General features: G+C 38.8%; 1 long non-coding RNA gene and 1 pseudogene across 1 annotated transcript; one reads left to right on the plus strand and one right to left on the minus strand.

Moving 5' to 3' along the window:
- Nucleotides 1–28,022: 28,022 nt before the first annotated feature.
- LOC112181280 lies at nucleotides 28,023–43,250 on the minus strand (annotated as a pseudogene).
- A 926-nt stretch (nucleotides 43,251–44,176) lies between these two features.
- On the plus strand, nucleotides 44,177–46,222 carry LOC112181287. The gene is made up of 3 exons (XR_002928752.2): nucleotides 44,177–44,419; nucleotides 45,354–45,436; nucleotides 45,936–46,222. It is a non-coding gene; the product is annotated as an uncharacterized LOC112181287 (long non-coding RNA).
- Nucleotides 46,223–71,379: the final 25,157 nt, after the last annotated feature.

A 71,379-nucleotide genomic window follows, 5' to 3' on the forward strand; every position in this document is an offset into this window, starting at 1 on the left:
GAGCGAAATACAACGAAGCGGAGTCGATCTAAAGGCCAACGAGTGGGCAATGGACAATCTTCTGCCAACCGCAGTGGAAAACATCAAGGCAGAACCAAGCGGAAGACTTTCGACGCTAAAGAGAATTCAGAGAGAGTTTCCTCCGGCAGCAAGAAGAAGCAAAACTTGAAGTGCAGGAGACTCCATATCCAATCCAGAGTAATCTCCCACTGCTGCCGCGAAGAATTGAGTCGAATCCCGATGAGTAGTTGATTGTACTCTGTTTGCTGATAAATTAATCTCTTGTGGGTCATTCTGTTGAACTTTCATCGAAAATCTGCGAATCTGAAATATGCATATAAGGTGTTTGATGGGATGCCTGAGAGAAACCTTCTACGAAGATGACATATGCCGACTTGAGGGGCAGAACTATCAATCCTCAATGCCTCATGTTAGTGTCTCTCTGAGAGATTACAAGGGAATATCAATCCTACATGGTCAAGTTCAAAGAACAGAGGCTTATGAACATTTACCTAGCTCACACCGGATGGCACACTCATGTTTTGATGTCCTGCACTAGCATCTACACTTAACATGATTCATTTCAGACATCAAAACCGGGGGGCACCATATGGACAGGTATTTTCAAGTTTTCTTTTTGTGGCAGTATTCTCAACGCCAAAATGGATAAGATTAAGACTTTGGGGTCTTAATCTTACCTAGGGCCAATCCCTGTGGCCTTAAATAAATTTACCAAAAGTTTATGGAAGCCTACTTTGTGGTTCTAAGAAATACCAGAGCAGACCGTCATCTACTAAGCGAAGAGGGAGCCGATAAGAATTCTTGGCAGCAGTTGAATTATTTATTCAAAAAAGTCATGTGCAGTAAGCTTTGGAATAAGACCACATGATTTCCGGAACTTCAAGAAGAGTCTGCTGCGAGAATGAAGAGCTGGGACTAATTGAGCTTTTTGGAGTTGAAAAAGAATTCATTTTGTTGAACTAATTAAGATGGCAGTGGAGGAGTAAACAATTGGCTTGAGCAGAATGATTATGATCATCTCTTGAGATTCACATATGCAACAGTGAAGAGGTGGATTTTGGTCTCGTATATATATGATTAATATATGGCATACAAGATATTGCTTGTGTTATTCAGGAGTTGTTTTCATATGCCTACATGAAGAAAGTACCAGCACCATCTTCACTTGAGCCAAATTCTGTGGCTTTGCAAATATCAAGATTTCCTTTCCATGGTTTTGTTGTTTTGCTTTCAATACTACAGGCTTCAGAATCTTCATTTCATAAAGAGCTCTGAATACAGAGGTGAATGGCTAGCCCAGTGAGGGACTCATCTTCAGGGAAGCATGAAACTCTATTGTTATCAGAGGCAAAGAAAAGTATAATCCATGTATAGCAGCAGTTTCCTAGATTCTGGGACATGAAAGCTAAAGCTTGGAGAACTGTTCTCGATATGAGTTCACATGGAGGAAACAAGTTGCAGGGGAGGAAAGCATTATTGATTGATATTTCTTCTTTGTCAAAAGAAGGGTTAATTTCAGTTTACTCTCCTAAGGTTTGGGGGTGTCATCATTTCACCCCCTCTACTTTCAATTTTAAAGTTTTACCCCCTAAACTTTCCAATTTCAATCAGCCGTGTCCAATTTCTACTATTCCGTCCAAATTGGACGTTAAGTTTGACTCTTGAGGGCTGAAATGGTCATTTCAACATTAAAAAACAAAAAAAAATTCTTCTGTTTCTTTGTTTTTTTTTTTTTTCCTTCAACCTATACACCCAGTTATAATAGGTTTATAAAAACAAAAAAATACTGTAGGTGGTTGAAAACCACTCGCTAGTCTATGATATTTGTGGTATATCTCCGATAAAGTGAAGAATTTTAGGATATATCCCCAATAAATGAAGAAATATTTGTAAAAAATAATTTTACACTTTATCTGTAAATAAATATCTGTATATCCCTAATAAAGTGAAGAAATATCTGTGTAAAATCATTTTTGGTCTACGATATTTGTGATATATCTCCAATAAATTGAAGAATTTTAGGATATATCCCCAATAATATGAAGAAATATCTGTAAAAAATGATTTTACACTTTATCTGTAAATATCTATATATCTCCAATAAAGTGAAGAAATATCTGTGTAAAATCATTTTTACAGATATATTTACATATAAAGTGTAAAATTATTTTTTACAGATATTTCTTTACTTTATTGGGGATATAGCCTAAATTCTTCACTTTATCGGAGATATATCACAAATATCGTAGATCAGCGAGCGACTTTCAACTACCTAGAGTATTTTTTATTTTTATAAACCTATTAGAACTTGTAGTGTATAGGTTGAAGACAAATAAAAAAATAAAAAAATAAAATGAAGAAACAGAAAGAAAAAATAATAAATAAATAAATAAAACTTATTTTTTTATTTTTTTTATGTTGAAATGACCATTTTAGCCCTCAAGGGTCAAACATAACGTCCAATTTGGACAGAATAGGAGAAATTGGACACGATTGATTGAAATTGGAAAGTTTAGGGGTAAAAATTCAAAATTGAAAGTAGAGGGAGTGAAATGATGACACCCCAAACCTCAAGGGGGTAAACTGAAATTAATCCATAAATGTGCATATGAAGTGGTGAAGATGTGATTTTGGCCTTATGTGCTCAATATGTGGCACAACCTGTGTCGGCTAGCCAAGTTAGTGGCCATAAAGCATTTGGCTGCTTGCAGCATGCTTTCTACAATGATATTTAAATAACTGGTTGCAGCATGTTCTTACCCACTGGGGAACACAAAAGAGGCTTAAAACCAAATTTTTGGTTGGTTAGCCTGATGGTTATGCATGTAGAGAAGCATGATGGGCAGTGTTATGGTTCTAGTTACTGATCTCATCAGTTTAGTATTCTTCTTTTGGATATTAAAGTGTCTTAGTATTTCTAAGGCCAACACACGTGGCTTTTAATTTTTCAAGTTCTTACTTTGTCAAGTGGTGAATTTGCTTTGCCAATATTCTTGCTCAAGACTTATGTAGTGTCTTAGTACTTTTAAGGCCAATTCCAGTGGCCTACAAATGAACTACATCCAAGTTGATGATACTTTCTGGAGCAATTAATTTGATGTCCAACTAGAAGTTTAGAACCATCCAAACAATTAATTCTCTTAATTGTATTCCAAATCGGAGCAGTAATCATTGATTTTAATTGTCACTTTTTTTTCTTAAATGGGATTTTTATTATGTCTTTAATACATTAATTAACAAATTAATTTAAAGAAGAAGAAAAGAAAAGAAAAATAATAGATAATTATTAATTTTTTATGACTCATCTTAAGTCATTAAGGGGGGTGTATTCAATTCAGATTTTAAAAGATTTTGTTTGAGTTTTTATAATCCATGGATTTACTTAATCCACGGATTGTTTAAATTCTATATGGACTCTGATTAATTCTAATTAATTGATTTACTAGTATTTGTTGAGATTTTACAATTCCTTATGATGTTTTTGGTAGGGTTAATTTTTTTCTTTCTTCTTTAATATTTAGAAATGATCATTTACCCGATTTTAGGCTAAAAATTGCCCACTTGCTCCACCAACTGTTTTTAACCCCATTTACCCAAAACACTCTAAGGGATTATTTCCCCTTTACCCAATTAATTCTTTTTTTTTTTTTTAGACTTTTTGCCCTCTCCTTCTTTCTCACTTAGAGAGAGAAGTCACCTTCCACCTTGCTGTGCTCCGGTGACCAGTGGTCGGCGCGGTCTCCGGCGACCGGACTCCGGACTCTGGCGAACGGTGACCGGATTCCGGCGACCGGTGACAGGAATCCGGCTATTATTGCCCCCAGTAATCATATTACTGCCCCCCAGTAATTATATTATTGCCTCCCAAAAATCATATTATTGCCGTCCAGTGAATTGTATGAACTCCAAAAACCAAAATGAATACACTACAGGAACAATTGATCAATTTATAATCATATTACTGCCCTCCAGTAATCATATTATTGCCCCCAATACAAAGTCCAATGTTTCTACTGCCTCCCAATAGACCACCAAAAATGCACATTTTTGTAGGATTCACAGATAATTTGACTTTAATTCACAGAAAACAACAGGTAACTTATTAAAACACCACACTATAGTGATCCCTGTCCCTCATATAAAAGTCTACTGGGGGCCAATAATGTGTCTACTGCCCCAGTAAACCGTCAAACAAACCCCACAGTTACATTGCAATTCCTTCCTCATTCTCGCGGTTCACAGTGTACAAAAAAAATAAAAAGTGCTATGGGCACCCAAAAATTGCTCTGGGCACCCAAAAGTGTGAAGCCGGTCCCTCTTCCTCCTCCGCCGGACGACGACGACGAGCGCGCCAAGAAGAAGCACAAGCTCATCCTCGAAATCAAACACCAACAGCCAAATCGCAAACCTGGGATTGTTTGCAGCCATCCCTGCCACCGGCGTAAAATTCCTCCGTCGCCGCCTAGGAATACCTCCATTAAATTTCGCTCCAGCAGACCCTCCGCCATTGGCGACTCGACTTGATCTCCTCCACCGTCGTGGAACTGGAATGCGACTGCTTGATTTAGGATTTGAAGCCGTACTGAACCAGACCGAGCGAGAAAAGCAGCAAGCATAGGAAAAACCCTCGCCGCCGATCTGCTTGGCTCTCCCTCGATTTTGACAAACCGAACCCATTTTTCGATCTGCAGACATGGAGAGAGAGAGAGAGACTGAGACTGAGACTAAGACAAGTTAAGAGAGAGAGGCTGTGACTGAGACGAGTTGAGAGAGAGAGACTGAGACTGAAATCGGTGAAGGTGGAGGAAAGTGAAATAGATCGAAGACGGAGGGGGAGGAGAGAGAGTATGAAAGGAGAGAGTTGATTAATAGGGGCAAAACTGTAAGTAGATGTTAAATTGGGTAAATGGAGTTAAAAATCTCTTAGTGGAGTAAGTGGGCAATTTTTAGGCTAAAATTGGGTAAGTGGTCACGGCCCCTAATATTTAAGCAATGGATGTATAGATCCAACTATAATACTATATCAATGACAAAAAGTATGGCAATTTACCATTCTTTACGTTGTGTATAATGATATATGAACAGTAAGAGAAAACTAACCAGCCAAAATGTTAGACAAAAATAAAGTAGTAAACTAATGACATAATTTATTTCATATCTAATTTACAAAAGAAACATGTGTATATATATCATCTTAACAATACCATTTGAAGTGAGCTTAATTAGCTAGAAGGATTAAGGCTTCTAGAGCTATAGTGAGAAAAAAAAAATTATTAGATGAGAGCAGAGGCAGAGGATGATAGTGGGAAAATAGGTCTAATGCAAAATGGATGAGTGTCACCTATTGAGAGCTGCTTCTTCAAATTTTTTTTTTTTGGTGAAGAGCTTCTTCATTTTTTAAGTGAGATAGAATCCATCAAAATCTCTTGGCCAATGCAATATTTTGCGAGTCTTTGTTTATCAAGTTAGGCCAATGCAAGTGGCTTTAGAGCGACGTTATTACAAGACTAGTGCTGACTCAAGACCTCTTCAGTCAAGACGGGAACCTTTGACTTCGAGGTCTGGGGGCAATGTTTGAACCCAAAATGAATATTTTTCCTAACAAAGGGGACTCGAAGAAATCCGGGCCAATATTGGTGGCCCAAGTTATATATTTTCGATAAGCTCGAAATATATTGTGTAGAGGCTAAATAAAGCCTACTTGAAGATCAAGCAATCTCAGAGCATATCGTGATATTCTTTAATTTATTATCAAATATTGGATAATTGCTTAAAGATTGTGCAAGAGGGGAGACGTGCAAGCTGCACTCATGCGACAATTAATATGGTGGACATGGACCAATTCAGGAAGGATTCAATTGTCCTATATATGCAAGCAATGCACAAGATTCCCATGCAATGGACGTAAACAGTTGGGGAAGGAATCAACCACCTTAATTGCAATAATCAAGGAGTAATATAATTGCTTAGTGGTGGGCCAACTAAGGAAGATATACATACAAGTTAATTGCAAGCTGCATGCAATTAAAGATACGTGCATATGAGTCCCTGCGAAGAGTCCTCGCGAAGATATATATGAACATATATACGTGCATATCTTACTGTTCGCATCCGAGAAAATTACGTTCAGGACTCCAAAAGGTAATTAACCTTGCCTAGAAGATTGCTACGACAGAGTTAATCTCTTATTGCATACGATAGTTATCAAGACTATTAAGAGTTTTGATTCGATTCAAGGCCAATAACTGTGGCCTAAAATATAGTATTTCATTCCTATTAGGAAGGAGAATCTGCAGTGGCTATATATAGAGGCTAAAGACAACAGACAAAAACACACAACTCTTAAATCAACTAATCTCTACGATTATCCAAGTCTTCCCGGAGCAACCTTTCTTACCGGTGACCACACTCCAGTCCCAATCTCCTCAAGAGCCGACTGTCAGTGCCACCAAACCAACCCGGCGACCGTACTTCTAGTCCCAGTCTCCCCAGGAGCCAACTGCCAGTACCACTGCCACCGATACTATCTCGACCAGCGAAGCAAGGGTAACGCCCTCGCAACTATGCGAAGCTAAAGTCACGCTTTAGCAAACCCGTGCTTTCTCCAACTTCCCAGTGATTGCTCTGCTTAGTCTACAACACTAAGTATCGATTCGGTGAACGCAAAGAGATCACAACCAAAGCCCTTACCCGTAAGGCAAGAAGTCCTTTTTCGAAAGGCATGAAAATAACCTGGTGACGAGGTCGGTGCTCTCCTCGTCCACAGCTTTGGTAAGAAGTCAGGTCAAGAGACTCCCCCGACGACTGCACCCCACAATGTTGGCACACCCGCACAATCACAGCAGCAAAAGAGACTGTTTGCTACCCGAGCTGGTTTTGGAGCCAAACAGATCCCCTTCTAACATAGATCGAAGTTTGGGGAAAGTATAAATAATGACTATCAATAACGTTTCTCATATTCAGTCCTGGCCGGGAATTTTCAAATAATATTTCATTCTGTTAGAGTTTTATGAAAAAAAGAGAAGCAGAAAAAACAGAGAGAAAGCTGAAGAACAAGATGGATTTCAAGGCTACAATTGTATCAATATGTGTCAATTACAGGACTACAAGTATTTATACTATGCACTCTAACTGAGTTGGAAAACAATTTTACCCTTAACACCCCCCTCAAGCTGATGGGAGTGATACGAACATCAGATTGCAGCAGAAAAGAAAAAGCTAGAAGAGTGCAGCAACTTGTGTCAACCAGGAGGAATGAGGGAAGTAATCACCACATATTCGTAGACCCATAAGCTTGTCTACAATTCATTAGATTTCTGTCTGGAGTCGAAGGGCAGAGCCAAGTTCCTGGTGTTGGCAAAGCTTCGATTTTTATTGAGGAGAGCATGTTGCAAACTACCCTCAGCTTCCTTATTTGAATTAACATCAATATTCTCCACAGATGATCCAACTCCTTGGTATCTACTTTGTTCATAACCTACTGTACACATATTTTTTCCACTCTTATATCCTCCTCCTTGCTGTCATCCCCATCAACACCCTTAACAACTTCTTGACAACTCTTAGTGAGATTTTTAGTAACAGCCCCAACATCCATATCAGTTTGACAAGCAAAGTTACTTGAACTATCTTTGCGGTATCAGTTTTCTTCAAATTCTCATTTTCTTGAAGTTCAGTAGTGACATAAGAGTTATTGCCATTTGAGGGATTACTTTTTCACTGAAGGCACAAACTCTCTAAAGGTGGAAGCATTCTGAGTGCCACCTGGGCAGGTGTGGAACTTTTGTTTGCAGAAGAACACAGAGGCTGCAAAGGCTGCATTTTTGAGTACAGATGATGATGCAGAGCAAGCATGGCCTGTGAAGAAAATTTTCCCTTACTAGAAAAGCCATCATTTTGCTGTTGATTTTGCTGAGAACTATTGTTGAATGTACCAGGTTGCACATTTTGTTTAGAGAAGTTTCCATGTTGTTGAGCTCCATTGTGATTAAGATTGGACTGTTGAACATATAAGGTACGGTGCTAGAACCATGTTGAGGTGCATAACCATAAGAGGGAGCAGATGATGAAAAGTAATTTCCATTTCCAACACTATCATGCATCATATATCCACAATTAGGCACTGACTGCGGGACACCAATATTGGTAGTGAATGGGAGCAGGTCTTGACAATTTGGAGGAGCATTAGGCATACTAAGAGCTGAACTTGATATCATGCTATTATGTGGTATCCAAAATGTGTAGTAGAGCTAGGTGGTGGAGCATTATAATGATGAACATTGGAGGCACAAGATGACGTATTGTAATGGTTATAAGCAGGTATACCTGGAATCAGATTTGTATTGGTAACACTAGGCAAGAAACCAACATTTGATGCAGCAATGTGTAGAGCATATGTCATTGAAGAATATCTAGTATAATGGGATGGAAAGATTGCTTGAGATGATGGCCCTGTACTTGGTATCCGGCCCATATTGCATACTTTGAGATGAATTGGCAAGAATATTTTGTGCAATCATAGCTGTAAGAGAAGACAGTGGTAGTGCTTTGTGCTCAAGCACGGGAGCAGAAGCAAATGATCTTGATTCTTGAACAATTTCAAACTCAACATCCAATAACATTTGCGAAGCTCGCTTAGAGATATTGGCGTTATTCGAGCTCTGATGATAGTCTTAATGGCCGCAAAGTCAATAGGCAATTCATTCAGGATCAAAAACACTATATCTTCATCAGGAATGAAAAAATCCAGAAACAGAGAGTTGGTCCTGAACAGTTTTAAAACGTTCCATATACTTGTCTATACTATCTTTATCTTTTTGAATTTTCTGCATTAAGGTCTGGAGCTCGAAGCTTTGAACTTTGAAAGTTTAGCATACCTCTCATAAAGCGAAAACCAGACATCTTTTGAGGTTTTGCTCCCAACAATAAAAGAAAGAGCATTAAGGGACAAGGTACCAGCTAGTAATGTCATTAAAGCAGAGTCATTCTTCCTCCAGGCCTTATAATCTTGTGTAAGCTCTGAGGTAATACTACCCTCTTTTGTTGTTTTGTATTGTGGAGGCCACGGAATAGACCCATTAATGTATCCCATTAGATCACACCCTACCAACATTGACTTGAGCATAAATCTCCAAGTTATGTAATTAGTGTCATCCAAGCGAACTATGATCGCATTGTTGAAATTGGAGATTAGAGAGAGTTGTAGCTCATTGTTCTGATACATGATTCAAGATGGCAAAGGATGAAACTATGATTCCTTTAATGTAGAGAAGCAGAGAAAATAGGAATTACTATCTTGAATAAGCAGGAGGCAACCTACTCGAAAACCTGGAGTAACTATAATACAGAAGTTACTGAGATATTCATCACAAAACTCAACAACCTTCAATAATTAGTAGCAAACTTCGTAATATCTGAGTAGAGTTCTTCAATAGGAGTCCAAAATCAACATATACTCCTCTCATACAAAAATGCCCAAATGCATAATCAAAGAGAATTATCCTAAAAAAATTCAAGATAGTTCCAGTCTTCTTCAATCAAATTTCCACCATGATTCACTTAATATTTGAATTTTAACATCAAATTTCACTAATCTTGATTGGTGTCCTTGATTATAGTCTGAATGTCTAGAATTCTAGGTTTTTTTCACTTTTCCTCAATCTTTAACAAATCTCCATGAATAACTTGTTTCAATCAGTAATAGAGTACTCAAAACACAAATCCAAAGCTTCAATGTAGAAATTATCAACAAATATAAACAATCTTAACAAAATCCAAAACCAAAACCACGAAGATGAACTTATCTGAAAAAAGCTTGAATCACACTTCTCATATACTTGAATCATAAGCATAATAAGACTGAGAATATGAATTTCTTGAACAACTAGGTCGCTTGCGCCGATTTCCAATCCCAATCGAACCTGGCTCTTGATACCATGTTAGAGTTTTATGAAAAATAGGAAGCAGAAAAAAACAGAGAGAAAGCTGAAGAACAAGATGGATTTCAAGGCTGCAATTGTATCGATATGTGTCAATCATAGGACTACAGGTATTTATACTATGCACTCTAACTTGAGTTGGAAAATCACACTTTTACCCTTAACACATTCCACCATATCTTTGGAATGACAAATTTAATTTGTAGCTAATTTTCTGGCAAATTTGGGTCATTCTACTCGGTCTTCTTTAGTTTGACATTATGCTCTTCCTCTCTCCTCTAGTCTACCTTCCAACAATTTGGGATGGATGTTGTAGAGGATTTTGTTGGTAGTTATGTAGTTTTTGTTTGTTGTATCAGAAAAAAAAAAAATCTTTTGGAAATCGGAATGTAAGGTTTTACACATCAAAACTAATTGAAACACTAAATCCAATGTCAATGCTCACTGCATATGGCCTTCTATATAATTTATAATGTTTTTATCCAAATGCACGGACAGTGAGGGAGTGCAACAAGGTAAATTGTACTATTGCTCGCCTTGTTGTTCATGAACACGACTTTTTATTAGTTGAAGAATGAGTTCACTACACCAATAATATGATCAGACGACAGTTTTTCGCTATCGTCTGATGACCTTCTTTGCTGTTGACTAAGTGAGTGCTGTCTGATATAGGGTATCAGACAACAGCAAGATTATGTCGTTTGAAGAAAATTTGGACAAGAACAAGAGCTAACAAACTTGTTGTCTGAACACTAGAAAGAACAACAGTGTCTTATATGCTTACTGTTGTCTCTATCAAACTTCTACATCAAAGGATTAGGTTTACTCTGTTGACTGAATTTAAACAAGACAACAGGTTGCTAAAAGTGGCACTGGCTGTCCACTTTTGATACTATGGATTTATCTAAATAACTGTTGTCTGAGTTTTATTGGACAATGGTTTTTGATATAGTCTCTTTGTGCTAAAATGGCTCCAACAATAGTTTTTGTTATCTTTTTAGTTGTGTTTAACTCTCTCTGACAATTGTTTTTACTTAGTTAAGTGGTCTAAAAGTGACTCATGGCATAAATTTTTCTTGTATTGAAGAACACCAATCTTTATTAAATGAAACTAAAGGTACATGGGGCAATGCAATAGCATCAAAAGGAAGGGAAAAAAAAACAATAAAACTACTATGAACAACATTTGGACCTCCATGAATGTAACAATTGTTCCATATATGGGAAGCAGTCAGCTTGCAGGCTTGGGTGGTTCATCCTTGACGTAAAGCCTTCACTGCATAGAGTGCTCGCTTTCCGCTTGTAATATTCCATGACCATGGCAGAGAGCATATCAATGTAGAACTGGCACTTGCTAATATCACTTCCAAAGTTGTTGACACACTTCCAAAAACAAAAACAATTGTTGAGAAGAAATCAACTAGGGGATGAATTCAATCATAATTTGCAATTAGGTTGTAAATACAATCCCAACTGATTCAGACTAATAGCAATGGAGTTTTGACCATACCGGAGTTACTAACGTACCAACCAGAATGGGGTAGATAAGTGTAAGCAAGTGGCATCCAAGAAACCCAAAAAGGACCCAAATGGCAGCAGCCGGGGGGGGGGGGCAGATTTTTCTTGTTCCTCCACAAGAACACATCAGCAGCTGCAATATTCAATATAGAAAATTACATACAAGTGTTAACTTGAAACTTAAATTAGCCATAAGCCACCAATGTTTTCTTGTATACATAAGGCCACTTTGGCTTTAAATTATTTTCAACCTGACAATTTACCCTTCCACTAACTCCATAATCATCCGGCTAAAATGAATAGAAATTCATTCCCTCTCCTCTCTCTCTCTCTTTCCCACATCTCTCTTCTTCTCTTCCCTCTGCAATCATCGGAAAGAATCAATTCTGGCCATCATCTCTCATCACTGTCACCATCAATTGAACCACAACACAAACCCGACCAAAGCCCAGCCACCCCCCACCCCGATTCTGACGACCATTGCCTCTGATCTGGTGAGATTCCAAGCTTACAAAACCTCGAATCGTCGTCAAGATGCCTGAGATGACGACGTCAACGAAGAAGCTCTGATCGGAGCTACCTTACTGGAGTCCAACTCAGATCTCTCTGATTCTCTACTCATCTCCGATTCACTCAGATCTCCAATTTTGACTTGAGACAACTCACGAGCCTCGGCTCCGACAACTCCCTTCCTCACATCTAGCTCGGCTACGGCAACACCCTTCCTCCACCCCACCTTTGCCTCTTCCTCCACCTCACCTGCATCGGAAACCTAAATGAGCACTGATTCTCCGGCGACGACGACAAGGCCCGCGACCTCTTCATCTCCAACCGGAAAGTCGCTCCAGCTCTTCGACATGGCCTACAGGTCAGACAATGACTACCACTTCAAGGTCATCTTGATCGGCCATGCCGGTATCGGCAAATCCGATTTTTGTCCAGGTTCATGCGCAATGAGTTCAACCTCGAGTCTAAGTCCACCATTAGTGTCGAGTTTGCCACCCGGAGCATCCATGTCGATGATTAGATTGTCAAGGCCCAGATTTGGGACACGCCGCCAAGAAATGTGATAAGCTTTTCAATTCCATTCATTATTGTCATTGTATTTGGTTTACTTATTGAGGTTGAGACCAAATCCTTCTGGTATTTTTGTTGAAATTAATTAGACGGCATGATTAGAATTTGTTTAGTTTGGTTTGATTTGATGTGATTTATTGGAATAAATGGGCTTGGATTTGTTTGAATTCATCTGTTGTGGAATTTTGCAGGGGAGAGAAAGAGAGTTGTGCTCTTGTGTGATGGGGGATGGTTTTTGTGGTTGAATTCTGTTTTCTGATAGTGTTTGATGTATTTTGATTGATGAATAATGAACATTTCTTGTATGTTATTTGTTGCAGTTAGTAACTCTCTATAACTGTTATAGCGGCTTTTCAACATAGTGATAGTATCTTTCTATATCTATGTTAGTATTTTTTCAACATGATGTCAATAGCTTCTATTTTCATTTTCATTATTTCAAGTTAGCAGCTCCGTGTAATTGCTCTAGTAGCAATCAATATCGTGATAGTAGCTTTATGTGTCTATGTTAGTATATTTTCAAGCTAATGTCAATAGATTTTTTTTTTCAAATCAGTAGCTCTCTGTAACTATTTGAGTGGTTTTCCATCATATATCGTAGCTTTCTATACCTATGTAGTAGCTCTGTAATGTTAGTGAGAGTAGCTCGTTGGTGTTAGTGACAATAACTTTTGTTGTTGGTAAAAGTAGTTTTTGGTGTTGGTGAGAGTAATTTTCTGGTGTTGGTGAGAGTAGCATTTGTTGCTGATGAGAGTAGTTTTTGGTATTGGTGACAGTATCTTTTGTTTGTGGGATAGTAGCTTTCCGTTTTGGGGAGCAGAGGTTTTTTTGGTAAGGAGTAGCTTTTGTTGTTGGTGATAGTAGCTTTTGTTATTTCGCCGGAGGTTGCCGGAAATCTCACTAGAGTAGCTTTTGTTACTAGTGACAGTAGCTTTTGGTGACTAGAAATCTCATAAGAGTAGCTTTGTTGCTAGCCACAGTAGCTTTTGGTGTCAGTGACAGTAGCTTTTATGGTCACCGGAGATTCGTCGAAGGTCGGCCGAAGTTCCCGGAAGTCGCTGGAGACCCGCCAAGAGTTGGTCGACGACCTCGCCAGAGGGAGAGAGAGAATAATTGTTGATTTTGTACTCTAGTGGCAGTTTTATGTAAATATGTTGGTTTTTAATATCCAAAAATAACACCTTTTTTAGTCTAGTGCCTTATGAGGGAAAAAACTAGTTGGTGGCCTTATGGCTAAAAAACAATCAAAGATGCATTTATATGTAATTAACCCTATTCAATAAACCAAAGACAACTTATTATAAACAAAACAAATGAAATACACTAAAAGATAAACAAAAAAGATCGATCTTTTGGATTTATTGACATTAACAACAAGTGATTTTACAACTCAAAACAAGCAAGAAGTCAAAATGAAATTGATACTTGAACCAACCCAACTTACGTACAATTCAAGTATAGGTTAGATTAGTGAACAACTGAGGGAAGATAATTTAAAGTTTGATTAATTTGTGGAAAAGTATAATCATTCAAGTATAGGTTAGATTAGTGACCAACTGAGGGAAGATAATTTAAAGTTTGATTAATTTGTGGAAAAGTATAATCATTCTTAAAATTGTTGCTTGCATTACCTGTGATAAGGACAAGTTAGCACCTTCATACTCATAGTGACCTTTCAAAATGGAGAAAGAATATGCATTCTGGTGCTATAAACTTTCATAATTTGTGTCTTGACTAGTAGCAGGGTTTTGGTATTGGTTCACTACCAGATTTGTGTTCAAAGTCATGATTTTGTCTATCATAAATGTCAGGATGCAGAGCTATCCCCAATGTAGCAACTCAGTACCACCAAAATGAAGCGGCTGAAAAGGCACATGGAAGTATCAAAATCAAACTAAGCAATCCAAAATCCATCATGTTTCAATAGCATTCTAACTTCAGCACAATAAAACCTTTCCAGGCATACTCGATGCATTTTCATTTGGAGAAATTTCAATTTAATAGTGTTCTCCAATGTTTTCCAGATAGTCTTAATGTCATGATGTTTCTTTTTAGGTTTTTCAAAGTGACTGAAGCATAAAAGGCAGTAGTACAATTTGTACAGAATTAGATGCTCGCCTAGAGTAACGTAGAAGCATGAGATAACTACCTTTTGATGGCACAAAGGCAAGGCTGAGGGATTTATTTGATGACTGCAGTACTTCCTCAAAGACACTTGTTGTACCACCCCTGACGACACCAACCTTAACATTTGGAGTTCCAGTAACCCTAAGGACCAAAGAGAACCATGCTTGCTTATGAAAGGTTGGTTTACAATTTCAAGTTCTTAGAAATCACCCAATCACTGCAAACATGACATATTTAGTTTCTATAACTTGATAGCATATTTAAGCTGCCAGGCATCTACAATTACATTTATGAACCATAGAATAGATAATAAAATCAAGTGGCCATGCGTATGAATAATGAGAATGAAAGAAAGACGTACCAAGATGCGCTCATGCCAAGGAAATGAACTCTAAGCTAATGAAGGAGTTTGAAGAACATGAAGTTCTAATGGCTTTGAAACAAATGCATCCTATGAAAGTGTTTGAGCCCAAAAGTGATTTTGGCAAGATCCTTTAGTGGATTTAGCATAGCGGACCAATACCTACGGCCCAAAAATAAGTCTACTTGGGTTTGGGTTACAGCTTCATCCATTCCATGATCCATAAGGAAAACGAGCCCTTATTGGAGTCAAGTAGCGGAGATTGAATATGAAACTTCAATCAATAATCCTTCTATGGCAAGGAACAGTCGAAACCCTAGGTATAAATACCAAGTTTCAAGGACGAATCAAAGACAACTCTTCAATCAACTAATCTCTCAGATTATCAAGCCTCCCCGGAGCAAACCTTCAACCTAGTTGAAACCCAGCGACCGTACTTCTAGTTCTAGTCTCCCCAAGAGCCGACTATTAGTGCTACTGCCATCAATACTATCTGCGAAGCAAGGGTAACGCCCTCGCAACCCAGCGAAGCTAAAGTCATGCTTTAGCAAAACTCGTGCTTTCTCCAAACTTCCCAGTGATTGCTCCGCTCAACCTACAACGTTGAGTATCGATCCGGTGACGTGAAGAGATCACAACCAAAGCCCTTATCCGTAAGGCAAGAAGTCCTTTTCCGGAAGGCATAGAGAAGAACCTGGTGACGAGGTTGGTGCTCTCCTCGTCCACAGAGTTTGATCAAGAAGTCAGGTCAAGGGATTCTTCAACGACTGCACCCCACGGTGCTGGCACGTTTGCGCACACGCTCAAAAGAGACAGTTTGCACCCATACTGGTTTTGGAGCCAAACAAAAAGTGCCCGGACCCGATGGTTTCTCTCCCATTTTTCATCAACGCTACTGGTCGGTGGTTGGCAAAGATGTGACTGCCGCTATAAGGTACTTCATGTGTGAGCCCCGAAAAAGTTTATTGAGCTTAAATGAAATAGTTCGATAATTTACTTATCAATCTCGATAAACGTTAAAGTACTCGGGAATATTTTCAGAAATTTCCACAAAGTGAAATCCTCGATTTAAGGGTTGGATGATAAAGTACACATCACGACGAGTTCATGAAAATTTTCGGAGGATTTTTTGGATACCCAAGCTATTTATAACGATTTCCTGAAGTTTTGGGACTTTAGAGATTAAATAAAGAAATCGAAATTAGGCGGTGCGATCCTAGCCATCCATTTTCCCCACCGCTTGATCTAGACCATTGATCTTTCCTTAAAGGAAGGGAGACCCGGTCACCTCTCTCCAAAACATGTGTGCGCGCGCGCGAGAGAGAGAGAGAGAGAGAGAGAGAGAGAGAGAGAGAGAGAGAGAGAGAGAGAGAAGAGAGAGAGCTCGGTGCTCTCTGACCCAAGACGCCCTGCGACCCAACCCGGTCGGCGCGCCATCGTCTGACCACCGATAGATGACGGACGACCACCATCTTTTCATCTCCGCGTCGCCGACCTCCCTACATCCTCAGATCGTCCATGCACCGACAGTGAACTGAGCAGCAATGACGGGAAGCCTCGAGCTTTCTCCGGCCACCTTTGCAACTTTTGGAGGCCGATTGGACTGCATGTGGTATGGAACTCACTCCTTTCTTTGTGCTCTACACTCTAGCATAATTAAACTGTCGTTTTGATCAAGTTTTGATAATTTTGTTTCTGGGTTCAGCTCGGGTCCGGCGCTGTTCTTCGACGCCGGCGACTTCTCTGGCTTCTCTTGGTTCGCTCTCCACATCGTTTCCACCTGTTGATGCTTGTCGTTCTAGACTTGCTAGCTGGTGCGTCGAATCCTCAGTTCATCGTCAGTCGGGTTTCCGGTTTAGAGATTAAAACTAGGGCTGGGCACCTGAAACCGAAAACCCGAACCCGAACCGGTCCCGTACCGAAAACCGGCGGGACAAGACGGTTTGAAATCCTGAAAATAAACTATTTGGGCCAGTCTCGAACCGTCCTGTTTTAACAGGACGGGCTTCGGTTGGGAAAGTTTGAATCCCGCATAGGCCCGGCCCGTCCCGTTTTATTTTCATTTATTCTATTTTTTTACTTTTCTATTTATATGGAATTTGATTGGTTGATTTTCGAGTCTATAGTCTTAACATGAACTCGAGCACACTGGATAGGCCGATCCAAACGGTAAAATAATCCCCAATTCTAATCCCTTCATTCCTTCACGCGATTACAGACTCACAGTATCACTCACCGTTCCAAGCTTAGAACCCTAGATCCCCAATTCATAATTCATCAATTCGTTCTCTTGCTTTGTTGTTCCGATCGGATATGAAGCAAGACTGCTTTGCTCTCTGAACAGGTACCACTCTTTCAGCTTCTTTGATTATTATTCGTATGCTTTTTTGTGAAATCGAGCTGGGTTTCTGTAAAGAATAGAAATTGGAAACTGGGTTTTGGGCTGTGATAACTGATAAGTGAGGGTTTTGGGTTTTCTTGGGTCCCAAACGAAAGTTGAAAATGGCGGTTGTTTTGGGGAAATTGTTGCTTCTGGCCTTGGATTGTGAAAGATATGTTCTTTGAGTAATTGAATTCGATTCAGAAATTGGGTTTGATTTTGATTGTGAATTAAGGCTGTAGATATATTGGATTTTCATTTCTTGGATCAAGGCTGTGAATTTTTTTTTCCCCTGGATGTAATTATCTTTGTTTGTGCAGATGTTTTGTTCCGAGTCATCAACATCTTGATTCTTGCGGCCTGAGGAAGCTGATGGGTGGAGGGAAGAAAATAGCTCGACCTCGATCATATGCTTCTGGTCTTGAGGATTCTTCGACAGCCACATCACCGTCTTTTCCTGCACTGCTCGAAGCTGCAAGAGAACCTGAAGGTGCAGATCCAACTCTTGAACAAGCTGCAAGTCAACCTGCTGCAAGTCAACCTTCTGGAAGTGAAGCTGCTGCATCTGTAGGTGAGGCTCCCTCTGAAAAATCAGGTATAAAGCGTAGCTTTGTTTGGGAGCATTTTAAAGAGTATGATAAGATTGAACATGCTAAAGATGCTGATGGAAAAGACATTCAGATAGTTCATAAGAGAGCTCATTGCATCTACTGTCCTAGGGGAAAGGTTGGTGATTTTGCTGTTGAAAGTTCTAAGAATGGCACTTCTGGAATGATTAGGCACATTAACTTGACTTGTAGATATTATCCTCCTAATATGGAAAAGTCGCAGAAAAATCTTGTTGGTGATAAATTTAAGGGCAATAGACTGACCACAGTAACTTATAATCAAGATGATTATTTAGAAGCTTGTGTAGAGATGATTGTTATTGATGAGCTTCCTTTTAGTTTTGTGGAGAAGAAAGGCTTTAATAGATTTTGTGTTAAAGTGTGTCCTCTTTTGATGTTCCCTCTAGAAGGAAATTGTGTAGGACATTTCTACGTATGTATGATACTTCAAAGAAGGATTTGAAGAAGACTTTGAGGAAGTATAGGTTGAGTCTAACCACCGATACTTGGACTAGTGTTCAAAATGTCAATGACATGGAGCTTACTGCCCATTTCATTGACGTAGATTGGAAGATGCACAAGAGGGTTATTAATTTATGTGTGATTCACAATCATCAAGGATCAACAATAGGGAAACTTATTGAGTCATGTTTAGTGCAGTGGGGAATTGAGAAAGTCATGTGCATTACAGTTGATAATGCCTCTACAAACAAGTCTGCTTTAGAGTGGCTTGTGTCTAAAATGAACAAGTCTGCATCTTATCAACAGATTTTGAGTGGCAAATACATGCATGTGAGATGCACTGCTCACATCACTAACTTAATAGGGGCATGGCTTAAAAAGGTTGCAAAAGTCTGTGTTAGCAATTAGGAATGCAGTGAAGTTTGTGAGATCTTTTGCAAACAGATTGGATATTTTTAAGAAGACTGCGGAGAGAGAGAAGCTTCCCTGTAAGGGACTTGTGTGTTTGGATGTCCCAACTAGGTGGAACAGCGCCTATCTAATGTTGGAAGCAGCTTTGAAGTTTAAGAAAGCATTTACAGTGATGGTTGAAGATGAAGATAGCAATTTTGCAAACTACTTCAAGGAACCAGATGAAGAGTATGATGAAGATGGAAATCTTGTACCAAGCAGGAATAATAGAAATAGGGTTGGACCTCCAGAAGTGGGAGATTGGGAGAAGGCTGAGGTCTTTGTGGAGTTTCTAAGAGTGTTCTATGATGTCACATTAAGGGTTAGTGCATCATTGCACCCTACTATGCACACAACTTTCCATGATGTGATTACCATGGAAAAAAACATAGACAACATGTTTTTGGAACCTGAGATAGCTACTGGATCAGAAACTGAGAAAGTTTTGATGGATATGGCAGCCAACATGAGATCTAGATGGTTCAAGTACTATGGTTCATTTCATGAAATCAATCACATGATCATCATTGGCCTTGTGTTAGATGCAAGGTTCAAGTTGAAGAATGTGACTCACATCTTTCAAACTGAAGGTTTAAATGATGATGAGGTGCAGAGAAGAACCTTGGAAATTAAAACCCTTCTATTTGCTCTATATGATCAGGTATTACACTAGTTCCATTGTTTGAAGTTCAGTTTCTTAGTTGGTTTCAAATATATATTAATTCTGTCTTTTTGTCTTAGTATGTCCCGGTTATAGATGGAGGTAGACACCTGCAATGGCAGCCATCTCCCGGCTCTTCATCTAGCACACTTACAAGTAGAAGCAGCAGATGAGGAGTTAGAGGCTAGCTGCTCAATAATTGGAAGAAGGTTGTTGAAGAAAGCAGTGATGCAGTTGTCGCACATGAAGTGGATCAATACCTGGATTCTCCATTGGACCCAACTGATGATGAAGATTGCTTTGATATCTTGTGTTTGGTGGAAGATAAATGGCTGTAAGTTTCTAGTCTTGGCAGCAATAGCAAGGGATATTCTTGGGATTCAGACCTCCACAGTGGCCTCAGAGTCTTGTTTGTCAACAGGAGGCAGAGTGATTGACTGTTTTAGGAGCTCATTAACTCCTAAAACAGTGGAGGACTGATTTGCATGCAGAACTAGTTGCTAGGTGATGATATTGCAGAGGTTGTTGATGATTGCTCAATTGAAAACCTTGAGTTTATGAAGAAGTTGAGAAAGGTATCCACTTTTTAGTTTTTAGTTTTACATGTCTTTTGACTGTTTTCAGTATTTTCAGTGCAGAGGCATTTACATTTTACATCACTTTTTTTTTCTTTTTTTTTTTGCAGACCATGAAAGCACTGCATCTAGCAAAATCAATGTGTGTCCAGCTCCAATTCCAAGAGCAAAAGGCAAGGGAAAGCTTGGGGCAGCTGGTAATGTGATAGATGTTTGAACTTTGAAGTTTGAAGATTTCATTTGGTTGTGTGCACATTATCAGTAATGGCTTAAGTGTTTAAGAACTTAATTTTTTACAATTTGGAATTGAAGTGTTTAGTTGTGTGGATTGTAATGGATTATGCAGTTATGGCTTAAGTGTTTAAGAACTTAATTTTTTACAATTGGAATTGAAGTGTTTAGTTGTGTGGAGTTGTGGACTGTAATGGGATATTGGATTATGCAAATTTGGTCTTGTTTGAATGTTTGGTATGCACTTATGCAGGTTTGGTAATTTGCCCATTTAGTATGCAATATTGCAATATGCAGATTTAGACATTTGGTGATTTGGTCATTTTTTCTTCTTGTTTAGCACTTTAGCTTTTAGCTGCAGCCTCGCAGGTTTTGTACATTGGTCTTTTTTTCATCACTTTTAGAAAAGGCTTTCAGCTTTTATTGAATAAGTCAATAAGATGATTAAGATCAGCTTGTTGGATTATAGAATGATGAAGTGTTGTAGGGAATTGCAATGTTACTTGTTCTCTTTGAAATGATCATTTGAATGTAGTGTTGAAATAATGGAAAATAGAAATGCAAACTGGGAAATTTTACCAGATTGCAAACTCAGGTAACCTGTCTCTTTCTTTTTTTTTTTTTTTTTTTTTTTTTTTTTTTCCGGGCCTGTCCCGGATTGGGCCCGATCCCGGCCCGATACCGATCGGGTTCGGGCCTGTCGGGATTACTTCTCAAAATAGCCTTAACCGTCCCGGCCTGTCCCGACTAATAATTCCGGGATCGGGATTACCAAGATTTCGGCCTGTGCCCAGCCCTAATTAAAACAAGGTGAGTTGAATTGCTTTTGGCTTTGGTGAATTGTGATTGTTGTTACGCTGTTGATGGGTTGTTGTTTTGGTGGAGATGAAATTCCAAAAGCTGTGAATTGGTGGGCATCCATTTGACAGTGTGTTCATAGCCGGGTTCCGGGAAGGAGTTGGAGTAGAAGCTTGGGTTTTCCACCTGCAATTTGTGCTATCGAAGGTAAATCGAAGTTCTGCACTTTTGGTACGTTTGGCATATTGGATGAACTATTGTGTTTTGCCTAATTTAATCGAGCTGTGCAGTTTTGGTGGTTTGAAGTTATGTTTGAATTATGGGCTAAATTGGAGTGAACTGGTGGATCTGTTGGTGATATTGAAATGATTATGTAGATGAGAATTTAGATGTTTGTGAAAAGTTTGGAAAAGATCAAGTTTTAATTATGGGTGTCCAGAGTAAATTAGGTACACCCATATTGAGTCGAAATTATGTTAGAAAATATTGGGTGTCCTTAGTAATTCGATGGAATTACTATGCGACACAATCATTAAGTAAAGTGAACTTATTCGTTGGCAAAAATTGAGAATTTAACATAGCTTTCGTTGCTTGAGTACTACGTGAAGTGATGATAAGTAGAGAAAATAAATTTACAAATATGTTGGGTGGCCTTAGTGAATCAGGTGCGCTAAATATATGTTTGGTTGGTACTGTAATTTCAAGTGAATGTTTGATGATTTAAGTTAATTGTCAAACCTACTACGATTGGTCAAACAATGGTCAAAATGGTCAATCCTGGTCAAACCAGGAAAGGTTGGTCAAACCTTCGTCAACACATGGTCGAACCAGGAAGTTGGTTGGACGATTTATTAATCGTCGAGATTTCGTATAATTGTTCAATAGATTATTAACGATCGAAATGTCGGAATTTAGGACTTCAGTTATCCGAGGAACGGAAGGTTCGCGACTCTCGGAGTACGTGAGGAAAAGCATTGGAATCCAGGTAGGGATTCGGAACTCTTCTCGGTATGCGCTTTTACCATGTTAAGTTGTGCATGTTAAGTGGTATGGTTTGGTTATGTTAAAATGCAATGCATACTAACCTTATCGTGAGAAATGTGATGGCTTGAGAGCGAAAGGGGCACTGACTTCCTTGGGTTCGATTCCCTAAACCTCCGGAGGGTTAGCTATGCCGGTCGTCCGAGTATCCGTAATAATGGACTCGGTACGTGTGCATAGCTAGGTAGCGGACGCTCTCGCTACGCTTACCTAGTGATAAAGTAAATTGAGGTAAGGTCGTGTAGTGGGTCTATGGGACCGGCCATCGGGTAAGATTCAGTACACACGTCTACTTGAGTACCTTGCATCGATTTTCGAATCAAAAAGCATTTTTACAAAGTTTGTCGTTCCTTTCAATATTTGGTTACTAGAGCTCCAAAACTTTATTTATCGGTTTCAAACCTAGTCGATTTTGAGTTCCTGTTGAGCAGCGAGGACGAAAGCTCACCCCTACAACAGTATGGATGCAAGTATTGTGCACTGGTGACAGGACAGTAGTGGACGGAGCTGGGTGTGCAGAACAATTTCGGTAAATAATTGTTTGGATTTTATTCTAAATTCTATTTCTCGAACTTTGTGTTTCGGAACTTGTTGATATCTAGCCTCGTGTGAAATTTAGTTGAATTCTCTTTCATTGAAATTCATACCTCGTGTGAGCTTTATCCAAGTTCTGGATGAACGAAATAGACCTTAGCAACTCCAGTTTTCACCTCAAAAGTATTTCTAGCTTCCGCTGTGTTTTTCAAAAAGTTTTCAAGCAGAATGCCTAGCAGTTCTCTAGGATGTAAATTAAGCGTTCGGTTTATGTTTTAGAGACTCGCAGCACTGTAACGAGCTTAGGCTGTGAGGTGCATCTTGGGGAGTTACATCATGCGTTCCGAAGACTTGTTATGGGAAGTGAACGGTACAATTGTTACTCTAATCCCTAAAGTGAAAAAATTGGAACACATGAAGCAGCTTCGCCCTATAAGTCTCTGTAACGTGATCTACAAATTGGGGTCAAAGGTTCTGGCTAACAGATTAAAGGCTCTACTACATGATATGATCACTCCGAACCAAAGTGCGTTTGTGTCGGGAAGACAAATAAGAGATAACTCATTGTTGGCCTTTGAGATATCACATTTTCTGAAGCGTCATAATGGAGGTTCAATAGGCTTTGGTGCTTTGAAACTCGACATGAGTAAAGCATATGATAGGGTTGAGTGGGAGTTTATTGAAGCAGTTATGAGAAGCATGGGTTTCCACTCTACATGGCTCAGGTGGATAATGGGTTGTGTCAGAACGATGAGTTATTCTTTCTTGCTCAATGGGGAACCGAGAGGAAAACTGTTGCCATCTAGAGGCTTGGAAAAGGTGACTCGATCTCTCCATATTTGTTCTTGTGTGTGCGGAGGGCTTATCAAGAATGCTAAAGAAGGCAGAAGAGTAGCAAGCTTTACATGGGGTGTCTATCGTAAGTGATGCTCCTCCAATCAGTCATCTTTTCTTTGCTGATGATTCTTTTATCTTCATGAAAGCTGAGAGTGAGGAATGTATCAATTTGAAGAAGATCTTGCAATGTTATGAGGAAGCTTCGGGTCAACAGGTAAACTTCCAAAATGTCAATTTGAAGAAGATCTTGCATTTCCTTCTCTAAGAATGTCAATCTTGATTTCCAAGAAGAGGTAGCTGCGGTCCTTGGTGTGGAAAGGGTGGACAAGCATGATAAGTACCTTGGCCTTCCAATGGAAGTAAGTTATTCCAAGACGGAGGTTTTTCAATTTATTGCAGAGAAGACTAGAAACAAAATGAAAGATTGGAAAGATAAAATGCTAAGTACGGCAGGAAAGGAAGTGATGATCAAGTCGGTAGTTCAGTCAGTTCCTACCTATGTAATGAACTGTTTTGAATTACCCAAACATCTTTGTCAGGAAATGCATCGGTGATGGCGGAATTCTGGTGGGGTGATTATGAAAATGGTCGCAAGATTCATTAGCTAGCTTGGGATAAGTTATGTGTCCCAAAGGAGGAAGGTGGCGGTTTGGGATTTCGCAACATGGAGCTATTCAATCAAGCTCTACTAGCAAAACAAGGTTGGAGATTGCTAAGATATCCTGATTCATTGCTGGCCAAGACTTTGAAGGCAAAATATTTTCTGGATGGTGACTTTCTGAATGCTAGGGTTAGCCCGAGTGATTCATATACATGGAGAAGCCTGATAAAGGGTAAGGAGCTTTTGCAGAAGGGTGTTCGATTCCAAGTGGGGAATGGCTCCAATATTTTAGTATGGTATAATCCCTGGTTACCCAGGCCCTATACTTTCAAACCATACAACATGGTGATGGAAGGCTTAGAAGAGCTGAAAGTTTCTGATCTGATTGACCCTGATTCCAAAGAATGGGTGCTTGCATGGTTGTATGAGATTTTTACAGAGGAGGAAGTGGAGCTAATTCTTAAAATCCCGTTAAGCATGAGAAAACCGGAAGATCAGCTAATTTGGCACTATGATGAGCATGGCATGTATACGGTGAAGAGTGTACCATGTAGCTAGAAGATTTCTGGCCCCAGGCTCCATAGCTCAGTCCCATGATGAGATAAGGAAGTTATGGAGGGCGGTATGGCATGCAAGGGTCCAACCAAAAATTCGAGCTTTTGTGTGGCGCTTGTTGAAGAACATACTCCATACCAAAGCTGCTTTGAGTAGAAGAATTGGCATGAAGGAGCAAGTATGTGTTTTTTGTCGGTGTGATATTGAGAATGACCTACATGCATGTGTTTAAGGAGTGCAATGTTGTTGCATGCATGTGGCTTTACATCCCACTTGGGCTACGTCCTAGGAGCCATGCAGCAACGTCAATGAAGGATTGGATTATGGATGTAATTGGGACACTTAACAAGCAGCAGGTTGATATTTTTTTCATGCTATTGTGGACTATTTGGTCTGAGAGAAACAGATTGGTATGGAATGGTGGGACATTCAATCCCATGCATGCAGTCATGTGGTCCATGCACTTGTTGGAGAATTATCAATCTTTACACCCAGCCAAGACCTCAAGCAAGGTGAATAGAGGGGGTGTAGCAAAATGGCTATTCCCTTCTCGTGGATGACTTAAAATCAACATAGATGGAGCTTTCCATGCTGACAAAGGAAGTGGTGGATGGGAGTTATTATCCGTGATGAATATGTTTTTTGTACCTCTAAATAGGAGCATTCTTTCTTTCGTAGTCGGTAGGGTGAGCGAACTGCCTCCCGTCTCAGTTACTGCATCTGCTGTTATTGGTATTGATATAAGAGGTACAACTGGCCTTCTTCTGACAGGTTGAATCTTAAAAGACTACGGCATGACAAAGCAAACAAAAAGATAGAAAGGATCCACCAAAAATGATAGAGAAGGGCAGTTTCAAGGGTGCATGGTCGAGATTTATACCCCATATGGGGTCAGCGTTCCATGGTGCAGCGGAGGCCTGCAGAGCAGGATTGTTGCTAGCTATTCACCAAGGGTGGAAGCATGTTGAAATTAAGAGTGATTGTGCGGTCTTGGTTGCTGCCTTGAACCATAATGTGGAGGATAACTCAGAGGTAAGTTGAATTCTTGATGATTCTAAAGAATATTTGCAATTTTTTTTTTACTTTTTTAGAATTCGACATATATATCGTGAAGCAAATAGTGTAGCTCATAGGTTAGCTCACTTTACTAGTTTGGATCATATTGTGGATCTTTCTTTAGATGAGGCACCTGGATTTCTGCAGGATGTACTTTATGAGGATAATTGTAATGCAACTATACATGCTCGGGGTTCAGGTATTACGTCCCCCCCCCCCCCCCCCCGATGCGGCAAAATATAATTAATAATAATATGGGCGTGGGGATGAGCATCCCAGCTTGACTGGGTTTCGAACCCCTTTTATCAAAAAAAAAAAAAAGTAATGTAGAACCATGAAATAACTACCTTTTGATGGCACAACGGCAAGATTGAGGGATTTCTTTGATGACTGCAGTACTTCCTCAAAGACACTTGCTATACCAGCCCCGACGACACCAACCTTAACATTTGGAGTTCCGGCAACCCTAAAGACCAAAGAGAACCATGCTTGCTTATGAAAGGCATGTTTACAAACATGACATATTTAGTTTCTATTACTTGATAACATATTTTAGCTGCCAGGCATCTACAATTACATTTATGAATCATAGAATAGATGATAAAATCAAGTGGCCATGCGTATGAATAATGAGAATGAAAGAAAGAAGTACCAAGAAGCGCTCATGCTAAGTGAGCTTGCAGGGCTTGAATAATAAAATCAAGTGGTCGATCATGGGTATGAATAATAAGATCCACAGGACCTCCAAATTCAGAAAACGCAAATCAAAATCCATAATCTTTAGAACTGAAACTTCTTGACAAAAAAGAGAGTTCAATGCTTACTGAATCAAAGCGATGGTGGAGGTGTTGCGAGACGGCGGCCCAAAACTGACAAAGACTAGGTAGCAGTAGCGTTGCGGATTGGAGGATCGCGTGTGGAGGGAGGAGTGGTTGCACGGCGGTGCTAGGCTTTGGTTTTTATCTGATTGACCGTTGGTTCGATTGGTGGTGGCCGTGTCGTGCATTGGTGACCGAAAATGGTGGCCTCCGATGATGGCAGAGAGAAGTGGAAGGGAGAGAGAAGAGAGAATTAGCCGTGCGGCTGAGGAAGAGAGAGAGAGTGTTGGGTTTCTAGGGTTAGTTCCTTTAAATAGTGGCCAATATCAAGGTAAAATTTGGTGGAACAAAGGGAAAGAGTGAAAATTGAAAATTGAAAATTTGGCTAAGTGTTAAATTTAACTAGGGCGCACAAACATTTTTAACCCTAAAACTCATACGACATCAGTTTAAGTACATCGTTTGAAAGAGAGTGGCACAATAGACAACTAAAAAATTGTTGTGTGAGCCAAAACAATCAGACGACATCATTTTCAACCATTGTATTAATAGTAATTGCACGATAGCAATGTAATAAGAGTTGCCTGAATAAATTCATTCAGACGACTTCAAATTTCAACCATTGTTTGAATAACAATGAAACAGCATCAACATTGATTATGTTGTCTGAAACTAGCTATTTGGACAACAGCAATCTAAAAATTTGTTGTCCCTTTAAGAAATGCGGACAACATCACACCTATTTTAGAATAACTGTTGTATGATTGAATCATACACAATAGAATAATTCTTGTTGTTGTTTGAATTTTTCAGACGACAAAAAAACGTGCACAGCTGTCTGATTCAAATATTGGCGTAGTGGTTTTTTGGCTTTTGATTGTATTGCAGGATCATAATGTAAACTAATTCCCATGGTATTGGTACTACGTCCATCCCGGGCCAGTATGTACTTTCTTGGATGAATGAAATGAGCCTGATGACCTAAACCCCGACCTAGCGTGGGCTCAGCCCTCAAATTGAATTCATCCCACTTCTGTAAAAACCATCACCAGGTAGTCATCACAAAAGATTTCTTACAACTCGAGTAATTGGCAAGAGATTTCCCTGAAGATCGATTTCTCGCACCGACATTTAAAGGCCTATACGGTTACAGAGGACCACATTGCAAAAAAGTCACAATGAACCGATTAGATACCATTCTAGAAAGAGACAATTATTACTATTTATTGATATGAATCCATACACACTGATTCCTTAAACATGAAAAATTGCCACCATGCATGTATATCAAAAACCACGTATCTGTTTCACTATTTTCCTGAGCATTACAGCAAGAGTGCTATAAACCCTAACTAAATAATTCAATATGATATTCAGGCAAGCTTGGCTAGGACACCAACTAGTGGTGCAGTATTAACAGTTGCTGCTTCAGCCATTTGGAAGTTGGATCTTGAATCCGTATAACCATCACTATCATTGGGTCCTCCAACTATTGCTCCATCCAATACATTCGGATTAGGGGCGTTCATGTTAAACCAAGCGTCGAAGCCAGCTTGGCATGCAACTGGAGATGGATCTTTCTTGATTGAAACAATGGATGCTCCTCTATGATGAACTTGAGTTGGATACTTTGACCCAAATCCAACCATGTAGCTCATACCATTAGGATTTGAACCCAGGATATAGTCCACCTGTACGTTAAATGGAAAAACATTGTAAATTAATGAGTTAACTACGTACAAGTGCTTAAACCCTAGTCAGGTCTTTGATTTGCTTTATTTGTTTGCCAAGATGATTATTGGGTTATGTGACAATAACATTTTGTGGTTGGTACAAAGGGGTGATTAGTTTCGTATAGATAATTTAATTATACCTGTGATCGGGCCAAGTCAAGTAGAGCAGAAGACTGAACAATGCCACCACTACATTGAATGGAGGCACGTTTTGGGGATAGGTATTCAGAGTAAACAGTTGCAATGAGTGTAGCAGTTGTAGTATACTGAAGATTGTTAAATGGCAAAAACCATAACAACCCACCGGGCGTCTTCTTCACGTTGCTGTTACCCTTCTGAATGCAAGAGCAAATGAACTGCTCTGCCTGGTTTTGTATTGTGACCACGGTCCTGAATCAGCCGGTACCTTGCCCTCCAAGACAAGCTTCAAACATGCAAAGAATACACATAAAGTCACACAATTTTTGGTTTACTTCTATATCAAGGCTGCGCAAGAATCTTCCCCTAAAGCCGGAACCCCCCAAAATAAAAAAAGCAAAAGTGCATATCCAAGCAAATTAATGATATCGTGAGTTGACGACAAAAAGAAAGAAACCCAACGAACAAACTGACAGCTGAAGAAAAGTAGAACGATTACTAGAAACCCTGTAGGTTTCACAAAATCCTAGCCACCCTCCATCATTCACACACACACACACTAGACACATAATCTACTGCTAATCTATCAATGTGGTTCAAAATTATGATCTAGTGATGTCGAATAAATATATATGCAATAATCTCTTACCTTTGCAACCAAGACCTGGGCGCCAACAAACTTGTCATCCCAAGAGAACTCGGTTCTTGCACCACCAGTATTGCCTGCTTGACCAAGGTAATCTAGGTACGATTTATCATCAGTAGCACGATGAAGCCATGCTGCAGCCCACAATAATTCATCCTGATCGACAAAAAAAAAAAATAGCACAATTTTGGAATTTTGACCACAAAAAAAAAAAAAAAAAAAAAAAAAGAAGAAGATGTGATTGGTTTGAACAATTCTTAGGTTCACCCCACTGTCGATTAACATATTTTTATTTAATAAATTTATAATTCATCGGTCTGTATCTTTTTTTTTTTTGAGTGGAAAACGTCAATAGAACCAACACACACACCCATGCAGTGTATCCCAGCATAGCCAGACTAATCTCTGTAAAAAAATTAATCGAATCAGAAATCGTTTAATTATCTAATTGAATCAAACAAATGGATGGTTCTAACAATACTTACTACTATTATGATAAATTGTCCATGCATTATATAGAAATGAATAACTAAAAGGTTTTTGTTTAAGGAAAACTGAATTGAGAGAGAATTGAGTCGTGCTTTCATTGATAATAGGGGCCTCTTTATATAGAGGATTACAAGCATAGAGATAGATTTGTATATGGAAACATAATCGTACATTGATTGAATATCTCCTAAGATTATCTGAGAATATCTCTAATATAAACCCTATTTCAACTAGAGCAAGTAACCTCAAGTTTGGGCCAGACACATATTCTGGATTTACTTGAACACTCCCCCTTGTGTCGGCCAAATGTGGTGCTCCTCTCGTTGCCTCATTAAAAACCTTGCCGAGTAACAAAAACCCAGTGGGACAAAAATAACCTCTGTCGAAGGGGAAAAAGAGCACAACACACCCTTCACGTTTCGAGACCATACATGTAGACACCTCACCCTGATGTCTGCATCTCCCCCTGACGACTACGGTCATTGGAGTTCGGATAACTTCCGCAAACGATGCTACCAACATGTTCTCAAAAGTGGAATTTAGGCAATGACTTAGTGAGCAAGCCTACCGCACTGTCCTCAGATTGAACCTAGTTCACTTTGATCTTGAGGAGAGTTTGTTGTTGCTGATTATACTTGGTGTGGTCGCTTTTGATGTAGCCTTGCTTCAAAACAAGCAGCATTATCCTATATGCTCGTAGGCTCATCTGTGGTAGACTTCAAACCACAATTGTTTCGAACATGAGTAATTATGGATCCAATCCATATACATTCATGAGCCACTTTGTGAAGAGCAATAATCTCTGCATTGTTCAAAGATATAGCGACTATGGTATGTTCTGTAGACCTCCAAGATATCACGGTCTTTACCCATGGTGAACACTTAACCAGTTTGGGAATGACTTTTGTATGGGTCAGAGAAATACCCAACATCAGCAAAACCTTCCAAAACACATGTCTTTTTGGGATGGGGATAGTGGACGCAGGCCAGTGTTGGCAGCGTTCCTGGTGTGTGATGGGTCCGAATCCATCATCTCTTTGTAAGGATAGAACAAGCCCATATCAATCATACATCTCAAGTATCGAAAGATATCTTTTACACCAATCCAATGGTGTCGCGTTCGCATAGAGCTATATCTAGCTAACAAGTTCATGGCAAATGAGATGTCCGGTCTTGTGCATTGAGCTAAGTACAATAATGCGCCTATTGTACTCAAGTAAGGCACTCCTACCTCTAGCACATCTTCATTATCATCCTTTCAACGAAGAGGATTCTTTTGAGGATCAAGACTACAGACGATCATGGGGGTGCTTGAAGGCTTGACCTTGTCAAAATGCCTAAGCATCTATCGACACGATGCTCAAGTTCCAAACCGAGACATAATCGTGTTCCCCCATAATCCTTCATCTCAAAATCGGATTTCAAGTGTTCAGCGGTTTCCCTTAACTCTTTAAGGGCTTCTAATGAAGATCATGTCCAACATGAACCGCGATAGAATCCGAAATTTGTTATGAAAATGTGTGGGCATATCCCTTCCCAATCAAGTAGTCACTTTAGTGAGCGTTCCAACATTATTGTAAATGCGCTCCGTGGTCTAGAGCCACTTGACTTGGGTAAATGAAGTTCACCATGAACCTCCATGTATATTCTGTATCTAGATCCCCATATAGATACGTAGTGACCATATTTGTAAGCTGCATGTTCAGTTATTTGGAAACTACCAAACTGACAAGGTAGTGGAGTGCAATGACATCCATTACGAGAGAATATGTCTCATCGTAGTCGATTCCAGGGCGTTTTGTGAGAAGCCTTGCGCCATAAGGCGAGATTGCCATATCTTTTTCTCATCACGCTTTCTAACGAAGACCCATTAGTCAATAGGTTTTATGTTAGGAGGTGTTGGTATCACTGGCTCAAAAACCTTCCTCTTCGTTAGAGAATCCAACTTAACCTGGATCGCATCTTTCCATTTAGGCCAAATCTCTCTACGTTGGCATTCATTCATCAACGGAGCGTGGGTCGATATCATCTGACTCAACAAACTCATGAGCAACGAAATGCGCAACTACATCATCAATTATGATGGAGTTTCTATCCCACGTCTCATGTACACTAGTGTAAGTTTCATAGAGCTTTATATTCTCAGGAATAGGTTCTGACGTTGAGGCGTCCCCAACGATAACCATAACCCGAAAGATTTTCATGACACCGATTTTGAGTGTCGATGATCAAAGGATTGGAGTGTGTCAAAGCATCCTTCGAACCCACGGGCCTCCCACGCATCCTAGCTGGGGCCATGGCCTGTAACGCAAGAGTGCCACTCTCTTTGGCGTTGGCGCCATGCCTACCTCCGTGTAGGGTGATGCTACATCCTCTTGTAAGGACGTACTTCCTTACAGGCATATTTGCAGCAGATGTGTGATCTCATCACTTTAGTAGGGATCGAGATGAGAGATAGTGGGGATAGGCCACGACAATTCCTGTCGTTCCTGCTGAACATCCGTGTTCTTATCTCCCCTAACGATGGGAAGACTGTCTCATCAAAGTGACAACCCGCAAATCTAGCGGTAAGGAAATCGCCTTGCAAGGGCTTTAAGTGTCGGACGATTGTTGGAGTCTCAAATCCAACGTAGTTGTAACATCCCGTATTTTCACTTACCCGTTTACTAGTCATTTGGACGGTAAACGACAACTGCTCTTACTCTTTACCCTAATTCGGTATTTTAGTGGCCCTAAAAGTTGACTTTTTTGTTCGGGTCAAAAATTTGAGGAAAGGTTCTTCATGAAAGTTGTAGGGACGTTAAACCGAGCGCGTTGCATATGTGGTGCGTAAAATCGGACTTAGTATGCGAGAGTTATGGCCAAAAATGTGAAGTTACTGTTCATGGTAATTTTGATTAAAATAGGAATTTACCCAGGGGTAGTGTCCATTTTTTCCGGAAACCCACCTTCCTCTTCTCTCTCCTCTCCCCCGACCTCTCTTTTCTCCGGTTCGGCCATTTTTTCTTCTCCTTTCGATTTACCACTTTCCGGCCACCAACCGGCGTGCCACCGGTCATCAGAGGAGCGCCTCCTCCCTCCGATCACCCTAGTAACCTTGGTTTTCGACGATTTGACCGGAAAAGCACGGATCGAAGCAAAATCCCCTCCGGCTGCAATTTGAGGTTTTTGCCGATTTCCGGCTGTTTCGGCCACCTCCGGTCCCCATCTCGCCGTCGAAGGTTCGGTTTTCATCACTGATCATTTCCCCTATGCCTTGTATCACGATTTTTGTGTAGATGCCGAATCGACGAATTGAAATTCTAGGGTTCTTGAGGATTTCTGGGTTTTGTTCATTGATCGATTTCGGCCGTTTTTAATTGTTATTTGGGAATGTTGTAGTTGAGAAGTTGAATCAGTGTGTTGAGTAGGTGCCGCTGTTAAATTTTGGTGTCCATTGGAGTTGGTGGCAGTGCGGCGGCGCCGCCACTGTGGGCGGCTGTAACGGCGGCTAGGGTAGCTTTTTAATTTCAATTTCTGGCTAGTTAAATTCTATAATTACCATAGAGCTTGTATGTGAAGTTTGGTGAATTTTGGAGGATTTTGGAATTGTTTGTGAATTTCCGAAATTTGGAGTTTTGTGATTGAATTGTAGGAAATCCGGCCGTTGGATCTCCCTCGTTTTCGTTGTGGAATATATAAATTGAGGAATTGGTGTTGTGGAAGAGGTTTGGGGTGAATTTGAGAAGTAATGGAGATAGAGATTTTCGGATTTCGTTTAAGTTCGTAATTATTTTATCGGATTGCCGTTTACGGAAATATATTGTGTACAGGGCAATGTCACGAGCTACGGTTAGATGAAGGAACTCGTTTGCGTGGTTGCCCAATAGTACTGTGAGTGGACTTTTATTTTTAAATATTGATGCATGCATTTATTTTCTTAAATAATGCTCTAGTTTTAATCATATTACTTATTGAGCAAATGATTTGATTTTCGGAAATTCGATCTCGGTTTATCTCGTGGATTGGCTGTCGATAATGAGTTTCAAAGGTTGATTATGATTTATAATATTATTTGACAAATTGCTTATTTTCGAGGTATTTTCCGGAATTAAGTATATTTCTAATCACCGAGTTAAGCTCCTAGAAGATTTTTAAGATGAGTTTCAATGGAATTGGATATTCTCAATTGTTTATTGACTTTCGGTTTTGGCATCGGGAATGCCTAATTAAGGATTTTGGATTTGGTTGGCTTCTTGGAGACTTTGAGAGATTTTTGGAAATGGGATTTACCTATTCTAATTTCCGGTTTTGGTTACGGATTTGAGAATATCTGGGCGTGTGGGACACGCCGTCGATTTATTCCTATTTCTCACTTATCCATTTTGAGATTTAGAGTAATCTTGGCGTGCGGGGTCACGTCGTTGGATACATGGTTTCTATCTCGTGAGAAATATGGAGAAGCTACATGGATTTACTGGTTTTCGATGATTTTTCCTCACCATACGCGGGTTATGTTATTAGGTCTCCTCCTCACTGACTTTGTGTTAGTGAGTGGCAGTTGAGGTAGCTTGTTCTCCTCCTCACCTACTTTGTGTTGGTGAGTGGCAGTAGAGGTGATTTATTCTCCTCCTCACGTGGGTGGCAGTCGAGGTCATTTGGTCTCCTCCTCGCACAATCTATGTGTGAGTGGAAGTTGAGGTTATTAGTTCTCCTCCTCGCACAATCTATGTGTGAGTGGCAGTTGAGGGTAGGTAGAGCCTGAGAGGCTCCATTTCCCGTATGGTGATGTCTCTTCCTTATATCTTACCATTTCTCGACTAGTGGGGCCTAGTCTGATTTCCGTGTAACCAGCGGGGCTGGTTTTATCCTGTCGAGTATCGGAGTTTCGATCTTTCCTCTCGGTTGTTTGTGACTAGCGGGGCTAATCGGTTTTCTTGAGCAGGGCTTCTCGTGAATTGTTTTCTGAATCGTTACATGCATCGAGAGTTTTTAAGGAAATATATATATGGGAAAGTATAAAATCCACTTGGTTTAAAAATTGTTTATTTTTGTCCACTCACGCTAACGTATTTTATGTACTTTCCCCTGGGCCCTTCGGTTTCAAATGCCCAGTTTGCAGGCGAATTGGTTGAGGTCGGGCGTACACAGAGTTGAGGCATAGTCAACAGCATGGCTTCTGCATCTGTCGTTGAATTAGGTTTCCTCTTATACCTTTCTGTTAGAATTGCTCTGATTACTTATGGGATTTATGATATTTGAGTTGGGATGCGTGTTTTGTGAATTGGAGACTGATGTTGATTTGGGGAGCAGGGTGGCTCCAGGAGCATAAGGATGAATTGACTGAGGAGTGTAAATGTTTTCTACAGGCTTGGGTAGCCCATTTTAGGGGAAGTTCCGCCAAATTTTTGGTAGAATTTCTTCTAAGGTGGGCCCCGCAGGGTCACTTCGGATTTCAAGGTGAAATCCAGGGCGGGTCCTGTCAGTAGTTGCCCATTCGTCTGTACGGACCTATCATATAGCGCTGTGGCGGCGCAATTGGCACATAAATGGCACACTCAAAGATGCGTAAGTACGATACTTGTACCCAGTCACTAGCTGTAACGTAGAGGTAGATTGAGAGGCGGTGGGTCGTAGACGAATTAGCATAGCTGCATGTGATATTGCATCACCCCAAGCGGATATAAGGAGATTGGTGTGCATTACCACTATCCGGACTACCATCGTAGACATTTCCGCGAGACCATTTGGGTGTGTTCATGGGAATGTGATGTCCCACATCAGTCCCAATGCAATAACCATCGAAAATCTTCGATAAACTCGCTACATCATCAAGTCCAATTGACGGAATAGGATGATCTGGGGAGTGAGCCAGTTGTCATATGATATTTGCTAGGAGTGTAGAATAACCAGCATTACAAGTGGACAAGGCAAAACACGTGACCAGCATGTTTGCGTATCAACCAATATCATGAGATATTTAAACGTCCGCAAGTTGGTTGAATCAATCCATAGAATCCCCATGGATTCTATGTAAGAACATAATGAGTATTTTCATATCATTTGCATAGGACGGTCTCAGTCCTAATTTCCCTAAGGAACGGGCTTTGTAAAACGAGCGAGAGGCTTTAGAAGCAACCAATGAGAATTGGTTGGTCCTGAGCGTCTGAAACGCTATTTGAAGCAAGTTGGTGATTGCAGCATCACCTAGGGCGCCATCACCATGATGGATGCCATCCATGGCGTCATGGATAGGGACTGCGCTAGCCCTAGGCTGGTGGTGGACGAAGGCGGTGCCCTACAGCTGTGTCAGTCACACTTAGTCCAGAAATCAACTTTTGATTCATGCTTCGTTTCGCTCGAAAGAAATGATGTCATGTGAAGTGTTTAGTAGACGGATCATCATATCATGACTAGGATGATCTATCCTGTCGTGACAAAGCCAATATATGTCTAAATCCAAGAGATCTTCTCTCATAACTTTATTGGATTAATAGCTCGAATAGTGACATAGAATCCACTAGAGAGACACATAAACTTCTCTAAGATGCGCCTTTGTTCGCAATCATTAGAGGTATTGCAAAGGAACTCATTTCCGTTCTCTACATGCGTTTTCGCATGGAATCCGTTGGCTATTCATAGGTGCGATTGGCCCTAGGAGGTAGAGAGTTTTGTGACAGTAATTAAGGTGCCATTTGGCAAGTGAACTTGGGCTATTCCATGTCCTTGAATTAATACTGATGGCCCAGCCATCGTAGTCACAAAAGTCATATGCTCAGAATCAAAATGGAGTCATAAAGAACTCGAAATTTTATTCATAAGCCAACGGAGTTACATCATTGTCTCTTTGACTAAACAAAATCTAATCCAAAATGATAGCTAATGCAAAACAATGGTAGTCGTCTAACTTCTTTCGGTAATTCCAAAATAAATGTGACCAGGTGAGTAGAGAGATCGGTGGAGCAAGGCTCGCTTAAGTACCACTAATCTCAGAACCTTCCTAGACATCACACTTACTTTGAGTGAGCCTACTTTGAAGAAAAACTAAACCATGGCATTTACTACAAAATATATGGCAATTGCCTATTACATCTCTTGGAAAAATAAAGACTTAAACAGAATTGGCGATCTATTGATCCCAGCCAGATTTGTAGTCTTCAACCCTTCACTCTAGATCATCTTCTTGATCTTCTTGTTCCATAGTGAGCTTCTCTTGCTTCACAATATGCTTTGTAGGCGGTGACGATTTCTTCACGAGCTCTACAAATGTGTGCCCAATGATCAGACACTCCACATCGAGAACATACATCTCTTTGCTCAAACTCCATTGATTGGGCTTGAAAGCGTCATTTAGATGGCTCTTAGTGTTGGTGGCGCCACAACATGGCCAGAGGCGTTGCCTCCCTCTCTCTTTCCACATTTACCTCTTCGGTTCCGTGTTCGCCTATTTTGGCGGTTACCTTCCCAAGTAGAGCGATTATATGGACCAGAACGTCCAGAAGTATCCCTAAGATTAGGGTTTCGCTCTTGGCGCCTTCTCTTAGGGGCGCGACTATAATTGGATTCCGAATATGCTCTATTTCCACGGATCTCGAATTATAGTTCTTCACAAGGATGTTGTCATGCTTTTCAGACATTCATAGCTCCAATGAGCTCATGAAACCTTGTGATCCGTCCTGCATAACATCGATTCGATAGTTCTTAGCAACCATCAATGCAGAGACGGGGAAGGTAGAGAGAGTCTTCTCAATCAACATCGCATCTGTGATCTCTTTACCACATAATTCCATTAAGGATTTAATGCGAAGTGCTTCCGAGTTGTAGTCAAGAACTGACTTGAAATCACAGAAGCGGAGGCTATGCCATCTCACTTCTAGGTCAGGAAGCGGGAGTCACGGACGTTGCCAAATCTTTCTTCGAGTGAGACCCACAGCCTTCTGGGGTCTTCTTCATTCATACACTCGTACTGGTGCGAATCATCCATATGACGAGTCATTAGGATGATGCTTTCGCCTTTGCCTCTAAGGCTGCTCTATTTGCTTCCAAAGCTTGAGCTTGCTCAACAGTTAGCACGTCCTGGCTAGGCTCGAGAATCGTATCCAGGATTCCATCGGCCTTGAGATGCTGGCGGACATCACGAACCCACCTGTGATATTCAGAGCCAGTTGTTCCCAATGGAGCAAAGTCCAATTTGTTCAGGTTACTCATCCTGAAAGAGAACAAGAAATTAGGGTTAGTTTCGAGCGAAAAAGCTACCACGAAAACAAATAAAATTTCTGAGCTAGTTGCTTCCAAGAAATTAGGAATTTCCGAGCGTAGTCGCTTCCAAGAAATTCGATTCCAAGAGGGTTGGATTAGATCGAAACAATGATGTTTGCGGTCGATCGTTTTATCTCAATAAACTCTAAGTTTGGAGAACTCTACAAGCTCCAAGCTTGGAGTGAGCACGAACCCCCACAGTTCGGCTTAATTTGGTCTCCCCTATGATAAAGAAAGGGGGGTAGAAGAAGGGAGGTTGGAAGTCCCGAAAAAGAAGAGAAATTAAATGTAAAAACTCTAAAAAAACAGGAACTTTTAGAAGAAAAAAAACCTCGAAATAGGTCGCCGGAATTTGGCCGGAAAACTGATCGGAAAAACGCCGGAAAAGTCGTTGACCGGATGTTGACCGAAGGTTGGCGTGGCACTGATGCTGATGTGGCAGTGGTCCCTATGCTGACGTGGCAGCGGTCCTAGGGCTGACTTCAGCAGGCTTCGGGCTTGGGTCAGTGGGCTTCTGGGCCTGTTCCTTTCTTCTTCTGGGCTGGGCCTTCCTTTCTTCTCTCTTTCTTCTTCTTTTTTTCTTTTTTCTTTTCTGCCGGTTCAAGATGCAGCTGCTCAGGTAGCCGATTCACGTCTTTTTAGGCCGATTTTTGGACTTTTTCTTCCTGTTCCTGAAACTTCAGATCAACGGGCTTCTGCTACCAAAATTTGGTGGAAATTGGAGGTCCGGAAGATGGTGAACCGGTGGAATATTTGCTGCGAGTTGTATGGAGCTTCCGGTGGCTGGTTCTTAGGGTGCCGCTGCCGGTTCTGGACTCCTGGAATCGAGTTCTTCAAGGTTTGAGGTGGAGGCAGAAAAGGCTTCAAGGTTTTGTATTCGGATTCAAGGTTTTTAGCTTCTTGAATCAGGGTTTGGCTATTTGTTTCAGGGTTAGAGCTTCGTGCTGATAACGTGTTTAAGGAAAACTGAATTGGGGGAATTGAGTCGTGCTTTCATTGATAATAGGGGCCCTCTTTATATAGAGGATTACAAGCATAGAGATAGATTTGTACATGGAAACATAATCGTACATTGATTGGATATCTCCTAAGATTCTCCGAGAATACCTCTAATATAAACTCTATTTCAACTAGAGCAAGTAACCTCGAGTTTGGGCCAGACACATATTCTGGATTTACTTGAACAGTTTTCAATTTGATTGATTTTTTACAAAGCTAATCTTTGTATTAATTTGGTTGGATTAAAAAATTATTAAGTTATTATGCATTAATCGCAAGAGATGGTGAATATGCTCATTCAATTAAGGGGTGAACCTAAGAATTATCCGATTGGTTTTTAGCTTGTCATATATATGTTAATTACATTACCTCATATCCGCTGCTGGAGTAGAACTGGCCTGCTAGATTAATACTATTCTGATAAACACCAGCATGACTGCAGGCAAATTCAAACAGCTGTTTCGCATGCGTCAAGAGCTGGCCAGAATATGTAGGGTCTTTATCCTTGAAAGCAATGGAAGCTGCGGCAAAAGCAGCTGCGGTTTCACCAGCAAGATCAGAACCTGGATGCTGCTCATCGATCTTGAAGGATGTCCGTGGGTAGTCATGTCTTCCGGTCTCTGCCAACAAGCATGATCAGAACCGCCATCGCCAACTTCACCATAGAGAACATTTGGCTGAGCGTGTGCTTTGATCAAATAGTCTGTGCCCCATTTAATGGCGTCCAATGCGTTTGAGAGCTCATTCTTGGTTTCAAGTTTGCTTGCGAACTCTATTGTCCATGAAAGCATTGTTATTGTGAATGCCATGGGGAATCCAAACTTGACATTGTCCCCAGAATCATAATACCCTCCATCAAGATTAACCTGTATTATGTAGGCAGTAAATTTCATTCTAGATTATGTAGACATTTACCTTTGTGTGTGTGTGTGTGTTTAAATCAATTATTAACTTTGCTTGGCGTTTTGAGTTTTGGTCAGATCATTGAAGGAATAGCCAGTACGTTTTGGCATGGGCTTAGGGTTTGTGTTCAAGGGTTTTTGGGTGTAACTAAAACTGAACCCTAACGACACCTAAACCACTATTCCAAAAAAACTTCCTTCTCTAAATCCAACGAAAATTTCTGAAAATCCCAACCTCTATATTCTGAAAAAAAAAAAAAAGTAATTTGTTTCAAGGGAACCCCATTTCTAGAGATTCTTTTCCTACTTACCCCATTAAGTTTTTTTAATTCCATCTTGCCCAAAACACTCTAAGGAGGTCTTCCCTAATACTAGGGCTGGGCACGGGCCGGGACGGGCCAGATTTGGGGTAAACCCGATCCCGGGCCTGGAATTATAAATCGGGACGGGCCGGGACGGTAAGGGGCTTTTTGAGATTTGATACCGACAGTACCGAACCCGATCGGTTTCGGGCCGGGCTCGGGCCCATTACGGGACTAACCCGGAAAAAAAAAAAAAAAAAAAAAAAAAAAGAAGTTGCAAAGTTGCAAACTGCACTTCGGGAGTTCTGGGTTTTGTCCTCCTGCAATCAAAAGCATTCCTTTTCTTTCTTTGTTTTGCCTCAAAACAAAAACACAAATTAATAAAATTCAGTGCAACAGAGAGAGGGAGTTTAAAAAAGATTCAAACCTAAACCCATAAACAAACACAAAACTTTAATCCACCCTGCAAATTCTGCAAATTTATTTTCCTCATTGAACATGCACAATTTGACAAACCCAGAACTTAAAAAAGATCATCAAGATTGATGGGGACAGATCTGGGCAACGTTTCTTGTGGGTGGTGCGATGATGGTTGTGCTACCTGTGTCGACCGAAGATGGTGAGGTGGTGATGTCTAGAGTGCCGATATAAATTCGAAATAGAGGCTGAATAAAGGATGAGAACGAGAGAGAGGACAGTGAACAGATAGGGAGGGAGAGGATAAACAGAGAGAGAGAGAGAGAGAGGAGCGTGAACAGAGAGAGAGAGAGAGTTTTTTTTTCTCTGATGACAAAGTGACAAACAGAGAGAGAGAGAGAGAGAGTTTGTTTATGACAAGAAAGAGAGAGAGTTGCGAAAGTGGGAGGCATGTGTGGTCTGATGGTCCCATACTCCCATAAAAGAAGAAAAGGAAGACGATATTGTACACATATATGTATATAATATATATAAATAAAAAATAAAAATATATATATATATATATAAATCGGTACGGGCCGGGCCTGTTCGGTATTTAAAACACTAATACCGATCCCATCCCGTTTTAATTCTGTTCGGTACGGGCCGGGCTAAATAGTGATTTTCATATTTTTGATACCGTCCCGTCCCGCCTATTTTCGGTACGGGTTCGGGACGGGTTCGGTACTTCGGTTTAACCTGCCCAGCCCTACCTAATACCCCATTAAGATTTTTTTTTGTTTTTTTTTTTTTTTTTTAATACCATTTTACCCTCACCCCTTATTACTTAGAGAGAGAGAAAAAAAAAATAGAAGAGAGAGAAACCATAGGAGACTTCACCGGAGTCCCGTCACCGGTGGCCGGATTCCGGCCAACTTTCGCTGGAATCCGGTGACCAGTGACCGGATTCTAGTCACCGGTCGCCGCCCACCGGAAAGATTTACTGCCCCAATAGACATTTATTACCCTCCAATAGAGGGGCAATAGACGTCTATTGCCTCCCAATAGAAGTCTATCAGCCATGTATTGCCCCCTAATAGACGTATATTGCCCCCCAATAGACGTCTATTACTCCTCAATAGAACTTTGGGTCGCCGGAATGGGAACTATTCTTCCTAAGATTAGATAAATAAAACTGTAATTAAGTAAAAAAAAATGAAAAGATTATATTAATTCAAAACGTCTATTGCCTCCAAATAGACGTCTATTGCCCCCAAATATGGATATTAATACTCGATTTCTTTTTTATCCTAGGTAACAAATATGAATATTAATCAAATCTACAATATTTAATCCAAAGGACAGTCATGTAATCTCTGCAACTCATATCAAATTATGTCTGTTCGTGGGCTATTGGATGGACAAGAAAGGAGGAAAATAATATTATGGCAAGGTCTGTGTCACTGGATGACTCAAAGTGACCAAGTTTTTGACATGTATTTGATTCATGTGGTTACCATGGTGACCTCTTTTGTATTAATTATAATGCACCGCTGCACACCTAGTGATGAAGATGATCAAATCTAGAAAAAAATAAAAAGTCACGAACAGAAGCAACAAAATACATTAAATTTGACATTTTAATAGCAATAGAAACCTCAAAGACTGCCTCTGGCCCTCTACAGCAAAAGCTTCACAAAAAACTAAGTTTCTAAAGCCTCCCTATTTCGTAAGCAACAAAACAAAATCAAAAATGGCTTCCAAAAACCAACCGACCCAGTCAGTCAAAGCCTCAAAGGTGCTTAATTCTCTCCTCCTCCATCTCTCAATGACTCTTTATCACACATACAGACCCATTTTGTTTTTTGGACTAGAGTTTCTGATATGAAATTGTATAATTTGAAGGGAAATAATACCAAGGACTCAAGGAGCAGCGAATCGGCATTGGTGGGTGCCATCTTCAACTTCAGGTAAGCATTGCAACCATTTTACTAGGGTTACAATCTCCTTCTGTCCGGAAAGGTAGCGCCGGAGATTGGGCTTCTCACTAAGCTCGATCGTGAACCTCACAATTACCGCCGGCCTACCTTGCACAATCGATGGCGCCGCCTCGATTGGATCTGCACCTTCGCCGACGTAACACCTCCGTGAGGAGGACATGAGGCGCGAGGTGGCGATAATGAAGGATCTGCCTTAGAATTCGAGAATTACCGGCCATGTGGCCGGGAAACTTTCTCCGGCGAAGAGGGAGAGAGAGAGAGAGAGAGAGCTACGTGCCTGTGTTAGCTGGAGAGAGAGAGAGAGAGGGGAGAGAGTGGATTAATGATGTAATTTTTTATTAGGTTGAGGTCAGAATGGTCATTTTACTTTAAATTGAGTTAGTGGGAATAAAAATTTGTTGTTGGGGTAAGTGGGATAACTTTAATTCATTTTGGGGCTTTTGGTCAAGGACCCTTGTTTCAAATTGCCCTTTAACTCGGGAAAAAAATAAAACTTAAAGTACACAATTCATGTCCGAAACAAAATGCAAAGATGAAAAAGGGCATATAGAACTTACACCAGTATCATTTCCATCTTTAAGCGCTGAATCGCCACGCCATTGCACTCTCTGTTCAGGAGGCAACTTACCAGATCGTTGAGCCTCATAATACAACAAAGACTTTGTAAGAGCTTGTCCATAATCTATCGCCGCAAGCACTGAATGAGTTGATAAAAAGAGAGAAAAGCAAACCAAACCAAGGACATGGATAGAAGCCATGATTACTCTTGGAATAAAATATTGCAAATTAGGCTTGAGAAACCAAGCTTCAATGCCACTAATTTAGAGAAAAGTTTTGGGGAATGGTTTAGGCAACAAATTGAGGTCAGATTCTGCGGAAATTTCTTTCTATAATTAAGTAGTAATTACATTGTAGAATATTTTGTGGGTTTTAATACGAAAAGTTGAGTGAATGTTGTCCTTGTGAATGATTTGCAAAGTATGGCATTGCAAATCATACATTAATTAATTTAAACTTCAACCGTAAAGATGGCATGATTTGCAAAGTGTGGCATTGCAAATCATACAATTAATTTAAACTTCAACCGTAAAGATGGCGGATGCAATGACTCTAAATTATAGTGAAGTGCAATCAATTTAAATTTCAACCGTAAAGATGGCGGATGCAATTATTATTATACATACATCTAAAGCCGAATCGCTGTTCCTCTCACTGTTCATTCAACTGTTCATTTAACAGTAAAATGTCGGTTTTACCCTTGCTCTTTTCCTTCAATTACAGTCTGCCATCCTTCTATAATCTTCTTCTCATTCAATCGCTGCCAGAACAATCCAGAGAGATTATGAACGATGGAGAGAGAGAGGGAGCTAGAGTGTGTGTTTCTTTGCTTTGCACGAAGAGATAGAGAGAGATCGTCATCTCAGCAAGAGGTCGGTTGCTCTTTGTCACGAGAGTGATCGGAGAGGTACACAAGGAAAGCAATGGGAGAGGGATTTGGGATTTGATTACAGTCCCAAATTCCCAATTGTTGGGTTCTTTTTTTGTTTCTCTTTTGAACCTTGATTCTGTTGTTTCAATTTTGAATTGTTCTCTTATTCTGATGTGGGATATGTATTGGATTTGGATTTGCAGGTTTTTATTTGGTGGTTTGTATCAAATCTCTTCTCAGCTTTCATCACCAACCTAAAAACTTGGGTTTGTCATCCGCAAGGTAATTAGTTGAGCGGATTCTGGGTGTTTTCTCATCTTTTGTTTTGAGTAACAAGCTATTTAGTTGTACCCCGGACACTCAGAGAGACAGAGAGGAGGCAAAGTTGAGAGAAAAGAACAGGAGAAGAAGACGACGACGTTCATAGGCTATCAGTTCAGTTGTTTTTGTCCTTTCAACAACTTGGCCTTTGGAATGTTCAGTTGTTCAATTTGATCGGTTAGTCCACCTCTCTTGCACCATTTACATTTACTGTTTCTGGGTTTTTGTTTGTGTTCATCGAAACTGATTATCATACTGGTTTTGCTTTGACTAAAATGTTCATTTCTTTGTTAAAGTTTGAATGTTTGATCGGATTGATTGATGTTTGATCAGGTGGTTGTGTAAGAGCTATTAATTTGAGAAAATGGAGTGTGGGAAATGTGACAGTAAACAACTCTATGAATTTTGGTTTCGTTTTAAACTACTTTTGTTTTTATTCTTTGATACCTACCACATCAAGGGGAATTATTTCAACCTCTCAGCTACGCATGTTATGATGATATCTTAATAATTGAAGGAAACCATAGATGTTCTTCCCTATGTTTGTGTGTGCAATATTTCATTGCAGATGCATTTGCGCCTTTAGGTTAGTGGATCACTAAAAGTGGATTTCATATGTAATGATTAAACTGGTGGAATGGCACATAAATGGTATGATTCATTAGATGTCTTATTAACTTGCGAAAATGAAGATTTAAAGGTGTGATCAATTCTGTGGAGGTGTAAATGTCATGATTTAGAAAGAAGAGAGACCAGGAAATATTTTGTAATAGACTACTAACATCTGAAGTAAATCTCTGAACACTTCTGTATTGAAGTAATATAGTCTATGTGAAGTGAATCTAACATGTAATCTACTAAAAAGGTAGAAAAGTGGAATACTTAATGTGCTGCTATACATATAAAAAGGACATAAATCTTACCATTTTATAAGAGGGAATATTCGCATCCATGTTTACTTCTTGGGGTGAGTTCAGTTTTTTTTTTTCCTCCTCATAATATTTTTGTTTGTTGACTGTACCTTTCAGGCTTTCATTCTATCTGGGTTATTTCATTTAATAATATCATAGAGCTCTAGGTTTATTAAATCGTCAGTAAACTTATCTTACAGGAAAGACAGAGAGTTCAAGGTCTGCATCAAATTGGCGAACAAACCTGGCCTGTATCAACCAATTTAATTTGTAGACGCCGTATGTACGTTTTGGTTCCTTTCAAATAATAACTTATACAAATTGGTTGGGTCCTTTCAAATTCCCAATGTTGAAACTGAAGTTTGGTTCTGTAGTGCCCTTGGTTCAACACATTGTCATGCTGATAGGCACTTTAAGGATAATTTTAGATATAGCTGTAGTGATATAAATGAGAATGCCCTGATTTGTTGCTGCATTTTTGGCGGTGGCTATCTACAGGAGTATAATTCTATTTAGAGCAGAGAACTAAACTGCAGTTGGAGCCTTATACTTATAGTTTCGATCTGGTTATAACTCTGCATTTTTCAGTCCTGATATTTACTTTTTTGAGTTCTTGGGTTGCTTTTTTCAATCCCATTGTCAGGCCTACAAATAATACATTATACTTTGTTGGATACATTAAAAGCTGAGGTTTACATAAGAAAATTAACCTGCAAATAATTTGCATTACAATACTTCTCTTCAATCATGTTAACGGTGCTGTTAGTTATCTACTTTTGCAGGTCAACTGTAGGAAATCAAATCGTCTAAGGAAAATTCTTTTTGGAAGTTGAAGACTATCATGGTGGTTAATGGTTGACAATCACTTAGATTTGTGTTTGTCAGTTCGATTTGTACTTCACAATTTTATGCATAGAAAGAAACAATAACAAGTTTTCTTATACTTTGCAAAGAAGTTTTATGTTTCTCTACCTATCGCTTTAGTTGCTATACTTCACAATTTAATGCATAGAAAGAAACAATAATAAGTTTTCTTATACTTTGCAATGAAGTTTTATGTTTCTCTACCTATGGCTTTAGTTGCTATACTTTGTAGGTTCATATATTTCTGAGATTCTTCTTATTTCTCATTGCACCTCTGTTTCTGCTAAATTTTAAGTCTCGCGGAAAAGCGAGGGTGTTGAGAGAAAATATGCACACTGTGAGCGTAAATGTCACCCAACATAATTTCACTCGAATTCATTTAGTGAATAGAGTTTTAATTATTTCGGGTTCGACCCATTCAAGACAGAATGTGTCTATTAATTATATTCCATTGTCACCGGGAAACACTCTTTGATTCCATTTATGAAGAAACCAATTGTAGATGTGTGTTTGTTTATTTATTTTGCGGCTGCACCCGGATATTTGAATGGGTTGCCTACGTACCCTTGGGGGAGAATCAAGCCACTCGTAGTTCAAGAATTCCAATGAGTGAATGACCCATTGGAGGGTATTGCTTTTGGAATGAATAGTGTTTGGACGAATTTGGTGTAAGTGAATCAGGGATTCGATTTGTTTTGGATTTGTTTGGAAAGGTTGTGACGTTTCCTGGTGTTTGGTGGAATTTGACTGATGCGGTCAGGGATTCGGATTGGATGAACCAGGGAGTCATGGATTTTATTTGGAAAAGGCTTGCGACGTTTCCTGGTGTTTGACAGAATTTGACTGATGAGGTCAGGGATTCGGGTTGGATGAACCAGGGAGTCAGAGATTTTGTTTGGACTTGCGGTTGCATCTAGTGGGTCGCTAGATTGCCTACATACCCTCGAGGAGGGATCAAACCGTTGTAGTTCTTGAGGAATTTGTATTTCTAGTGTTGGAAGAATTTTGTGTCGACGGATGTACATTTTTGAATCCGTCGGATGTATTTCTTCTGCTGACACCCGAATTTAATCTAGGCCCCCGATGTGTTGAATATTGTATTGGGCCGTGTAAATGGGCTTTCATGTTGTTGACAACAAATTTAGCCGGGCCCGAACATCGAGATAAACTGTTTAGAAATGGGCTTCAAGATTCGTGGATGGGCAATTTAGCAAGCCCATGGATTGGGCACCATTAATTTGTATCCACACCAATTTGTGCCCAATTTATGTCTTAGGCCATCTAGTAAAGGCCCTGTAGCAGACGTCATTCCCATCTCAGGTAAATCAATAAGCTGTGTCTCTCAGCGTGAGATTATCTGCCTAAGATGGAGATCGAATTGGAGATGGAAGCCGGCTATCATAGTCCGAAATGGAGAAGGAGTTGTGCTGCCGAGGCGTAAAAAATGGGTTGGCCTCAATATCTGAATTCTGCACTGGATTTCCTGCGTTTGAGATTGGGTAATAGCTTGAATCTTCTCACTTCCCCTCTGTAGCTCCAGTTTCTCGCTTGTATACTGACAGGTCTTCTTTTCTGATTATCAATTGCATGGGTTTAATTGGAATTCAAAATTGGAGCATCTTCTTTCTCTTAATTTTTCCTCTTCATTTGATTTGTTTATGTAGGGACTTCATACCACACGGAGTCTATCCGTAATAATTGATCGGAAGGCTACGTAATCTGTGGTTCAATTAAAAAAGGAACAATATAATTTTTTTTGTCTCAATAGAGGGGTGCTATTTCTAGTGACTATATTATAGTGAAGATTAAACTGTAATTCTAGATCATTGGATTAGAGTGCTATTGATGGCTGAGATAAATCATGAATTTCTATTCATTTTTTATTGCATCAACAACTGAAATTACAACAATTAGGTTTGCGTGAGTCAAACTCATGACTTCTCAAGAAGATTTAAAACAAGTTAAAATATAACAGTGTATATTACGGTCCCTACGCTCTCTGCTAGGGTTTGAGGAGCGGCACCTCTTATGGGGTTGTCACAGCCTGAATCTGCTCCATTCTTGGAGATCTCTTTAGGCTTCGGCCTATGTATGTTTGCCCTCGTCGCTTTCGGGAGCAATGGATTAATGTGGTGTGAGAATTTTGAGGATTTGATGTTGTTTTTTGATGTGACTGCTCCAATTTGGGTCGTGTGGCATGGGTTAGGAGGGATTGGGCGGTGGTTGATGGCGGTGAACCGTTTGGGGTTTGTGGGATCCAGGTACTTGCAGGTGGTCTGGCAGCAAGGGAATATGTAGGCGGCAAGATTCGCGGTGCAGCTGGTCGTGGGCTTCGCGGTTCAGAGATCAGCGCCGACTGTGCAAACGGATCCGGGTTTGGGACCAGGCTTTTTGGGGCTACAACGGCAGCGACTTGGCGGTCGGCGATGGCTATAGTAGTAAGGCAGCTTCTTTTACTAATTAAGAGTCACAGGCAGAGTGTGACGGCATGATACCCTGTTCGTCGGTAGGCAGGAACCGGATCTGGGATCCGAGTGGGCTCGGCAAATGGAGTTGGATCTGGGATTCGGGTGGAAGTTGGGTTTGGTCTGTGGCCCACTATCTTTGGTGGGCTTTTTATGACTCGCTAGAATGGATTGGGGCTCCTGTGCTTTACTATTGGATCCAGGACCCAATTCTATGGTATTTGTTCGTGAAAAATCGTCTGCCAACATGGCCATGTTCTGACACCCTTGGCCGGCTTCGATCTTTAGGTGGGAGAGTTCCGGCGCCAAGTTGATTTTTGTCAAATTGTGCGTTGGAGTTCGATGGGTAGTCAAACCACCGACTACTCAATTCACTACACGGCTGCAATCCGTAGTGTAAAATCAGCGCTGCATTTCGACGCTACTGTTCTTGCATTTTTAATTCTTTGTATTTCAGATGCAATTTTTACATCTTTTCCTTTCGCCTTGTTTATTTTCTTTTTTATGCCTTTTGGCATGGTACCGTTGTAATCTTTCAATTTCAATAAAGGGCTGACCTCATTTTACTTAAAAAAAAAAAACTCACGACTTCCTACTTACGAATGGAAAATTTATGCCACTAGACCAAATGATACTAGACTATTCCTTTTTTATTCTAAAATACAAAATCAATTAATAATAAACTAATATTTCTTTTTTACTGTTTCCTTCTTAAAATTATCCATCTTTATCTATACTATGTTTAAGAGATTGAAGAGAAGTCGTTAGCCAAAACAGAGTTTGTTTACGTAACTACCCTTTACATATTTAAATATTATGAAAACGAAATTAATTAGAAATAACTACAAATAACAAAGAAAGATTCTAGCATAAACTGACCAGTTTCTCTCTGTCAACTTGTTCGAACTCTAGGCCCTTGTCGATGATCATCCGGCCGCTGCCTTTGGAGGTTTAACATCGAGAAAGAGAGATCCATAACTGGTTGTGCAGCATCCTAAGTAACATGAATGGAAATATGAAGAAGTAAGATAGATCTCTGTCTTCTCCGTCATTAACAATGAACGCGTATGTGCTGTGTACCGCCCAGGGAGCCACCACCACGTAATGTGCACCACACAACCAAATTAGTAGAGTTTTAGTACAGTTAAATATATAAATGGAAATAAACGTCTATCAGAATAAATAAAAACACGAAGATCTTAAAGTTTCCAAGAGGTATCCATGGCCATTCAGTCAGAATGCCAGCATTGTGCTATTTCAGTATTCCTCATCAACAAAATTTCTTGTCAAACTCTTTCTATGCACTCACCTTTTGAGCTTTTGTTTCATAAAATTCTTACTCTTGATCATCTGAGAATACTTGGTTGTGCTTGTCATCCCTTAATGAGACCATACAATTCCAATGAGCTCTAACCTAAAACAGTTAGATGTGTCTTTTTCTCGTATGCAGGGTTACAAAGGTTTTATTTCTATAATCCATTGAATGCAAGTCCATCAAATCTAGACAATAAATGTTTGATGAAAACTGTTTTTACATAAACTTATTCATTCTTCCTTCTCTTCATCTTCTTCTGCTACAATTTCTTCACCAATATTTTCTCTTCCTACTTGCCCTATCAAGATGCCTTTAATGCCTCAGTCACTGCCTCAGCTTGTCCCCACTATGCAACAAGCTACTGTCTGCTTCAAGCTGCTGCAGTTGATCAACCTCCTAGACTAGCTTCAAGCCAATATCAGTGACTCTTCATCTGTTACTGATCAGTCTCCTGCATCACATAATGGCCAAGCTTCTATTACTATTACTTCTCTTAAAGAGCATGAGGCACGTCCCCCAGAGCCATCAACATCTGCCACTCCAACCCATCTTCTACATCACTCATTCCTACTTCTCTACCACCACTGGCCTCCTTTCATACAAGGGATCAATTTGACTACTCAGCAGAAATTACTGATCATGATGGACCTTACATTCCAATCAAAGATCTAGTCATTCAGCTTGGAATACCAACTGCAGCTTCACAGGCTCCATCTCTCAGTTTCGGTCTTTATCAGAAGTTACACCTGCTACTATTGATGATCATGCAAATGATCATAGGAGAAAAAATGTTATATATAAAAAGAGAGTATTTTATGCAGATACTTAATCCTCTCCACCTTCTGCAGATTATGATCCCTCTACACATAAGCAAGCGCTCAAAATTCCACATTGGAGACAGGCAATGCAATGATGATCTTTTTCATTAGGGCACATTGAAACTGAATCCTCATTGTCCATAAATAATTTGGTGAGTTCTAAATGGATTTTTAAAATTAAAAGACACCATGATGGATCAATTGCAAGGCATAAAGATCAGCTTGTATCAAGAGGCTTCAGTCAAGACTATGAAGATACATTTAATTGAGTGGTTACTGGTTACACATACCACTGTTCGGCTTGTTCTAATTTTAGCTGCACAATTTGGTTGGAAGCTACATCAGATGTATGTTAAAAAAAATGCCTTCTTGCATGGCATTCCATAGGAGGTATACATGGCTCAGATTCAAGGTTTGCAAACCACAAAAATCACTCCATGGATTGAAATAACAAGGACCAAGAGCTGGAATGAGAGGTTTACTTCCTGTCTGGCATCTCTCAATTTCAGCAGCTCTTGTGCAGATCCTTCCCTTTTTATAAGGACAGTTGGTAATTCTCATGTCTATCTTTTTCTCTATGTTGATGGCATTATAATCACTGGAAAGGAGTCAAATAACACTTCTGCTATCCAGTCTGTCAAAGATGAACTTCAAAAGAGTTTGAAATGAAAAACATTGCATTACTTTCTGGGGTTGGAAATTCAGTATCTGCCTTCTGGCATGGTATTTTTATATCTCAAGCTAAGTATGCTCAAGATCACCTAGTAAAAGCTAAAATCCATGATTCTACGGCATTTTACTCCATGTCTACCATTTGTCAAACTGTTGATAGATAACGCTCACCACTCACAGATGTGTAACACACTAGCTAGATGAGTCTTGTGGGTTACCTTTAGTATCTCACTTTCTTTTTTTTTTTTTCTTTTTTTTTTAAAGGTCAGTATCTCACTTTTATGAGACCTGATATTTGCTTTAGAGTTAACTCAATTTTCCTGTTTATGCAGTCCCTACTGAGTTCCATTTACTTGCAGTTAACAGGATTGTGAGATATGTCAACGCTAGGGACATGAATCTTGGTTTTCTTTTTCGGCCAGCTCATGTTCAAATTAGAGACTTCTCGGATACAATTGGGCAGGGGATCCAAATGATAGGCGAAGCACTACTGGGTTCGTTATTTATCATGGTCACAGTCCTATCTCTTGGTGCTCCAAGAGAGAAACTATAGTTTCAATATCTTCAACTGAGACAAAATATTGACCATGGCAAATACAGCTTTTGAAGTGACTTGGGTCAGACATCTTCATGATTTGGCAATCCACTTCTTCTTCCATTTTGCATTCTGAAAACATTTCTTGATTAGCACTTGCTTCCAATCCCATAAAATTCCAAGGTTAAGCAAGTGGAGGTTGATGTGAATTTTACTTGAGAGAAATTAAGTGGCAAGATCAGGTGAATTGGCATTGCAATTTGTCCTTCTTTAGAACAATATGTTAGAATTTGAGATTCTAATTTGTAGTTAACAAACTATAATCAACAACAACAACATAGATGCTTTGATTAAATTGCAGTAGTAGTTGAAGCAGCAAGAACAGATGAGAAACCAGAAAACTTTTGTACTTGATTTTAGATCTAGAATCCTTAGATTACAACAATGAACTTAACCGTTATATAGCGTACATGATTAACCTAGATAACCAAGGAATTGGAAAATCTCATCCTAGCTAGGAAAAACCTAGAGGATGCTAGATGAATATGCAAATGTAAACATTACAAACAAGGGCTCACAAGTAGACCAAAGTTCATGATGAATATATGCAAGGTGGAGTAGTGGTTTGATTTTGGTTTTAGAAATGATTTTGAATCGAAAATAACTAAATCATGAAAACTTGAAATGTAAATTAACTAGGCTAAGCTAAATTAGATGCCATGAAAAGTTAGAGCTTTAAGTTGTCTATCATAGCCTTCCTTGCATTCATTGATGTTCAAACTGTAAGTGATGCAATTCCAAGTATCCAATTACCCTATTAGCATCCAGATGAGACTACTAAGACCCAAACTCTTTTCTTTTTATCAATTTCCACTAGAGAAGTGCGAAACTAACTACACGATAACTTGTTCTTTTATTGGATAAGTATCAATTCCTTACTCCTATATGCATAAAGTTTTGAGTTTAGATAATCATGCAAGAAAACCAATCCTAAATCTAGATAATTTTAACTCACAACCTTCACATGCATATAGAGGATTTATGATGCTATCAATGCTCAAGGTTATATATATATAACAAAACAGTAAAAGTAATTTGTTTACAGAGATTAGTTGATTGAAAGGAGGGAATCAATACATATCCATATTCACTGATGACATCAAAACCAGTTATGCTAAGGTCTAGATCCCCAGACAGCAAATTCTTCACATTGTCTTGAGAAAGTTTAATGCTTTTAGGCATGAATTTTGGTATTTGATTATTATTACTCATTGTCTTGAGATAGCAAATTATTATTACTAATCACGTTTCATTGTATTCATCTTAGCATAAATTAGGCATTTATTTTCATTGATTAGTTTTGTTTTTGGAGACGAGACAAGTCAATTTGATGTTCATCTCCATATGTTCAATTGAAGAAGACAATAATTGCTTTTTTTTTTTTTTTTTTTTGTATTTGCAGAGAAAGAAATGCTGCCTTTGTTTTGTCTTTTAACGATTGATCTAAGGCACAAAACACACCATAAAATATCTTCATCCGTGCAATTGAATCTATCCGATTGACGAAAATCAGTCGACATAATTTGTTAAGTTGATTTGGTGAAGAAAATGGAAGAAAACTAAAATCTTAGACTTATTTTGTTTATATTTTATTATACAATTTATCAATGTTAATTGTTTAACGGCAAAATCCACAAATGGTACCCGAACAATCACAAAATGTAATTTTTGGTACCACAAATTTTTAGAAAATCTCATAGTACCTCGACTATTCCTCTGTTACCCCATTTGGTACTTCCGTCCAATTCCTTGTTAAATTAACTAATGTGGCACATATTTGGTACACACGTACACATCAGGGCATAGACAAAATTGACTTTTTGCCCACACCACCCTTAAAATCCTCTTTTGCTTGACATTTGACTCAGAATTCATAAAACTTTTGACTCGAAAATCCTTTTTGCATCTCATATCCATCAAGCATTTTTTCTTCTACTGATTGATCGACAGAAAGAGATTCAAAGCGAGATTCGATTCTCTTTCTTATTGAAAAAGCTCGCTGAGATGGTTATAAAGGAGGCAGCTTACGAGTATTGGAGATATGATCTTGAGGGTTTATGAGATCCCTGAATTTCATAGTGAGCGTCACCTTCTCATTCACTTTGTGGTCCCAAGATGGTTATATATGTTTTCTGTTTGTTGAAATTATAGATTTGTACAAGATTCATTGGGTGTATTGATGACTAAACATAATTGGGGTTGATTAGTTTTGTTGTTGTTCTGGGTGTATTTAAATGCATCTTGTGGGAATGAGTCTTTGTTGTTTGTTTCTAGTTTGGCTATGTTGTTGTTTAATTTATGTTTGTTTCATGAAACTGATGGTGGGAATGGTTGTGTTTGTTTCACCCAACATTTAAAAAAAAAAAATAGAAGGAAAAAGTGAAAGTGTGAAACTATGTCCCAGGCCCCATTTTTTTTAACTAAGCCATCTTAGCTCCAGAGAATTCTTTCATTTAACTAGCAATCTCAGTATTATTTCATTTCAGAAGGATGGTTTCTGCATAGGATTTGTATACGGACATGTTTGTTTGCCTCAAAATCGTCTCGGCTGAATGAGGGCCGAGGGACTTGTGGTTGAATCGTCCTTCTGAAATTGCGCAGGCGTGCCAACTCGCTGCCGAATGGCCAAGCGAGGTTTATGATTTGAATGGTGCGTGATCTGACTTCTTTCAAATGATTGTAGGCCGAGGAAGGAACCCTCTCGGCCGTTAGGTTCTGATGCCTCTGTTGGAAGGACTTTGGTTAGGCATCAATCCTGACCGGGATCTTCTATCACGTTCACTTCTTGGGTAAACTCAAAGGTTCGGGTGACAAGCGAGAGATCTATTGGGTGAAGGTACTCGCGAATCACGGTGAAGTGCACTCGGTTGTCAAAACGTTGTGAGATAATGTGTGTGTGAACAACAAATCGCATCGATCCAATCCGGACTGGCCGAAAGAGAACAATGGACAATCATTCTACGTTACGAAGTACTCCTAAGTGCGAAAAGTGAAGTGCATATAAATAAATGAAACAAGAAAGTAAGGTGCTTGAATGTAAAGTACTGAATTGAAATAGAAAACTAGAAATGAAAACAAGTTATAAAAGTTGAATCGAAGGCAAAGTACCTATGAGATAGCAATAGAAAAGTTTGTGAGTAAAAGTTGTATATTGATTTGTTTGTGTGGTGCAGGACCCTTTACAATGAGTTCCAAGGTGCTATATATACAAATCAAAAACCTAGGCTAACTTGCTCTCTAAGACGTGGAATTCAAGTAGGATTCATCTTCCTTTTTTGGTTGATTCATCCATAAATGTTATGATTTGGCTGATATCTGCAATCTTCATAATTGAAATCCTTAATTGATTTGAACTCTTTCCTCGTGAGGATTCCTTCCTTGAACAGACTCATCGGCCGATGTTTGTTAGTTGGGCTTGGCCGAGCATATCTAAGCTCCTTCTAGGCCCATCTGCGTAATCACTCATTTAAACTTGGATTTTCCAACCATGTAACCAACCGTGTGATCCAATTTCATCATCTTTTGGGTCGTTCGACCCAAAATCTCAAACCTCGGCCGAGTGATTGAACGATGTTTTTTATCTCAGACTCAAAACTCTAATCTCGGTCGAGTGACCAAACAACGCCCAGTCATACGACTCAAAACTATAATCTCGATCGAGTGACCGAGAAACTCTGATTTCGGTCAACACCTTCATTTCGGCCGTATGACCTAAATTTTATATTCTCGGTCGACCTAATGCTTATTTGACTAATTTCCTCATTTCAGCTGAATGACCAATTAATTTCATTCTCGGTCGAATGATCAAGTGACTTCATTCTTGGCCCTTACTTAATCTCAGTCAAAATTCTCTCTCATCCAACAGCGAGAGCTTAGTAGGTCGACGTGCAAAAAACAGGTGCAAACAATGTTAATTTTTTATATTTATTTAGCTTGTTCAATTTATCAAAAAGTGACCATGAGAAAAAGGATAGTTAAAGGTGAAGAATGTTCAATTTTTGATTAGTTGCTTTGGTTTGCAATTAACTTGTAATTAATAAAAGTATAAAGGTAAAATATGAAGTGGGAGGTTAATATTGGCCCATGAATTCAGAAAATAATTAAGAAAAATTCAGAAAGAGCTAGAGAATATCAAGCATTTAAGCCTGCTGACTTTGTGTTTGAAATTCATAGGAGAGGTTGAAGCATTCTGCAAATGCAACATTCAGTTGATTTAGCCACACTAACATGCACATGCAAGAGGTGGTCATTGTCTGGTCTGCCATGCCCAGATGTAGTAGCAACAATTTGAGTTAAATGTGATGACCCTATTGCATATATGTGCATCATTATTATAGCAAGCATGCATACCTTGATGCATATTCATATGCTATCAATCAAATTCCTAGTATTGAGATGTGGACGATCATTAAAGCTCCAGTCCAGCCTCCACCATATAGAAGACCACCTGGGAGACCAAAGATGGTGAGGCACAGAGATGAAGGTGAGGAACCCCCTACTGCAAGTGAAGCAAGGCCAACCAAACTTCCCAGGACTAGATATGTGACAATGAGTTGTATAGTTTGTGGGTATGGAGATCACAACAAAAGAACCTGCCATATTGAACTTGCAAGGAAGGCCAGAGGAATTGGGGTAAGAACATGACTTAACATATGTGTTTATTTTTAATTTAGTGATGCATATTCATATAAATGTGTGATTAATCATATTTTATATATGTTGGCAAGAACAAAGTAGTGGAGTTCCTGGAAATATAAGGGTGAATGTGGATAATCAGGGCACTAGTAATGTGAATGTGAATGTAAGTGTTAAAAACAGGGGTGCTAATAATGTGAATGTACAAGTACAAACAGCAGTAGCACCAAAGGTAATTGCTTATTGATTAACCAGATGCAATTGAATAACGTTATATCAAATTGTGTTAGTTATGCCATTTGTTAATTGTTATTAAATTGTGTGTTGGTTATGCTAGGCCAAGAGACATCAAGGGTACCTTCACCAAGAGTATTTAGGAGGGGAGGCCATACATTAGCATATGTTGCCTCTTCTCAAAGGTCAATTAATACTACTCTTGCATCATCTTCTCAAACAACACAGTCATCACCTACAATTAAAAGGGCAACAAGACAACATGTTAAAAAGGCAATATAGAAGAACTAATTTTGTGTTACCTCTATTTTTTTTTTGGATCATTAAAGATTTAAATGGTCAATGCGTGACCTTTTGTTGTTGATATCATGGTCAATAAATGGTCAATGTGAGCTTTTGTTCCTAGATTATGGTCAATGTGTGACCTTTTGTTTGTTTTAGTTATTTTATATTATAAAGATTATTTGGAGTTTAATTATTGTAATCAATATTTTTATATTTAAGTGAAGTTAACAAGTTTAAGATTTACGTACTGCATTAATTCATATATCATATTCAAAATACTTGTAAGTCTTGTAAGTATAACACAATGAATCAACTTTAGAAGAAAACATTTTTTTTATTTATTTAAAAAAAGACCTGAGCAAGCTCGCGGTCGTCATGCTCTTAAAGAAATTCTCGAAATTATACCAATGAAAATTCGGATGTTGTGCCGACCGCAGTGCAATCTATAACTAGTAACAAAAGAACTCAAAAAAGTAAAATGCAAAAAAAAAAAAAAAGAGGTGGCTGAAAATTAGACAAGAATTAACCACTTTATTTACAAACCATGAGTTTGGATGTACTAATTCTGCTATTATCGTGAATCTAGAGAGTAACTTGCATTGTAAATATGTCATTGATTGGACTAATATTTCCTATGTTTTTAGTGCATTTATCTCTACATTTTACTTAGTTATTCTCTTAACATTATCATTTCTAACTTAGCTTTTGTTTTTAGGTACCTTTGAGTTGAAAATGAAGGCAATGAGGAATGTGGCGCAGAAATGGAGAAATGAAGTTTTTCTAATCCTACCAGAAAATGAATCCCAGTTGAAGTAGGAATCCTAATACAACTAGCAGTGAGCTCAGAAAAATGATGTTCGGAAATCAGAAATGACAGAGTCCCAGTTGGACTAGAAGACCTGATGCTGCTAGGAGACCTGGTGAGGCTAGGAGACGCTGTGGCTTCAAGATGACTCAAGATTGCTCAAGAATGTTCTAGAATACACAAGGAATTTCGGCAATTGAAAGAACAGGCTTTGAAATTGTCCAATTGAGAAGTCTAGCCCAAAGATTGAAGCATGTGACTTGCACATGAGTTTCTAGACCCTTCTTGACGTCTTGGAGAAATCCTAAAATTCTATTTGGTTTTGTCATGAAAAACAAAAGATATTCAAGAATATTTCAGAATCCCAAAAAGGGAGAGTTTTGAGGAAATCGGCCTGTGCAGATCAGTCAACTTCGACAGAGTCTCGAGAGCAGCTCAAATGAAGAAAATTATGATCTTTATATGGTTGGAAAATTAAGGATGTCTAGTTTCCAAAGCTTTTTACGGTTCATCAATATCAATTTTCTAGAAGAAGTTATGGCCGATTTATTCCTTCACTCCATTCAGCCATCTCTCTCCCTCCATACACGCCATCCCTTCCACAACTCAAAAATCTCTCAAACCCTAAATCAAAACGCAATTCCTTCCCTTTTCTCTCAAAATTTTGATACTCTCCAATTGTTCAAGATTTGAAGCCGTGAAGCAAGTTCCATCCTCCATTCATCATCATTGCCGTGAGCCTCATCATCCTCACCACCTTGAAGACCTTCTTGCGTTCTTGAAGTTTCTTTAAAAGTGTAACATGACCTCTATTCTTTTGTTTTCTTTTTATTGTTTTGTAACTTAAAAATCAGATTCTATAGTTCTATGTTTTTGGTTTTATTGGATGTTTTGACTTTTTGTTAGAATAAAGAGCATGTCTTGATGTTTAGTTTTCGAATACTATATATAAAGCCTGAAATGTTTTAGGATTTCAGATAATAATTTGCGATTTCTCTATGTGTTGTTGATTATTTGTTGATTTTGTGCTTCAATCCACCTTATGTGTTTATCTTAGTTGGTTCGAAACAATTAGGTTTTGCATGTATTGAATATCCAAATTAAGATTTGCTAGTATTTTAGGTCTTGATTGCTTAAGTGGATGCGTTCTTGAAGTTTCTTTAAAAGTGTAAAACCTCTATTCTTTGTTTTCGGTTTATTGTTTTGTAACTTAAAAATCAGATTCTATAGTGTTCTATGTTTTGGTTTTATTGGATGTTTCGACTTTTTGTTAGAAAAAGAGCATGTCTTGATGTTTAGTTTTCGAATACTATATATAAAGCCTGAAAACGTTTAGGATTTTCAGATAATAATTTGCGATTTCTCTATGTGTTGTTGATTATTGTTGATTTTGTGCTTCAATCCACCTTTTATGTGTTTATCTTAGTTGGTTCGAAACAATTAGGTTTGCATGTAATTGAATATCCAAATTAAGATTTGCTAGTATTTTAGGTCTGATTGCTTAGTGGATGCGTCTTGAAGTTTCTTTAAAAGTGTAAAACCTCTATTCTTTGTTTTCGGTTTTATTGTTTTGTAACTTAAAATCAGATTCTATAGTGTTCTATGTTTTTGGTTTTATTGATGTTTCGACTTTTTGTTAGAATAAAGAGCATGTCTTGATGTTTATTTTCGAATACTATATATAAAGCCTGAAAACGTTTAGGATTTTCAGATAATAATTTGCGATTTCTCTATGTGTTATTGATTATTTGTTGATTTTGTGTTTCAATCCCACCTTTTATGTGTTTATCTTAGTTGGTTCGAAACAATTAGGGTTGCATGTAATTGAATCCAAATTAAGATTTGCTAGTGTTTTAGGTCTTGATTGCTTAAGTGGATGCGTTCTTGAAGTTTCTTTACAAGTGTAAACTCTATTCTTTTGTTTTCGGTTTTATTGTTTGTAACTTAAAAATCAGATTCTATAGTGTTCTATATTTTGGTTTTATTGGATGTTTCGATTTTTGTTAGAATAAAAGCATGTCTGATGTTTAGTTTTCGAATACTATATATAAAGCCTGAAAACGTTTTAGGATTTTCAGATAATAATTTGCGATTTCTCTATGTGTATTGATTATTGGATTTTGTGCTTCAATCACACCTTTTATGTGTTTATCTTAGTTGGTTCGAAACAATTAGGGTTTGCATGTAATTGAATCAAATTAAGATTTGCTAGCGTTTAGGTCTTGATTGCTTAAGTGGATGCGCTCTTGAAGTTTCTTTAAAAGTGTAAAACCTCTATTCTTTTGTTTTCGGTTTTATTGTTTTGTAACTTAAAAATCAGATTCTATAGTACTGTTCTATGTTTTGGTTTTATTGGATGTTTCGACTTTTTGTTAGAATAAAGAGCATGTCTTGATGTTTAGTTTTCAAATACTATATATAAAGCCTGAAACGTTAGGTTTCAGATAATATAATTTGCGATTTCTCTATGTGTTATTGATTATTTGTTGATTTTGTGCTTCAATCCACCTTTTGTTATCTTAGTTGGTTCTAAACAATTAGGGTTTGCATGTAATTGAATCCAAATTAAGATTTGCTAGCATTTTAGGTCTTGATTGCTTAAGTGGATGCATTCTTGAAGTTTCTTTAAAAGTGTAAAACCTCTATTCTTTTGTTTTCGGTTTTATTGTTTTGTAACTTAAAATCAGATTCTATAGTGTTCATGTTTTTGTTTTATTGGATGTTTCGACTTTTTGTAGAATAAAGAGCATGTCTGATGTTTAGTTTTCGAATACTATATATAAAGCCTGAAAACGTTTTAAGATTTCAGATAATAATTTGCGATTTCTCTATGTGTTATTGATTATTTGTTGATTTGTGCTTCAATCCCACTTTTTATGTGTTATCTTGGTGGTTCGAAACAATTAGGGTTTGCATTTAATTGAATCCAAATTAAGATTTGCTACGTTCTAGGTCTTGATTGCTTAAGTGGATGCGTTCTTGAAGTTTCTTTAAAAGTGTAACCATGACCGCTATTCTTTTGTTTTCGGTTTTATTGTTTTGTAACTTAAAAATCAGATTCTAGCGTAAATTGTCATCATTAGAAGACTCCTCCTTTTCATCCTTCTTTCCTGCCATCTTGCCATGTTCCTTCAAAACAGAAAACCCTCCAAGAGCGTAAATTATGTGGAACCCACACTCTCAGCCGTGCTGAGAGAGCTGTTCAGGTTATCCACGGGAGTCAACTGAGCCGTACGTAGATCCTGTTGAGCAATACAAGGTTCAAACCAATCAATAGCGCGTCATCCCAGATTAAATCCATCTGACTCAAATTTGGATATACCTTATTGTTCTGGTGCGGATGCGGGAGAAAGAGGGTTTGCTGCTCCACGGCTATCCCATACTCCTCTCTGATGTATTCCTTCAGATGCAACGCCGTAAAGTCAAACAAGTCAAACATCTCAAACAAGGCCCTCATGTCAAGCCTTACCAAAACCATCTTGAAAAGCTAAGCGTTTTTCTCTTCTTCCTTAGGGTTTTTTTTTTTTTTTTAAGAAGAAAACATATTATTAATCATTCATAGATTTAGGCTCAAATTAAGCCTGAGTTCAAGATTTGGAGGGAAAATGTGAAGATTTTGGAGGGAAATTTGGGATATTTTAGGGGGAAGGATAGTAGTGTGTTGGAGATACTGACATGGATGAATGAGATGACTAGGCTGATTGTGCTGACTATTTTATCCATGCAAATATGTGCCACATAAGCTAATTTAACGAGGAATTGGACAGAAGTACTAAATGGGGTAAAGGAGGAATAGTCGAGGTACCCCAAGATTCTCTAAAAATTTGTGGGAACCAAAAATTGCATTCCGTGATTGTTCAGGTACTATTTGTGGATTTTACCCAATGTTTAACCATAGTTAAAGTAGAGGACATATGTCATTAGATAAGAAGGTGGGCAAACCAAGTTAGGGTGGGCAGCAATTTGTTCCCCGAAGAAGATAGTTTGTTTCAAATATTCATATTTTTATATTTTATTAGATTTATTTAATGTTTAACCATAGTTCAAGAAGTAAACACATGTCAGCAAAACAAAAAGGTGGGCATTTGACCACCTAAGTAAGGGTGGGCAGCAAATTGTTCTCATGAAGATCTCATTGTTGTTCAAAATGATCTTGGGTATGGGAAGTACTACTTATCCCTTGCTGTGAGTTAATTTTGATATTTCAAAATTTGTCTTTTCATATCCAAAACCTAAAATATATCCAATCTTAATGATTGATTTTCCAAAAAATGGAGATCAGACCAAGCTTTGGATGTTAGTTGACTATTGCAATCACAATTGGAGATCAAACTAAAGTTTTTCTCCCTGAAGGGATCAAACTGACATGCATGACACACAATCGACACTTATTGAGGAACTAAATTGTATTAGCAACCATATTGGTATCTCTAGGTAAACCTAGCCAGAGACGTCGGTTTCAACCACATAGAGTATGAGCTATTGTAGGATCGTCTTCTTCCAAACATGTAGTTATTGCATCCCTCCATTGGTGATGAAAAATTACGCAGACATTTCCATGAGGCAATGAGGTACCTGATTCGATAGGTTTGCCATTCAGAATTAAGTTTCCTGACAAACCTGCAATATAAATCTATGTATCAGCAGCATCATTCACTTGCTTTATAAAACTTATTGCCAAAGTATGAGCCGTTGCAGGGTTGAATTTCAAAATCTCCTTAAACTTACATATAAAGCCACTTGCAGAGTATGAGCTGTTGCAGGGTCGTCTTCATCCAAACATGTAGTTATTGCATCCATGCATTTCCAAAATATTTGAGGATACAACATTTCTTTATCCGGATTAATATATGGAGAACTTGTAGAGATATTTGCCAAACCACATCTTGCCTGATGAAAAGAAGTACCGAAGGGGAGATGATTTGGGAATACCATATTCAAATCTGATATGCTTTAACTTTCCATTAGCCCCCTTGGATAAACAAACTAAAAATACAAGGACAGAATACGTTTCTGGAGAACGGGATTGCAGGCTATGGATCAATCCTTACTTGGCAGCATAAACCAAAATAGACAAACAGAACACAAATTTTGGTTACGCAGTGAAAATCTCAACTTCTGAGATTAAAAACACTGCGAGGCTCTTACTCTTGAGAACCCAAATAAGAATCAACTTATAACGAAGGATATGTTCTTTTACAAGACTCAAGTAGCACTCAAATTGTTACACTCACTAGACAAAGCTATCAAGAAGCTTGTCTTCAATCTTATACTCCTTCTCACTTGAACGATCGTCAATTATCGCTCTCCTTTCTTCACAGTTCCTCTACTGATCTCAAGAGAAGATATGCATATGAGACAATGATCACGAACACTTAAACATGGATCAAGGTTTTGACTATTGTGAAGACATAAACTCAAACAACCATGCAAGACTCCTACACTATTCTTACGTTGAGAAGAGATGCCTCTTGACCGTGTATCTGTGTGTATATATGTTGTAGACAACGGCAAAACCTCTGTCCAAGATCTAACCTAATTCTTCTTTAATCGAAAAAGAGACTTTCCATATAAGAAATATAATAAATCTTAAGGAAATCATTACACAATTTCATAAACAGAAAAATATCTTTAAATAAAGAAAGTTAAACCTCAAAAATATTTCCCATTTGTATGGAATGCCAACACACCAAATTGATCAAAACTTGTACTTACACAACCTTAGAACTCTCATCATGGTTGATGGAGACTGACGTATGGAAGGAGGAAGCTATATGTTGCATGAGTTTCATCTCAAGCTCAGAAAGATAAGGTCTTCAACTTTGGAGGCATCATAGCACTCCGACTACTACCCATTACGGTTGAACATGACATCTAAGCAATTCTACATGGACATAGGAATATAATAAAAAGAAAAAGATTAGAAAAGAAAACATATAATCATATATAACATACAAATTAAAACTTTAGCCCAATACCATTTGGTCTAGTGGCATAGTCTCCCCTTGAAAGTGGGAGGTTATGAGTTCGACTCATGAAAGACTAGTTGTAGCATTTGAGTTGTTTATCTGATAAAAAAAAAATTAAAACTTTATTAATCAATCAAATATTAAATAAAAAATGAAATAATTACCTCTTTCCGCTTCTTCACTCAATTCCATCTCCTCAATAATGAACACATAATGTAAATGAACACTTTACATATAAGCCAATTTGTGTACATATCAAGCCCTCCACCATTATGAGACTTAGCTAGAGAGCTACAATATGAATCAATTACCCTTTTACTAGTGCTAAAGGAAGATTATGAAACTATGGTTGACACTGGAACAGGTAGAATATCCTTGCAATGCACGCCAATGTAGGATATTTACAACTCCATTCACTCTCTACAAATTCAACAAGTCAAAGTCTTCATCATCTCTAAGATATCTATCCATATCATGTTATGATCTAGGCTTTCTTTGCTATCCTCATTGCTCCTTCTCGTTCAACCTCCTTTCTAACTCCGTACAACCTTTATTTGAAGAAGAACTCCCCTCAACTGATACTCTTGAGAACCGCTAACACCACTGTCTCTAATTTCCTCTTCCTCGTACACATTGTAAATGTCATACAAGAGATCCTTCACGCTGTTTGTGTTAGCTTTCATATTTCATCCATCTCCCCACGTATAATATCAAAATAATCAACAACTCTCTCAAGCATATGGTGTGGATCAAGAACAATAGCAATGAACAAATATTGATTAACTTATCAAAGCTACCCTAATACTTATTAATTATTTATTTTTTGCATGAGTGGTGCAATTTCGGACAAATGGGGTTATGTTGTTATTGCAAGAGACCATAAATATGAATTAAATCACCAAAAGATTATGAATCGTAGGAAAATTAGAACAACACACCTTTAAAGTGATTTCATAAAATGGTCTCAAAAAATCTAAAAAATGCTTTGCATACTCCCAATCAACTTCACTAGATGACCCTTCTCTTATCGGCTTTACATTCTCACCTGGAAATATGCCCAATAATTATCGGCATCATCTCCATCATTCTCTCAAAAACTTTTGAAATTTCAAAGTTGTTGCAACATCAAGAATGTGGAATTCCATCAAGTAGGGACATCCAAAATCACAAGCCCTTTGCACCTATTTTCACCATTTCAACACACATTTTGAAAGATCAAGTCTTTGCGGAATGATCTAACATACCTCATTGCATTACGAATATGGATGGACATGCATATTCATTACACTCAACCCATGAAAGATTACAACTATATTTAAACATGAAAACATAATAAACTAGCACAGATTTAGATCAAATGTAAATAAACAGATATGAATGATAACTGACTTGGTTGATTGCTGTTGCAATCCATTCGATCTTCTCCTAGATGCACACTGTATTTCTCCTTTTGCTTGATGGGACAAAACCAGATGAGAAAGTGTTTGTGTTCTAGCAGAGATCAAAGAAATCTTCACATATATAAGCTGTTGTGACAACAGCAGTTACATGACAGTTCCTTCCATCAAGGAATTGTCGAGTAACTGTTTGTCTTAATCAGATTTATCCAAATGATCATACCTTTTGAATTTGAATTCAAACAGATATACTTACGCATTATCTTAATTCGATTACTAAATTAAGTCTACATATATATACATGTAAGTAACTGCAGTTGTACTTTATAATCAAAATAATTTGTTTACATTAAGCAATGTATATACAATATATAATATCTAGTTCATTCTGCTCATATGCAGTGTGATCAATCTTACAATCTCCCACTGAACTAGGATTATATAATGTATAGCTTGTAAGCAAACTATAACTGGATGTGCACTTTGAATCTAAAGTATTATCTGTTTTCAAAATCCTGTCAATTAATATTCACCAAGCTGAATCACAAAAGAATATGATCAATTGATAAATTATCAGTCTCTTATGATCACATCATGATGAACAGAATTACATGGATCACCCCAAGTATGATCATGCTTGTCATGTAGAAATCGATATTGCAAGCATAGATGATCCTGATGGAATTTATTCAAATCTGCATGTTTGCTGATGTGATCTCAGCAATGACAGGACCCGCCCCGAATATCACCCTGAAACCCGAGGTGGCCCTGTGGGGCCCACCTTAGGGATAACTCTACCAAAAATTCGGCAGAGTCACCTCTAAATGGACTACCCAAAACCTGTAAAACACACTAAACACTCAAGCAAACCAACCTATACCCTGGAGCCACCCTGCTCCCAATTACCAACAACTCCACTTCACAAAACACAAAACTCAAAAATACTAATCCCAAGGTTATGCAGAGCAATACTACTATACACAGGATATAACAGAGGAGTAAAGATCAAGTGATCCTACACTGCGGAAGTAGTGACAACTATGCCTCAAATGTCATGTACGCCCGACCTCCACTAATTTGCCTGCAAACTGGGCATTAGAAACAGAAAGGCCCAGGGAAAAGTAGACGAAAACGTTAGCGTGAGTGGACAAAATAAACAATTTAAGGAAAAAGGATTTCATACTTTCCCACATTTATTCTCTTTAATAACCGATGCATGCAACAATTAGAAAATACATTTAACTTTAAATCCAAGAATTCCAAAACGATAAATTGACTAGCCTCGCTAGTCACCACATTCAAAAACTATATCGTAAAACCGAAGTCTCATTTCTCAAGAAAATACGACCAGCCCCGCTGGCTACAGTGAAAATCGGACTAGCCCCGCTAGTCAAGCAACGATAAAATATGGGGAAGAAGTTTCACCATACAAAAGAAGGGAGCCTTATTGGCTCGGGTCGGAGTGTCCCACACTCTAGAGCATCCCATGCTCTCCTCTACTCGCCTACGAACACATAGTAAGTAGGAGGAGTACTAATAGGCTAGCCAGTAATATAATAGTATATATAACGACCCTGGTATGGTGGTTAAAAACTGATAAATCCTTAAAGCTTCCCCATGTCCCACGTATAAAGAGAACACGGGTACGATTCCCAACCGTACCCGAAAATACTTATAAAGCCGTATAAAATACGCGTGTCCCACACGCTAACAAGTAAATTAAATTATCAGTAAGGGATTCCCAATGCCAAAACAAAATCGATAATCCCTTAAAATCTCAAATCGACAGTATAAATAAATAAATCGTATAAATCCGAAAATCATATCTAAAACCATTCGTCGAAAAATCAACATCAATTATAAATTCGAATCCGAGCATAACAACTTTATATCCAAACTTTCAACCGGTAATAATCATAAATACTTCATGAGAAACAATATTAAAAGTAATTCCATGAAATAATTCACAATTATCTTTATATGCTCGGAAAATACGTTAATAAAATAGGACAAGCTTTAATAAATAAATGCATGCATCACTTATTTAAAACAAACGTCCACTCACAGTACTATTGGGCAACCACGCAGACGAGTTCCTTCATCTAACCGTAGCTCGCGACATTGCCCTGTACACATATATTTCCATAAACGGTAATCCGATATAATAATTACGAACTTAAACGAAATCCGAAAATCCCTATCTCCAATACTTCTCAAATTCAACCCAAATCTCTTCCACAATTCTAATTCCTCAATTACATATTCCAAAAAGAAAACGAGGGAAATCCGACGGCCGGATTTCCCATAATTCCACCACAAAACTCCAAACTTTGAAAATTCACAAACAATTCCAAACTCCTCCAAAATTCACCAAACTTCACATATATGCTCTATGATAATTATAGAATTTAACTAGCCAGAAATTGAAATTAAAAGCTACCCTAGCCGCCGCTACCGCCGCCCACAGTGGCGGCACCGCCGCCACCGCCACCATCTCCGATGGCCACCAAAATTTGGCAGTAGCACCTTTCAACACACCCATTAATTCTTTCAACTGTGACTAAGTTAGAAATGAGCGGAAGTACCTCACAATTAAAGAGAAGTTTGAACCCGAATTGTGAATAGTAACTCGGAATTTCAAACCTTCGATTCGACCTCCACACTGCAAACCGTGGCTCAAGGCTAGGGGCAACATGATCCATGGGAAAAACCGCTCCTTCGACGCCGGTTTGGTGGCCGGAGATGGCCGGAATCGCCGGAAATCGACGAAAATCCCAAACTGCTACAATAAACTTTTACGGGCCGATGCCTCGTTTCCGGCCAAACCGCCGTGAGTTACCACCACAGGTGCCAAGAGGGGGCGGAGGCGAGTCCAAAGATGTCGGCTTTATGCCACCAGGTGGCCGGAAGAGGAGGTGGCCGGAGTTGCAGAAAGAGCCGAGGAGAGGAAGAAAAACGCGGGGAGGAGGAGAAAGAGAGGAAAAGAAAGTTACCGGCCCCAACAGTAAAAATTCAAATTTATACTTTCTACCAATGAACAGTAACTTTACTATTTCGCTTGTAACTTTCACATACGAACTCCGATTTTTACGTACCACATATGCACGCGCTCGGTTTAACGTCCTCTACAACTTCCATGAAGAACATTTTCTCAAATTTTGACCCGAACAAAAGTCAACTTTTAGGGCCACTAAAAGTACTAAACCGAAAGTAAAAGTGAAAGTAAAGGTCGTTTACCGTCCCAATGACTAGTAAACCGGTGAATTAGGTTCGGGATGTTACAATCTCCCCTCCTTATAATAATTTCGTCCTCGAAATTTCATACTGTTAAAGTAGAGGTAGCACACATATACTAATCTGCAATGCAACATCCCCAACGAATGTAGTACACAGATCATAACAAGGTGGGGATGATATTGCACGATCGATATGCAAGTTCTCTCAACTCATGTAAAAACTAACTTTAGATCTAGTCCAAGAGGTGGTCAAATACAATAAGGGAATCGACATTAAAAAGTAACAGTCCTCAAGCAGAAATATGACCAGTCACTGTAATCTTGAATACCGCAAGGAATAATCGTCTCGCCCATCAAGAAAACCAAGATGTGAAATAACGATATAACCCACAACCAGAATGAACTTCTTTTCATAGTCCCCAAAAGACTAACCAAAACAATATCTCATCCAATGTTTCCAAAACCTTGAAGCTTGTCGACTTATCCTTGGTCAAATTTTTCTCTTACAATCACAAGTCAACTACTTTGACAACCCCAAAGATTTTTCCTATAATCCCAACTACACAAGCAAATCAAAACGTGATTATAATTCAGATAGCACATGGTATTGACATCACAAACCATTCGATCGAAATAGTAGCATTCGTAACCTCTTCAAATACGTCACACAGTGAAGATCCACCCCGTTCTCCAATAATATTGTGATAATATATCAATTCCATACCAATACATTTCCCTTCGTACGTGCGTTCATGGGGGTAACCCACCGCTACTAATATGCCACAAAATAGTCGCTGTTAACCAACAAGTCCAAAACAATTAACTTAGCTACCCCAAAACAACACTTCCTCTTTTGCCTGTTGTGCACAGATTATTGATCAAATATCATTCACATAAAGATCCCACAATTGTCAAATATAACAAAGGTAGCTTCGCACAACCTATAAGTTCTTAATCATGTAGTTATGGGGCCACTACACTTCCGCTACGTTACACTGATACCTAACTAAAATCATTGGTCCAGCCTTGAAATTATGTTCCAAGTCGACTACGAAAACTCAATGATAGTTGCCCTGCTGGCCACACTTATAGTATCTCAAACTGGTTAACTAACATTGTCTTGAAAATTTCTTATAAAAATAATGTGGTGGAAAACTTTTCTGACTCAAATGTGTTTCAAGGATCTACTAATTACCAACGTCCCCAATCAGAACTGCTAAATTCCTCACATGATAATACTTACGTACGCAACGAGTACCCAGTCGTTCGAAACTCGGTGCAAAGCAAAACCGTTACTACTCACTCTACTCCAGCCCCAAAACTCAAATCTAGGAGGAGATGCATCACTAAAATTGTTCTTAACTATGGCTACACTTCTTTAATAATCATAAGTCAGAAATCTGGTTAAATTCATGTCGTTCTCACTGTCCTCTAATGCTACAATTGATAATTCTACTTCATATGCAATGTAATTCTCACCACTGAAAACACCACAATCCGTAATATAAGATACTTGACTGAAATTCTGATCAAACTTAAATAAATAGCATCCTTAGATAACTAGAAAAACTCTCTCTCATAACTGCTCCACCTGTTCCAAGTAGAACATTTCCAACCATCTGTCAAACATCACCTCATAACAATTCTACTACAGGTATGACATTATAGAAAAGTTCTAAATTCTGTATGTGTCAAATTCTCTAATGGACACATACCTCCAATGGACTATGATGCATCCATCAACACAAGAAATTGCTCTTAATCTGATCCAAATCTTGACCAACAGGAAAAGAAATTCAACATTTAAAAAGGAAAAAATCCTCAAGCTGGAATCTAGTCAGAGGCAACAATCCCAACAAATTCACAGCATCCCTTGTTGACTCAACAGTTTTAAAGTATAGATATGCCCTCAAGCATTACCAAAAACTCTTAGCCACTGCTAAGCAAAATTCGTAAAACTCTTTGCTCAAAACAACCTGGAGAGAAAGTCGAATAAGACCCAAATAGAAAAACTTAAAGTCACTTAAAACAGACTACAATACCTTCCACCCAAGATAACAAGAGTCTTGGTCAAGCCTTAACTTAAATATTTCCAGAGCCAACAGAGAACTTATTTCCTAAAGTTATTCCACCATCCACTAATATAATATCACAACCCATTCGTCCGGCAAACTTCCACTAAGAGTCTATCACAATTCAACCTTCAAGGCTCCGCGATTTAAAACTCAAATCAGATTCCGTATCACAAAGTAATTTCGTTTGAACTTCTAAGAACACCGAACTATGTCACTATCACTATTCCCCACAACCGTTTCACTCAAAAATGGATAAACAAAGGAATCCATTTGCATAATACCACATACGAAGAGTTGATTCCAACTCTCCCAATTATTTACCGACCAAAGTCGTAACTCTATTATAAAACCTTAAACATTCTTCCGATTCTTGCACTTCAAGCACATATCAACTGTAAAAGTCCATTCTTGTTAATCTCCCTACTCGCTACCATCCAAGACTCAGATAGACAAAACTATAAGTCATGGTATCAAAAATCAATCTCTTTTATTTCGAGCAAACTATGCTCATACACCTTAGCTAGGTCAACGACCCAAAATGACAATTTCTAAAAATCTCGTCCTACTTATATCTCTCAATTACTATCGTCACTTCTCACTTGCCATCATCAGTGACCAAGTCACTTGAAAACAAAGACTCTAGCCATAACAACCAGAATAATTATTCATTTTCTCTGTAAATGGGTTCCAACACTGAGGTTCCCAAAGAACCACCAAAAACTTCCAATAATGTTCAATGATACTTAACAACCAATCACATCACAAAATATCTTTCCCGAAACTTGGTTCAAAGTCAAAACCACCATTATTACCAAGTCCATTTCTACCCACAATCCTGATTCCCGAAGCAATCATATCATC

Source organism: Rosa chinensis, unplaced genomic scaffold (genome assembly GCF_002994745.2).
Source record: "Rosa chinensis cultivar Old Blush unplaced genomic scaffold, RchiOBHm-V2 RchiOBHmChr0c20, whole genome shotgun sequence".
In the NCBI taxonomy this organism is placed as follows: domain Eukaryota; kingdom Viridiplantae; phylum Streptophyta; class Magnoliopsida; order Rosales; family Rosaceae; genus Rosa; species Rosa chinensis.